The sequence below is a fragment of the Sinohyriopsis cumingii genome, chromosome 6, assembly GCF_028554795.1.
Source record: "Sinohyriopsis cumingii isolate HCF-2022 chromosome 6, ASM2855479v2, whole genome shotgun sequence".
In the NCBI taxonomy this organism is placed as follows: Eukaryota; Metazoa; Mollusca; class Bivalvia; order Unionida; family Unionidae; genus Sinohyriopsis; species Sinohyriopsis cumingii.
In genome coordinates, this window is record NC_142966.1 from 25,160,599 (window position 1) to 25,232,687 (window position 72,089).

Here is a 72,089-nt window from a genome sequence, read left to right on the forward strand (position 1 = left end):
TTACTGTATAAATAGTCATATAAAATATTGTAACTACAACTGTTTTTCTGTTTTATTTGTCTTGTCTTCTGTTCATTTACCGTTGAAAAAGACTCATTAAGAGTTGAAGGCGCTGATGCAAGTGAGATAATAGGTGTGCACTGTACGTATTCAGTTTATTGCAGGCATATTTATCTTATTAATGCCTTTTCAACGTTGGCAATAGTAGAATCAAAAAATGTTTCTAACATGATATCACTTCTCCGATGCAACCCTTATGAGTTGTCATTAATGCTCCATTATAGTTTCATGGCCATCAAAATTGTCATCATGACCAGCGTTTGAAAAAAGCCTGTGTGGTTTGTAATAATGGCAGTTTTGATATTTCTACACCTGTATGAAACTTGCATCGATGCCAAAATGCTATATACAATTATGTTTCGTTGATTTGAGTTCGTGTCTTTTAAAAATCAATTAGATACATTTTCGCCTTTTGATCACATCATCGTCAACACTATGCCGTTGGTTAAAAATGACATTAGTTTAGAAACTACTATCCTATATGTATTTTGGCATTTAGCACCCAACATTCTAAATCTATTATAGCAATCAGTGTGGTTCGAATTGAAGTCTAATATAGTAACAAGTCTGATGCAGTTGTGAATACGTTTAAACTAGGCTTAGAATTATTAATTTGTGCTACTTATGATATCTGCTATCGACTGGCGTTGTTTGAAACTGTATAGAAGATGCGTGATAAGATCAAGTTGTTTTGTTGCTCAATTTCAGCTACGGCATGTCTGGTTTAGATTCGGGAGTTGTATCAGTGTATCAAGCTTAAACTGAAAATGTTTCACGGACATACTACATCAGTGTTTCATTTATCTCTGGACATTCGCTAAGACTCATTTTTCCTGTAAACGAAAAATAATAATAATAATAATAATAATAATAATAATAATAATAATAATAATAATAATAATAATAATAATAATGAGACTGCTACTACTATTACTATGATTACAAATAATAATAGTATTACTAATACTACTACTACTAATGATAAAACGATAAAGAGTTTGAATTATCTAAAGAGGATTTTCTTATTTTCGTAATAATAATAATAATTATAATAATAGTTATACTATGGTAGACATGAATGACAATAAATATTTTGATGTTTGCTTTAAAGCGATTAAAAACTCGGACTTGAAAATTCTGAACACACATAATAAGTTATGAAAGCTTAATGATTTCACTACTACTTTTACGAGATTTTTTAAAACGAGCCTTTTGACAAGAATTGTTCCGTATTGTCCTCTAATTTGTATGCATCTATGTAAACATGTATATGTACATGTGATCGCCACTGGCCAAATTCTATCTGATAACAAACATCATAATCATACATGTTTATAGTTATAATCTAATCATGAAAGAGGAATTTTTTCTGAATACAAGAACATATTATACCTTTATTATAAGTTTATATCGGTATGATGTGCGGTCGAACAAGCATGTGTCAATAACACGCATAGTAGGATCATGATAGAGTCAGCATTGTTCACGCGCACTTTCTATCTTCATACAAAATACACAATTGGTTTACTTTATATTGTCTGGTGCTTGCAAAATTGTCACTGAAATAATTAATAATAAATCACCTTTAATGGAAGATTTGATTGGGTACACTGTATACCTTTGGACTTGTGATATAAGTTTTAGGTTTATTCGGGATAAAATTCACAACGCCGTAAGTAACGTATACATTTTCACTTTGTGTTCTAGAGAGTTAAATTATTTTTGAAGTTAAAAAACATTGTTGGTTTTGTTTTTCCCTTTACTTAGTTAAGACCGTAGAGTCTTAATCGTGTCTAATGTTGCTTTTTGTTTAATGAACTCAATTGCATAAAATAACAAATGTGCTGCTTTAAACTTCAGATATGCACTTTTGTATTAAATTATGTACAATAGTTTGTTTATATTAGCAATACACACATATCAGCCAGTCATACCAGGCCTAAATCTTGCAAGTATGAGAAAAATCCAGGACTAATTTTTGAACAGCATGTAACCCGTTGCATTTAATTTCTTCACCTTTTTATTTAGCAACGCTTTTATCCATAACAATATACAGAATAGTAGGAATCTTACCAGGTATGGAAGAAAGATATTATTCCAACCTTACCAGGTATGGAATGAAGATATTCTAATTTACGTTCGAGATGCAGCTTGCAACTAACTTTTACAAAATTTAGTACCTCGTACGGTTCACAATCGATCGTCTCATGACCGTAAATAAATCGCTATTTACCAAGTGGGCTGCATACCGATTCAAATGCTTTAAATTGGAAGGAGTAGGATGCCTATTGCATCCGATTAACACGATCCGAAGCCACAATCGCAGAGACTTGTATTGCAAGTGGTACACCAGGTCTTATATATACAAGAATAAAACATGAGTACCGAGTTTTTAAAAATGTATGCTACTTTGTGTTTGACAGGTAGTACAGTATGTATTAAACTAAATCTAGCGATCCAATCAAATTGATAATTGATAATTAATTTAGATTTTCAGAAAATTTGTATTACAGTTTTTGCCCTTTAAAAATTCACTTTCACCGTGAGACCATATATCCATGCATGTTAGAATCCGTTGTTAATGTTACCAGGTTTGAAAACCCATGTAATTTGACACATATTAAATACCTAAAATAAGCGAACCTAAAAATTTCTAGTTTGTTCTTTACATAACAAATGACCGTATATATCATATGTCAGGATTTCCCTTTTATTCAGAAGTTCAACCCTGATCAAAAATATGTGAGGCGAGAATACAACTGATCAAGTTTGACTATTAACCTTATCATGTACAAAACATTTTCCAGTAACATCTGCGATCTCAATCCTATATCGATTGTACTTGTATGACTTTCATTCCGATAACTTGGCTATTAACGAAACAAGGATTGACCCAGTAGTTGCGAATGATGAAACCTTTCTTTTGTTTAACTTCGTATCTTCTCAGTTAATCGCACAGTGAAGAAAATGATATAAATAATTGAGTTGCTCGAATACATTGAGTTTAATGTGTGCAAAGAAATTTCCGGCGTAACAATGGGGATATCATTTATTATTTTGATGTGGAGCTCAACCAAAAAAACCGTCTTAGGTGTGTGCGAATATGTGTTGCTCTCTCTCTCTCATGAAGTTAACTGTTGTGTTAACTAAGTTGAGGAGACCATACGACTATATTTTGCTTTATGAGTGAAGCTGTTTCTTGTATACTTCTTGTTTTAATTATTTAATTTATAACAACTTAATTATGCACGGCTGAAAACAAGAGTTTATTTTTTTTGAAGTAGTTCCTAGCGAGTGGACACCATAAATGAACAAACTAGCTGAGCCAGCGAGATCGAGATAAAATAGTGAGCTTAGCAAATCAGGTAGATTCATATGTCTTATGGGTGAGAAATTCCATTTTCATAATAAAAACACCTTTCAAACCATGTACAGTACACATCTATTCTGTACGCTGTGCATGCAGGTAACACAAAATACTACTGGCCTTAAGTCCACGTGCCTCTACCCTTCACATTAAAATCCACCAACTGTGATACAATATAGTGAAATCGTGAACCATGCATATATGTAGGTGTATGCTCTTAAAAACGACTTACCTACTGCAAATAAAATGTATGTTTTGACATGACATAAACTTCCTAAGTTATTCCTCTACTTATGTTGATATCAACTCACATTCAGCAGTGATTGAAAATTAGTGTAAATGTACCATTTTCGACGACATTATAAGCCAGCAGTCAAAGCTTATCAAGCCATATCCAAATATTCAAAGTAATCAATATGACAGTTGACCATTGCATATGTAGCTGTTTGCTAAACAGGTTCCTGTATATATATATATATATATATATATATATATATATATATATATATATATATATATATATATATATATATATATATATATATATATATATATATATATATATATATATATATACTCCAACTTAGAGAGCACTTTCATATCATAGGTGACTTTGAGCTGAATACCAAACAAAAACAATACAAACATGCTTTTATAGGGGACTGTTTTTTCTTTCTTTTTTCTTCTCAGAACTGATGATACACAAGACTTATCACTGACATTTATGACATCTCTAATATTAAATAATGACACCATGCACAGTCACTCGAAAATATTTAGAAGTACGAAACTGTACAAAGAACGATCGTGCTTACTTTAACAAAAAGGTACACCATTGTGTCATAAGATCTGTCAAATAACAATGATAAAAATGTACTCGGTAAAAATCTGAGTTCATTTTGTCTTTTAACACATTTATTTAGTCAGCTACGAGGAAACTATTTTTCGTACTTTTTTCATTTCATTCAGGTTGCAATAAGAATTGCTATTAAGGATTATTAGTTTCTGTTAGACATTACTTATTTTAATCTACTTACTTACATCGATGATATTAAATTAAGAGATCTTGAATTAAAAACATTTGCACAAAACCTTGTGAATTGGAGATGAAATCAAATGAACGTTTTTATTTAAAAGTAATAAGTATGTATCATCTAAGGATTAGATTTGAACATTTATTGAAAACCACTTATAATATTAATAAGACTTTTGGCAAAACTATAGTCCTATTTTAAAGCGTTCTGTATAACATGGACAAATAAACTTTGAAGTAATGATTACAGCTATGAATCAGGAGATAAGCCTTAATTATGGATATTTTCGCACTAGTACAATATTAAATTTACCCGTCATGTTTTTAGCATATTATAACCCGTCCGAAAAACGTTAACAAGACACGTTGGGTCAACAGAGCATTCAAAAGCCACGTTGTGCCCATGTTGAATACACTTGGAGTCCTTTGTGCTAACATTGGCTCAATGCAAGGCCGATGTGGCAAATAATGTTTGACATTCATGTACAATTTCACATGACGTTTTTATTGGAATCTGTGTAATGTTCAAAATGAAAGACACTCTTTTGAATGATGTTGTCAAAAGGAAGAACAGTTACAAACCAATAATGATCTTGTTTAAATGTAATTACAAACACTATTACATAAACGGTACAACCCTTACCAGCTATTCCATGCTTGCACGTTTATGACTTTTGTTTCGTGAATGGCTATCCAATGTACGTAAAATTAACAAATTCATTATAAAAAGGAAATTTCCGTATATGGTAGAATATTTAATTTACTAAAAATACCGTACAAACATTGCTTTGAATCATTCAAGCATCGATCAAGTATTAGTGGTCACGTATGAAATGATCACAGAGATCTTGCACTCGGTATACTGTAAGTAGGGTTTTATTTAGTTTAAAATATTGATATAATCGATGCACACTGTACTTGTCTCACATATCCGGTACCATTAACATGCCCATATTTCATCCTCTCAAATTCGTCAAGACTTCGTTCGTGAGTCAAACTTATATTCAGACATACAAAATTCAAAGAAGAGTCCATGGTAAAACAATTAGAATATGGACATTTTGGGCCCATTTTGTACATCTGAAATTGTTTTCTTACGGCATGTGATATACTTCCATATGCATGTGTTTGACCGGCAATTTCTCGAAATCTGCTTGAGGAAGTTTTGCTAACTTTGATTGCTGCTGGAACAGATCCTTAATTTGATTGCTGCTGGAACATGTCCTTAATACGAACAGTGAAATAAGTGTTAAAATAAAAATTATCGTGTCGCAACGTTTGAATATAATCCATCGAAAGACGGTGACGGATGAATAATGTCAACATCCATAAACACCGTACTATTTCTCAGATTGCTCTATATGAACTAAGTCTATATTTCTTTTGAGAGTCAAGTATGTCCATGAATACAAATTATCAAAGAACTAGCAATGCAAAATAGTTTGTGGTTGAACTGTAGGGTCTACAAATGGCCCGAATAGGCAATATCCTTGAGCTCCTTGTTACACCTACTAATATTGAGGTTCCGAATTCTCGACGAGATTTAAACATGTCTTGCTAGAGAAGATCTCTAGCAAGACGCAATGCAGAAGGCGTTCAAAATAAAATTCTATACTTAAGCGTTCATTAAGTAAAATATATCGATATAATCGATCCAAACTGTATATGTCTTACACATCGGGAATCCATATCGTGCCCATTATTTCGTTCTTTTCTCAATACTTCTTTGGTAGCTAGAACCTATCCTTAACATAAAAAGTGAAACAGAGGTCCATGTCAAAGCACTATAAAGATATGATACGATTTAATTCTTAATTCTACCCCTTGATGTCTCGAAATTGGATAGACGAAAATTTCATTAACTTTGACAAAGTCAATTTTTGGATAAACTATAGTGTCTACATTTGGTTTGAACAAATCATCTACTTTTGTTATTATTTATACCAGCCATATACCCATGTAGTTACAGAAGGCTCATATTTACATACGAGGCAGTGATCGCTTAGTTCTTGTCAGGGAGTGTCATTATTCTTACTTTGAACTACAGTTACAGGGCTGTCTATCTGTTTGTGTGGATGGATGGATAGACAGACTGATTGACTAGAAGAACTAGGATGGTATAACTAGTATCCGTATTGTGACAGTGAAGCCATTACAACCGACAGTGTGTCTGTTTCATGGTGGAAATTGTTGACTAGGGACGTATAATTCTGGACAAGGACGAGGAAGTATGACGTGAATTCTCAACCCCTGGATAAGGACCATTACATTGTGTAATGCATACAAGGACAAGTGGTTTTAAACCATATTTAATTTGCTTTGTAACACGTGGTTATTTGAACCCATACTTTATTTCTTGGCATTTGGTTGTTTTTTAACCATGCATATTTTTATATTGTCATCATCTGGTTGTGTGAGCCATATATATTTGTATTATTATCATATTGTTGTGTGAATCACTTATTTTATCATTGATATTATAAGGTTGTGTGAACCATACTTATTTTATTTTGCATATACGATTCCGTGAATTGTACTTGTGTCTCTTCATTTGTCTCGTATGATTCCATAAATTTTGTGAATGTGAGACCCATTATCATATTCCTGTTACAAATACGTGTATTTTAACATGTTTAGTATAGTAGTATATTTGTTGTAGTGGGTGGGAGTGCGGGTCAAGTTGCATATGTGTTGTAGGGAACATTTATGTATTCATCTTATGATGTTTCATTCACTTTCATACACTCACAGTGTGTTGCGTTGTCATTTAATTCCAACATCCATTCGGTTTCAATCCTGTTACTTTGTTGTCAGGAGTGGGATGTTTTGTACTGAGTGAATTACCGACATATTGTGTACAAAGGTATGCTCTGCTAGTACGCTGCAGATGGAACCTTTTTGAACAGTCAGTCTTCAGTTGGTCGGGGGTTCCTACATGTATACATTTGTTTTATTTATGGAACCTTGATAGCAATGTTAAGGTTGATAAGTTTTGATAATTTTTGATAATATTTGTTTGACATCCTTTGAGAGCTATATTCATGTTTATATAGATTGCTTTACCTTATCATCTAACAATGATGTCGTCACTTAAGTATATGGGTGTGTGTGATTTGGAGTTTTAGCGTAGTTTTAACAACTTTTCAGTCATATCGTTACGATATATGCAGTGTGGCAGTTTATAATGATGTCTAGCACTGTGGCATCATGTTGCAGACTTTTAGCATGATATTCCACGCAGTCACATTATCCTGACACCAGTCATAACACTAACCTCTTGATGCTGAGCGCCAAGCGAGGCAGGTGTAAGTACCATTTGTATATATAAATCTTTAGTATGACACGGCCGGGGACCAAACCGACGACCTCCTGCATCCGTGGCGGACGCTGTAACCACTAGGCCACCAGATCGGTCGGATATGTGGGAGAAAATCTCAGAAAAGGTATTCATGAAGAATAAGCCGAGGAAAGGGAATCAGAGAAGGAAAAATTGGACAAGGAAAGGGAATCAGAGAGGGAAAGACTGGAAACGAAAGGGAATTATGGTTGGTAAAAAAAAATAGGAAAAATGTTTATAGAATATAGATTGCCATTAGAATGAGAAGCCGCAGAAATGAAATTTGAAATGGCAAAACAACTTAGGGAATTAAAAAAGATAGCCGAAAATAGGAAATTAGAGACGGGAAACACGGGATAGTAGAGTCGAATGAGAATAGCGGGTAACGCTAGAGATTATAGAGGAAGAGGAAAGAAATAAGCAAAGATATTATGACAGACAATGATAGTTATTAACTGCTAGAAAAATAGAACATAATTATGCCTCAAGCAAAATAAAGGGCCCCAAATTACCTTTCTTCGACGATGAAAAATGAAACATGGATAGTTATCTCTATCGGTTTGAACGCTATGCTGAGCACCAGAAGTTGGATCAAGACGACTGGGCTTTACATCTCAGTGCTTTATTAAATGGCAAAGCGTTTGATATATAATTGCAAATCCCGAGAAGCGATGTTTTTGATTATGACACTCTGAAAGTATGTGTTGGCTAATCAGGGTTTTTGTAGAAAGTTTAGGTACAGTAAACCCGAGAAGGGAGACGTAAGTATGCCAAGTACTACAATCGTAAGGCGCATAATAGAAAATGTATTGTGGGCGATCGGGTGTTATTATTTCTTCCCACTAGCACAAGCACACCAATGGTTCAGTTGAAACGTCCTTACCAGGTGAAGGAGGTCAAAGGTGATATGGACTATGGAAATATGAGCATATTTCATTCTGACATGTTGAAGTTACACGTCTAGAGACGCAAATACAAAAGGGAGTATTACAATTAGTTTGTTCAGCAGTCGTTGAAGATGACGTGGTGGGAGGTCTCGAGACACAAACTTCGCTTGAATACCCATTGAGTAGCGAAAAGGAAGGGATTGACCAGGTACGTGTGACCAGCGTCAACAGATTAGCTAGCTCCTGTATAAGTACTCATATGTTTTCACCGACCGACCAGGATGTACAATCCTGGTAGAGCTAACAATCAAATTGAATACGTCGGACCCGATTATAGTTAAGGGTTAAACAAAACCCTTTAATGCAAGAAGGGCGGTGGATGACGAGGTTAGTAAAATGCTGATCAAACCCTCTAAATCGCCATACTCATCTCTCGTCGTCTTAGTCAGAGAGAATGGTGCTAACCGCTTTTGCATTTTCCGTCAATTAAATTAAATAAAGCTATAGTGTTTGATGCCGAACCAACGCCAGACATAGAGGGTCGTCTTGCGAAATTCTCGAGTCACCGATACATTTCGAAATTGTATTTATCCAAAGGATATTAGCAGGTTCGCATCGTTAATAAGTATCGCTAATTGACGGCATTTGCTACCCAGAATAGGCATTACCAATTTAAAGTAGTGCCATTAGAATCGGTAGGTGCCAGTGCCACATCTCCTCGGTTGTTGTCCATGTTACTACAAGACTTGGTAAAAGGAGATAACTTTGTGGACGATATTTTTGTGTACACGGATACTTGGAACAACATCTATCTTTTCTGACTGAATTCTTCGAATGACTCTACAAAGCCAAATTTTCGGTAAGAAGAACTAAATGTTGTATTGGTTATACGGATTTAGAGTGCTTGGATCATATAGTTTGTGGATCAAGGCAATATAAACCTCACCACGAGCAAGTAGTAGCAATTAGAAACTCGCCTAAACAAATTAACATAACTCAGGTTTGTTCGTTCTGGCTTTAGTGAGTCTTTGTAGAAGATTCGTTTCGAATGTTGCTGCCATTACTAGCTCTTTGTCTGACATGACACAAAAGGGGCAACCTAACAAAGTATTTGTGGGGTCCAAGGCAAGAAAGAGCTTTAATACACAAAAGGAGAAGCTGATCAGTGCACCTGTTTTAAAGTTACCTGATATTAGTAAGACGTTTATAATAAGAAGTGATACTTCTGATACTGGATTGGGAGCAGTATTACTACGGAACAAGAAATGGTAAACATGCGCGTACCTTATGCGAGTAGGAAATTGCTGTCCAAAGGAAGAAATATTTGGGAATCGAAAAGGAGTGTCTGACCGTAGTTTGGGGATTCGGGAAATTTCATAGACATCTTTTTGAGAGAGATATCATTTTAAAAACTGACCAACAACCCCTTTTGTATTAGAACACAGTTATGGTCGCTAACGCTTGGTTGATGCGTTGAGCGCTGACATTACAACCTTATCGTTTTCGAGTTGAGGCAATTAGAGGGGTTGAAAACGTCGGTGCAGACTCTTTGAGTAGAATGTGAGTGGCGAATGTAATATTTGTTTTTGCCTCTTACCCAATTTAGGTATTGCATGCCAAGAAGGGTAAACAATTATTTTCTTTTATTGATATTCCTTGAAAGCGCAAAAATATTCCTTCATGGGGGAGGTATTGTCACGGAATAAAGAAAAAATAATTTGGAATGCCGTAAGAAAATTTTTGTTCATAAACCACACTAACGCATACAGCGTTACCCTGGGTGGTTCACTTTTTTTTTGGTGTTTTTTTTTTGCTTTTCAAGACTGAATACATGCATTTCGTCGTGTGTCGCTCGCGGCTAGATACTCATATAACACGGTATACACGGATACTTCTCCCTTGGTCGTGTGATTTTTTTATAATGTATTTATTGGAGACTTACTGTTACATGTGAGACAGTGATCGCTAGCATCTTGTCAGAGACTGTCAATACTCTTACTTCAAACTACAGCCATAGGGCTTTGTGTATGAATAGATGGATGGATAGACAGATTGTTTGTCTAGAAGAACCATCCAATCAAACCGACATTGTTTCTGTTTTACGATGGGAATTGTTGAATATGGACGTTTAATTCTGGACAAGGACGATGGATTATGACGCCAGTCCTCAACTCCTGCATAAGAAACAAATATATTGTGTAATGTACACAATGACATGTGATTGAGAACCATATTTGATTTACTTTGTAACAAGTGATTATTTGAACCATGCTCATTTGTCTTTGTGACGCGTAGTTATTTTAACCATGCTTTAATTCATGCAATTTGGTTATGTGAACCATACTTATTTTGCTATTGTCATTATTTGCTTGTGTTATCCATATATATATATATATATATATATGTTCCATTATTATCATATTGTTGTGTGAGCAAATGTTTTCATTGATATATGATTGTGTGAACCATGCTAATTTTATTTTGAATCATAGTGTTCCGTGAATCGTACTCGTGTCTGTTCAATTGTCTCGTATACTTCCGTAAAATATATTCTTTTCATTTTGCACATTATGAATGTGAGAACCATATTCATATTCTTCAGATACATATGTGTTTTCATTTTTATACCCTTACATTGTGTTGCGTTGTCATTCAATCCAAGCATCCATTCGATTTCAATCTTGTTACAAATGTTATGTAATGAATTATGATACTGTTGCTAGAGATCGTAAAGCATCTTTCAATTGGATCACCATGAAGCGGAGGAAAGACTCCACGCCACCTGTTGCGTCGTCCGAATAAGATAATGATTTAGTTGTTGTATGTTGATTGTTTTGAAAATTCTTTATGCCGATGTGTTTACAATTGTACACGCGACCTCACCGTTCACTACTGAGCACAACAAGAGGACATTGTTGAAGTGTCAGGGAAACACAGGTGGTATAGTCAGTAGGCATAATCACCTCCTGACTACCCATTGATAAGAAGTAGACTCCAAATCAATGTGTCGCATTGGAAAGCTCTGCTAAACTGCCAGGATCATTTTCTCCTCTAACACGTTCTGCAACCCGCGGCAAACAGTTTTCCCCTATTTGGTTGCCTCTTCCGACGCGCAGCGAGCACTCGTCTGGACAATTATACAACCACGAGCCCACGTACAGTCAAGTAGTATGAAATGTTATGGTAGTAAAAATGAATAAATCGTATACATTTCATCCCAAAGATAGAATTTATTTGACAGTAAACGTTCATATTATGAGCAATTTGTATGATATTCGTCCCGGAACGTATTTCCAACTGCATACCATAAATAGTGGAAGGTGACCACTTTTGTGGTGTATCTTACGTGCATCTTGGTTGCGTATGAACACATGAAGTGAGGCTCGTACTAACCATTCATACTATTTGGCCACTGTAGTAAAATCATTGTACATTTTATTAAAGACTAGCTCGAGACGCTCATATATATATATATATTATATATATAATGTACTATTTAAAGCGTTGTTTTAATATATGATGTAATGATCGATTCTTGTTAGACGCCTATTAGGTCTGCATATTAAGTCTTTAAGTACATTGTTTGGTATTACATGTTTGGATTGTAGAACGTGTCTCCCCTATCTTATGTCACGTGTTTAGGCTCGAATAAACAGCAACAGAAGAAAAAGTGAAAACAAATAGTTTTGCAAAATTTAACAAATATTTTATTTTCCTGGAAAAATACTGTTAAAATAATTGTTTTTGAAAATAAGGTTTTCAGAATCAAATCCAGAAATAATCCAAGAATAATCCACGAGTAAAATTTTAGAATTCATAATAATGAAATGTTCTAACGAATTCAAGTTCGAGTCCCGACGAAAAATCCAAGATGGAAGGCGATGACATGTGCTGTGTCCTGTTCAACGTTGTTGTCTATAGTTCCTTGTAGAAGCATAAGAAGTAATCCGGTGTTTGAAATCGAATACAATTTTAAGAAATGTCTTTGTTCAAGAATTATCTATGAGCACACAAATATTTCCTGAGAAACGAATTAGTCTCTTAGAATCCAAATAATCTTAGGAAAAAGAAAAGAACTAGTGCCTATAAACCCTAGCTACGATTGTGTGCTGAATTTTCGTTAAAAACTATATATGTTGTGCTTTAAGCAAATTAATGTAGGTGACGCAGTAATTTTGTAAAGATAATATGTTATTATTACTAATGCTACGATATATTCTCGAGAATTAACAAAGCGCGAGATCGCGAGATCGCAAAATCTGTATCTAGAGCTATTAATATAAAGGGTTTAGGGTGGATATATGTGGTTAATACTAGTATTTGAGAATAGCGACCTACGCATGGAAGAAATCGATGCACAATTGTTGTATGTGTATATTTACACATGTTACATTTAAACTTGACTACCCATCGAGAAGAAGTAGAGTCCAAAGTAATGTGCTGCATTGGAAAGCTCTGCTCAACTGCCAGGATCATTTCCTCCCCTGACACGTTCTGCAACCCGCGGCAAACAGATTTCCTCTATTTGCTTGCCTCTTACGACACGCAGTGAGCACTCGTCTGGTCAATTATACAACCACGAGCCCTCGTACAGTCAATTAGTATTTAATTTTATGATCGTAAAAATGAATAAATCATCCCAAAGATACAGTTCGTTTATTTAACAGTAAAAGTTCATATTATGAGCAATTTGTATGATATCTGTTCCAGAACGTACTTCCAACATCATACCATACATAGTTTAGCGTGACCACGTTTGTAGTTTATCTTACGTACATCTTGTATGCGCATGGACACATGAAGTGAGGCTCGTACCAACCATTCATAATATTTGGCCACTGTACTAAAACTATATAATGCTATTCTACATTTTCTTTTGTTGTTAAAGACTGGCTGGAGACGTTCATATATATATATATATATATATATATATATATATATATATATATATATATATATATATATATATATATATATATATATATATATATATATATATATATATATATATATATATATATATATATATATATATATATATATATATATATATATGTGTGTGTGTCTATATATATATATATATATATATATATATATATATATATATATATATATATATATATATATAGACACACATAGATATATATATATATATATATATATATATATATATATATATATATATATATATATATATATATATATATATATATATATATATATATATATATATATACTATTTAGAGCGTTGTTTTAGTATATGATAAAACGATCGATTCTTGTTACACGCCAACTAGGTCTGCATGTCAAGTCACTAAGTAAATTGCATAGTATTACCGGTTTTGGATTGTAGAACGTGTCACCCCTATCTTATGTCATGTGTTTAGGTTCGAATAAACAGCAACACAAGAAAGAGTGAAAACAAAACGATTTGCAAAATTTAACAAATAATTTATTTCCCTGGAAAAATACTGTAAAAATAATTACAAAATTACGGTTTTCATAATCAAATCCAAAAATAATCCAAGAATAATCCACGAGTAAAATTTTAGAAATCCATGAAATGTTCTGACGAATTTAAGTTCGAGTCCCGACGAAGAATCCAAGATGGAAGCCGATGACGTATACTGTATCCTGTTCAACGCTATTGTCTACAGTTCTTTGTAGAAGTGCAGAAAGTGTTTGCAATCCGAATACAATTTTTAAGAAATATCTTTGTTCAAGAATTCTATATGAGCACAAAAATATTTCCAGAGAAACGAATTAGAATTTTAGATTCCAAGTTATCTGAAGAAAACGTAACATATAACTCGACAACTGTCTACAACATAAGCAACGACTTGATATCAAGCGTTTTTAAGTCCAGACTGACTAAATTCTCTCCAAGCTTCACTTATTAAGATAAACTGATACACAATTTCGGTTATGTCTGAATGGCGAAATAGAGGATCACGTGATCATGTTTACATAAAACAAATCACATAGCACCAGTATGGCCTTGATAAAAACCAATCATTTAACTCCATGAAAAAAAGTTGTTTACCTCACTAAAACTATTTACAAGCTTATGGTCAATATTCAATACAGCCTCGATTTCACTCTTATTACTCCCACAATAAAAATAAATGAAAAGAGAATTTGTTCACGTGGCTGTTACAAATTTTGAATTAAGGTCGGGAACTAGGTCAGCTTTAAGTGTTTACCAAATAAACTGTCATGGTCAAACTATTTTTAGGAAAACATTTCCAAATCACGTAAATTAGATTATATTAAAATAGCTTGTAATAGAATAAAAAATCTTTAAAGGTGACAAACAAACAATGACATTAAAAAAATCTTAAAATTAGGTATACGCAGCACCAAAATGTGTTCAAATTTTTCATAGAAAACTATAATTCAGCCACGTTTAATGTTCTTCCCTGCCTGTATTCCTGTCCCCAGAGTAATGTCCGATGATGTTGTTATTGGAAATATGTACAGTCGTCTGAGAAGGAAGAGACTTTAATGGTTGAAGGAGAGAGACTTAAAAAAAGAACATATCTTTCTGAGAATCGCTTACAACTGTGAAATTGATTTATAAATATTCATGCTACTTATCATCGTAAGAACAATCACACGATGATCACGCTAATGTTGTGCAGAAAACCCATTTAATATTCTATATCCATTCCAAAAACGTATGTGTATTAATTTTATATCCTTATGCATTTAGTTACAAATGTTGGTATTTGTACAATTTCAATAATTCAATATATATATATATATATATATATATATATATATATATATATATATATATATATATATATATATATATATATATATATATATATATATATACTATAATATTAACTTTCTGATATGAAAATGGAAAGCCTAGGTACGATTGTGTACTGAATTTTCGTGAAAAACATATATGACATGCTTTAAGCAAATTAATGTAGATGACGCACTAATATTATTAAGATACTATGTTATTACTACTAATACTACGATAGATGCTCAAGAATCAACAAAGCGTGAGATCGCAAAGCTGTATCGTTACAAAATTAAGAAATAATATGTTGGTGATGTAAAACTTGAACACAAAAGCGAGTAGAAAGGCTTAGCAATTCATTTTGTTTAAATTGACCAAAGTCAAGGATGTTACAATATTTGCAAGCAATGGAGAGTAAACCTAAAGTTATTAAAATAAGGGGCTTTGGTCTCCAACTACATACTAAGACTTCTCCATGAGACAAAGTATAACTGGTAAATTTGAATAAAGTCTATATTGTCATTTTCGTCATTTTATGATTTTATATAATCTTTTGTGTGCTATTGCGCACATTAGTTTAGCAACTATTGCCATTGTTCATAAGTTACTATTGTTTTAAGATTAAATTATGTTTGTATCAACAATATTACTCACACAATTCACTATTGTTTGTACGGATTAATCTGGTTGACTTTATTAATCGTACGAAGGCTTTCTTTAGAAACAAGAACAGAACGCTGAACGAGAAAATATTAAAGTATTTTGAGTCTTTTGTAACAGTAATGGGGACACCTTAGATGTATTTTGTTTGCTCTCTCACAGCGGCAGTGGCAACAGGTAAGATACATAAGTTTATGAACTTGTATCCGGATAATTTATAATTTCAAGGTGACTCTAGAGGATTCCTTTCGATTTATGTCAAAGTTTGAAAACCTTCACTTTATTCTCGTTGTGATAGAAATTTTCATTTCACATAATAGAATCAATATTAACTTAAATTCCTTCTCATTATTCAAACGATTCAGGCTTTGATCTTTTTACACTACTAAAATTTGGCATTGACCGTAGTTTAAATGAAGGGTGTTCTTAATTTAGCGTACATTGTTGGATTTGATTCATTTCGTATAATATGCTTTTATTTATCAAAGATGTATTTTATTCCTATATTGATTATTGGAACTCCAACAATTAATCACTTTATGGATGATGTAATAAGAGAAAATACAACACTACTTTTATAAAGCAATTCCCGCATGGACTGAGTACACTTTAGAATCCGGAATTTGAATACATAATCTCAGATCTTATGCGATATATCATAGCAATCTTCCTTTCTCGTTTCATGATGAAAAATATTTTCGTTGTTGAGATATATTGGTATATATGAATCATATGTATATAGAACATGACATATGTGGAAACATTACAATTAATATCAGTGGTTGTATTAGTATCAGTGATATAATTGTTGTTGTTATTTACTAAGCCTGTATTACTTGCAGTGCGGTCAATGGCTACAAATGATAAAGATATCATAGACACCGTAGCTGGAGAAACATTCGTCATTAAAACATGGACATACAGTGGAATCCCTTTCTACGTTACAATTTCAAAGGACAACAAAACCGTTATGACCACATATTTTAATGGAAGTCCTGACAGCATAATCTACAACAAAACATATCGAATCATGTTGAAATATGATGATATTTCAAAGAACGTCTCCTTAGTGTTATGCCATTTCAACAGAACTGACGAAGGTCTATATGAAATGGAAGTTAATTACGAAACTTTCAACGATTCATTCAAGAGACAAGACGACAAATGGAATTTCCAGTTGAACATTTATGGTAAGCAGAAAATTGTCTGTTAAGTCACTTGTGGTATACGTCAACACAGATTAGAAGACACAATCTCGTTGTTTTAAAGATGGACATTTTCTCAACCAAATATTATAAATATGGAGTGGAGAACATTTTAGAGCACGTAATCAATAACAACGTTTAAGAGTCGAACATATATTATAGAACATGGAAGGATATCATTTAGAAGTCATTGCATGGTTTTAGTACTGGCGTTAAAATTAATTTTAAAATGTATTCAACGAGATCTAATCTGTTTTCAGCCTATTTCCCCATTGTTATAAATATATTGACACGTCCGTGTGTGTACGACGCGTGCAGATCTGTGGTTAATACTAGTATTTGAGTATAGCGACCTACGCAGGGACAAAATCGATGCACAATTGTTTTATGTGTTTAAGTACACATGTTACACGGAGACATGGAATAACAGAGTATGTATTATCAATACCCGCTTTATATAAAGTATTGGTCTTATTCGTGTCAAAAAGAACGACTTCGCACCCCGATTATTTTGTTCAGCATATATTTATCCTGATTGTCAAATATGAGCACCTTTGCTTTAATTATTACTCAAAATACCATCTTTTCAGACTAAATACAGCACAACATAATTAATCATGTGTCGTAAAACAATTATATCAGAACAATCATGTGTAGGAAATTGATTGCTTTCTGAAAAAAAAGTTTAAAATGATTATCCAAGAAGTAACGGTACGGTCAAATATCCTAATTATTTTCAGGCAAAAAATTTGTCGGAAATTCCCAACGGTGTATATAGTATATTTGCACTTTTGACAGTTAGTTGATACAGTTTAAAAGATCATGGTAAAGGGACAATACACATGCTACGGTATATCAGACTGAATTTTTATTTTTACAGTGCTAAAGGAAAGAAAGAAAGGTTAATTATGTGCTTGATAGCAATAATTATAGGTTACTTCATTTGTATGGGAAAATATGAACGAGTTTTGGGATGGAATATTGCACTCCCAAGGTCGTGCAGTATATCCTTCTGACAATACGAGTTCATATTTTCCCATACAAATGCAGTAACCTTTTTATTATATGCTCATTTTTTATTCTGCCTAAGGTTTAATTATATAAACAAAATACACTACAAGAAACAATGTAAATGAATGAATGTCGTATTCCAAACTAAATACACAAGCGTAGATTTGTCATTACACAATAACATCATTATTAATGCGCACATAACTCCTCCCAGATAAATTTGACTTAGTCGCGTGCTCGACATCACCTTCGAAAGAAAATGGCTTGTCTAGTTAAAATTGAAATTTGCAGTCATATTGTGATTGAATGCGCATTTCAACAACATTTTCATTTGATCTGGAATAATATATATTTTGGTATTTTGTTTCGATTCGACGAAAGTTTGTGATTTTGGACTGGATTCATCTGTGCAAATTATACGTGAAATAAATCGAATTGAAGCGGCGCGGGAGAAGTGTGTTTACGTCTGCAAATGTATTTCTGTTTGTCGTTGAATGTTTGAAATCATAATGTGGAAAAATATGAAGTCTTTCAATTGCAATTATCAAAAAGACCCTACGGAATTTAATGCTTATTTCATTTTGAGTGCAGTAAGGAGGATGCAATTGCACTTATTATCGAAATTACAGCACTCTTTCGAAATGTGTTATCCAGATTGAAAACCTATGACATGGCTCGTGTAATTCGGATATCCAGAATTAAGAAAATGCATTTTGAGGAAATTCAGGATGTAAAACTAAGTATATTTTATTTTTCCATTCTTATCACCAGCTAAAGAAGAGAGTATATGCCTTGTCACTTGTATAATATTTGTAAGAACCTTATCCTCCGTCTTTTATATAATATAGCTAGCCTAAATCCGTACCATTGTATCAACGCGGAATGTGCCAAAACAGCTTGTTTTTTTTTGCAGTCCACGAAACATGTTTTAGTTCATCCAGAAACAAATTTAAACAACCACAACGTAAAGAGCCTCTTACGCGAGTGTACATGATTTGTTTACAAATCTAAAGTGCTGGCGTCTGCGTCCATTGTTTGTTTACAATAGAAAGTAGTTCCTTTATGCACGTGAATGCTATATGTGTATTGTCGCGCGTGTTCAGTATAGGGGAATACTGAACGATTCTGATGATGTAAAGTTAACAGGGAAAAAAATAAGCATATGATAATTATATATTTTTCTGCGTATAAATCATAGATACAAACTGTTTCTAAGTATGTTGCATCACGATAATTCTGTTTGCATATGTATGTGTATGTGTGTGTGTGTGTGTGTTAAAGATAGATGGTGGCAATGAAAGACTCATGTCCAGATTTTATTTTGTCCAGATCCAGATGAAATGAAGCCAGGCAATGTTGGAGAGAAAACTACCCTCATGGAATTGAAAACGTCATCCATAATTTCAAATCATTTATGCTACTATGATCAGGTTGTTGCAAAGTTATTTCCCTTTGCATGTCACGCAGAAAACACAACACACCTCTCTGGCCGACTAAAGTGTACCGAAAACAGGAACAACAGTATATACAGCATTGAAATACAGAACGTTACACAGAGGGATACCGGGCTATACAAGGTGATGTACAGGGACGTCGAGATTAAGCGATGCTTTTTAAACATCACAGGTATTTGTTCGATCATCTTAGCAAACCTACCCACAACGCATCATCATGTAAATGAAAATCATGACCTCTACTATAGAGTATATTGTTTAATATATGATCAAAAAAGCTGTCAGACTATCTTCGTCAAACCCAGACAGGTGAGATTAGTTTTGTAGTCACGTAAAGTGACGGCAATTTTCATCATACACGTTCAATTTTGATTAAAAGGAAATCATTCAGTATGCAGGTGTTGGAGAGATTGTTCTCGTGGTCGTTTTATTGGATAACTTAAAACATGTTGAGTGCCACTTTACATATCAGCTTTACATAAAAATATAGGTTGTTTATTTACCTTGCATACAGGTTTGTTTTTATTTTATTTAGATACGCCAAAATATGCTATGATCGGAGATAACGCGTCAATCAGCTGGTACTACAACCAACAAGGGATGAACCGTACACTACGGATTATTCACCCATATTATTGATGACGTTGCAACCATCCAATAATTCAACAAGTAAGAGTTATTTTCAGAATCGTGTTTTATATAGCGGGGATATATCGAGAAGTTACATGTCAATATCTCAAATGAATTTAAGTAAGTCAGACACAGGCATCTGCACAATCGAAACACTACATGGTAATACCTACCTGATGGACGAAAATTGATAGTAAAAGGTAAACCTGTTGTCTGATAAAGTAGAAATAATTCTACCCCTTTTTTATACAAAGGATGTCGATCAAAGCTAAAGAAAAAAACCAATATTGACAAATGGTTATGTTGCACACCTATTCTACATGCTACAAACCATACATAATTAATTTTGATAGTTTGTATCCGTTCTATGTTACACGAAAATACGTTAGTTCCATTGAATTTTCTCTCTTCGTCACTTTTTTCACATTATAGATATTTCATTGTTTTTGCCCAACCGTGAAGAAGAACCAAACAATATAATTTAGTGGTAGAACACCTACCAAGTAGCATTGCAATATAGAAAGATAACAAAACCAAAATATATGTCCCATTTTATGCATTTTTGAAGTATGAACAAAATTGCGAAAAATATTAAGTATTTTAATTTCTATTAGAAGAAACTGATCGCTTCTGTGCTAGAAAATCGAGCTTTATGTTTTGCATATATATGTGATGACATTGGAACAACGTATCAATTTGGTATGAAAACTGAAATATGCATATCAACGAAGAGGTCTGTAGAATATATGAAAATCTTGAACATTCGTTTTGTTTTTCATCTGTTTGTTTTAAAATGTTTGTCCACGGAATAGTTACAGAATTAAAGTATCGATATATTTTGATTTGAGGGATCGTCAAGGCTTCTACAGTACAAAGAGTTATCTATGATAATGCTCTGCCATTGTCTCCAGTGGATTACAAGGTTATTCACCGTTTGAATAAATCTCATCTAGTTTTAATAAACACAGAATTGAACAATTTATTAAATGCTTAATACACAATCGTGTGTCTCACAATTTGATGACTTTTTATATTTAACGTAGATTTGTGAACATTTCCATCAAATGCTATGTATTAATGCTCATTTACATAGCAAGAAACGCCTACTGAATGTGGTACAATATCATCGCATGCAACCAGTCCAACAATTAGCATTTTAAACTTCCTCCCAGCCATTTTAATATTCCTTACACATAGTCATTTCAATTCGATTTCACTGTATACATGTACGTCAACGTTTCAGTTGGAATTGTATGCCAGTGAATTAAAGGATTATGAGAAGTGTACCTTTGTTATTATGTATTGTCTGAGCCTTAAGAACTTGAACATACATATGGATTATATGAGTTAAGATGCGGTGAGAAGATACATAGATGTTTAACATTTTATACCTGAAACACTAATTCTTATTTAAATTACTATATCTGAGATAAATTCATTCCAACAGAGCATTAAACAGAAATCATGTCGATGGCAAAAGTTAGTTTTTTCCTAATAAGTTTCGACCCTGAGATGCGTTTCTTCTCAATATAGTTGGAAGAGAACGAAATTCATAGCGACAAATAGATAACATGGAGAACATTTCGGAATAGGTATTGTGTGCTTGTTTGTTTCTTTCCGCTAAATTTGTGTCAGAACCTATATTTGTGTGGACATATAGGGACAATTGTCTTGAAGTAAATGATTATCTGGAGGTGTTGCAAATTATTTAAGAAACATATGTGTTGATATGATTTCCCATCTGTCTCATCCTGTGACAACGCCCTGTTTCAGGATAATTTTGTTACTCTTCTCGTACATATTAATAAGATGTTACTGTCAACCTTTATGACATACATCTGCATTAATATTGATGCTTCAGATGAAAACGCAAACAATATAAAATATATAGTGTACCGTCCGTGCTTCATGCATCAATATTTCTTTGAATTGCGTCTATTTCACACTGTTACAGATCAATTCGAAGTGTTTCTCCTTTGTTTACCCTTTTTATTTTACTCGTAATTTTCGCATGTTACTGCAAACATATATGTATGAATATAATTCTAATTTCGTAAGAATTCTAACTGACTTGTATCCTCATTCCCAGAAAGTCTTTGTTCCCTACATGAATTCTTTGATTATTTGTTACATCGTTTTCATGCGTAATAATACATCTTTATGCTGTATTTCCTAACATCTTTAAAGGCACACATGTATTATCTAGATATAAATTTATTTTAGAGTTTATAACTGCTTAGTTAATATTGTATCTAATGAAGTCACTGATGTAGTCAAGCGATATAAATAACCTTATGATTGATAACATTTTAAATTAAATGTAAGCAATTCATTTAACTGTTTCACTACTTTATCCATTTAGGCTCCAAAACTCGTCAGCTGGTATCATAACGTTTGAAATACACACAAGATTATTATCATAACGACGTGTATTTATAGTATCTACAAGGGAGTGCAGACCTTCTTTAAACATTGCTAGAATGCTAGGATCCTTCAGTAACTGCCATGTACGATCCATTGTTTTCTGTCATGGTAAATAACTATGAAATGGTGAGAATGCAGAGTCAAGGAAATTGGCAACCAATATTTGCCCTTTAATTATCAAACGTGGGAATTCATAGGTTCACCTTTAACTAAGAATACATATATGATATTCTATATTTATTATAATTATGACATATTACATTGTTTTCTTAATTTCGAACTACATATATTATGCCTACAACCATACAGAGCTGTGATACACAATATGCAGTCTCAACCGAGAAGTCAAGCAATAATTTGATTAGTTTATTGGAGCCAGGAAAGAACGTTTTCACACAAAGATTACACAAGTTCATTATCAAAATGAATTGTTGTTTCATTTCAGGTCTTTGTCATTCCCTAAATTTCACTTAAAGTCTTAACTGAGGAAATACTATATGACTGTTTTGTTACCTATCATCTACAGGTATTAACATACCAAGCACGACGACTATCGTTACACTATATGCAAGTTCAACGGAGAGTTCAACCAAAAGGTTATCTCAGCCATTGGAACCAGATGGTACGTTTACCGTAGTGTTTAATGAACAATATATACAAATAGTTTTCTTTACCAATTTAAAATATCGTCACATTTCAGACATTTCCTGTACATATAATTAAATTTATAAGGTTTAGTTAAACTTAAAACGATTACAAAAATTAAAGTTAAAACACGGCAGCATATTATTTTAAATCTGTCTCAGAATACGACGTGCAGAGAGAGTACAGTGAGACGAGAAACAAAATGGAGACAAAAAAACAATGAAGGATATATAAGGATAAAAAAATGATGAAACACAGCTCGGCTGAAAAGGAGGCGAGTTTCATTAAGGGACAATAAAACACATACATATAATCACATAGGCGCACGCAAAGTGCTGCAATAGTACAACATGCACATTCCACAATAATGAAGAGGTATATATATATATATATATATATATATATATATATATATATATATATATATATATATATATATATATATATATATATATATAGTATGAATTAAAAATAACCTGTATGATAGTATTATTTGCATTAACATATTATTTCTGTTTTCTTTTATTAAGCATTCTTCTATAGAATCCAGGGATAACACTTTCCGTTCTGTCTGGATTATATTTATAATTCTCTCTCTCTCTCTCTCTCTCTCTCTCTCTCTCTCTCTCTCTCTCTCTCTCTCTATATATATATATATATATATATATATATATATATATATATATATATATATATATATATATATATATATGCGCAGGCCTCAACACTTTTAGCCATTTTTGATCACTTGTCTGAAATATTCTTACATTATGTTATTTTAATCATCAGCGTGGCGTGTGTGTTTTAAAAGTTCGTTATTTTCTAACAGGTAATTCAATTTAGACCGCAGTCGTTTAGAGCCTATCATTATGGTATGCAGTACTTCTACAGACTTGAAGGTTAATTTGTTTAAATAGCACACCAATATTTGATCTAGTATAGCTTTATATACCATGTCAGACAAATCTATCAACAATGATATAAGCGCTAAGATAATATATATATATATATATATATATATATATATATATATATATATATATATATATATATATATATATATATATATATATATATATATATATATATATATATATTTATATATATTATAGCTCCTACTTCTATCTACTTCATACCTGTCGTCATCGGATCGGGTGCTTTGATTATAGTGATGATTGGATGTCTGATATGGATTCAACGCAAAAATCACCGTCAACGACTACTTTTTATCACTCTACCTATATCCGTTTGCCATTTGTTGTACATTGGCAACACCTGGATGATCTCAATGTTGGCCAGTATCAAGCTTGTTTTATGTTTCTTAAGTTTTATTGTTCGTGGCATTTAAACATTCGATAGACATCTGATATCAAAACATGCCCTAAATATTTTTGAAATAGTACGAATTTAGCAGTTTCAATGGTGATCCTTTTAAAGTGTTATTTGAATGGTTGCAATATGAACCCTCTTGTCGTATCAAGTAATTCTCTTTGTGTATCGTGCAAAGTATTACCATAGCAATTTCATTCCTTGTATATTTCCTTCATTTTTTACATTTTGGATGAAATCTGTTTCCTCGATAATATATCTAAATGCATTCATCTATTACATTTATTTTAGGCAGTAATAATGAAACACCTAATGATAAATAAGTATATATTATGTAGTATGTCCTAAAATAGTTTCATTTTAACTCAATAACAGGGAGTTAGAGTGAGATCTAAACAAATTCGACCGAATGAAACCTGTTTCTGTGTTATTCGATGCAATATTGAAGAGTCTGAACCAAAGCAAGCATTCCATGTCGAGTTTTTCATTGTCCTACTTGGTGTGCACTGGAATGTGAGATATAGAAACATAGTAGCGAAATTATTTTAACATTTTTGTTATTCCTATAATTTCAAATGTGAAAAATACATACTTATGACTTCACGTGGGAAAAGATACGATGTTCAAAAATGCCCATCGACGCTTGATTATGTATAGCCACGTATGCTATTTCTGCAGCAACCTAAACGAGGACTTTGTGATGTAGAATAACTTACATGGAACTGCATTACATTTTGACATAGAAATAAATATTTTGCCAACGAAAACTGACCCAACGCCGTACGCGTCTTTATGAGGTTATTGTCGTTTACTTCCTTGTCAAAAATAAAAAAAACGCGGTGATTTAGTAATAAATTTACATTGATTTATGGTCATATTATGATTAGATAGTCTACAAAATGTCAAAAATGTGATTTACTGCGACAGATTAGAGAATTTCTATCCTGCCGCTCTATTAAGTCACTAATATTCGTATGATCAGACAATGAATGTAAAGTGAATTCATGAAACTGCGGGTGTTGTTTGGTCAGAAGAGTACATCTAATCTTCTAAGTGTTGATTCTGGAGAACGTTGGAATTGTATTAAAAATAAACTTTATTTTCCTTCCTGAATAAATGTATTTTCCTTCGTATATAATAACGCAAGCAATATTCTTCACAGATGATCAAAATTCCCGTTTAAAGCAGATACTAGTATGACTTATTTTCGTATGAACAACAAGATAAGGTAGCCGAAGATGATTTGTTCAGTTGTAAAGTGATGCCTATGTCGATCTGCTTACAGTAAACATAAAGCAACATTCAATATTTTCCCACTGTTATGTTTTCATGACTTTAAATTTCTGTTTTTTCTTTTATAGTTCATCGTCGTATCCATGAGAATCCAGAAACCACTTCTTTCGCAACGCCGTCCACACTAAGGAAACCGCTTCAGATACACGCATCAGAGGACGGAAGGACAGGTCGTTCACTTCCTCAATTCAACACACCTTCCAATGCGATACGTGATCTTCCTTATGCATTCTTCCCATCGACCTCACCCTCTTTCGATACTGCATTTTACAGCACGTATTCGCTGCAACAACTGGAAGGTGACACACCTAGACTAAATCATATCGCAAACTGCAATGAATCACATGGAAGGTCTAATGAGAAGATATTGGTCAGATGCTTTGGAGACATTGACACGGACGAGAATATGTTGAACTCGAGATCATTGGCTTGGCCCTTGATGTCAGCGGAATGTCGTACGGAACAAAATGACAGTTGTATCGCGGATGGATGCGGACAAAGATCAGTTTCTCAAAATATTGAAGCCTTGTATGCGAAAGTCAAGAAGAAGCATAATCCGTCATCAAAGAATACTAGTATGTGCATTTCTTTTAGTCGATGATAATAGTTCATTTTAAAGAGTACATCATAAATTACTTTAGCCTTTGCCAATACGTTTGTCTTCTACACGACTAAACTTGACATAATTCACTCCAATGTAATTACTTCTTGCAAATGTTGATATTCTGATAAAGTAATAATACCATCATTATATGTCGTTCTAGCGTTTTGGTATTTTGCTACGACCAACTTCAAACATTTGTTTGTGTTTTCTTTTCTCCTGCGATGTTATAACACCAAATTTATGAATAATCTATCCACAATTTTAATCGCTTCGTATGAACCTAGTTATTGTTGTCGTCGACATAATGACATCAGCAGTTAAATCTATCTGGCCTAAATGTATTAACTCATTCACATATGAAAACGTTCACTCTTTCACATTGTTACTTCCTTCCTTACTTTGTCAATACAGGCGCCAGTGTGTGCGAGAATGAATACGAGTTGGACGATATTTCACGCTGCGTTGACCTTGTCAAGACATTCAAAGTCGATGTAATAGCTTCTGGATCGACTATAACTCGGATCCATTCAAGCCACGGTATGTACGAGTATTACCACAATTGCCTATAATAGCAGAAAACGGGTTTTACAGTCTATTGCAATGAAAGAGAAATTTAAACAATTAGGATGAATTATAATAAAGGTGTGAGTGTGAACATGATGTAATTTGATTCCACACTCAAATTCTTGTCTTCCGAGCAAGTGATATATTTACCGCGAAAGTAACTACATATGCAACCAAAAATATAAAAAGATGTGTCGGACCTAAAAGTACTTCTCCGTTCGTTCTTGTTCATTTTTTATATTTTGGGCAATGACTTAGTCAAATACATGTTTTAATTTTTTTTTACTAGGAACACTAAGCAAGAGGAATGAGTTTGTCCATAGAACTAAAGAAGACAATGAATATGAAACATATGAAACTGTTATTAACTGGAGATCTGTAGAATCTGATCAGGTATGGGGATTTTTTACTATTTACAAGCTTAAAGGAGCGAGCGTAAGAAACCGCAAATATGTGTGCGGCATTTGGTAAATATCGGAATGGTTCATTCTTTTATATCAAGGTTATAACTGTAATATTTTTGTAACATGTTGAGTATTAACTTTAAAATAAACAAGAATTTCAAGAGCTACAAATGCATTGAATTGAATTAAAGTGTTCTCAAGCTTTGTTGTAGACAATTCTGGCGAAATTATGTTTAATTTCCGTGGTAGTTAATATTCGATTGAGCTTACGTTTACACCGACCGAAAACGAAAAGCAATATTACTAATATAGCAGTATACATCATGGCAAACAAATTGCATCATTTACTGTAAGCATAATGTAGTCCTTCATACTGTGAATAATGTGTCTAAGATTTCTTTGTAATTCTACTTTATAATTTGTTATCATTTCATTGCCAAGAAAAAGTGAGCGTATCGTGTACGGGTAAGCATGAAAAGTGAGGCCGATGTCGCAATATCAAACTACAAGAATTTGACTACTTAGTGTTTACGCTTGGTAATTTGGGATTCAGTTTTCATTTTGTTCTTTACTGTATTATTTGGAAAACTATTCTTTTTAATTTATTTTGCATTAATCATGTTTATTTTTTCAAGTTATTTACCTTGTCGTTCACTTGAATTTCATAATTAAATCGTTTTTCCAGAACTGAATTAAAAATCCGATAATTTCGTATAACACAAGTAACTTGTGGTTATTTAAAATATTCGCTGACAATACGTGGCTAACAACTAGCTTGCAAGGAACACCTGGTCATTGGTTTGGCAGTTAATAATATGTGCATGTAATACTTACGTTTATCAAACTCAGATTTCAGAACAGCGACTCTACTATTTTACAGATCTGATTTTCGCCTGATCAGTAACATCAAATATATGCATTGAGAAGTAGCATGCTCATATGTCTCCAGTGTTATTTCCTTCCGTTCATTTCTTATGATTTGTAAGACGTTTATCCCTTGTTATTTATTTGTATCAGAAATATGGTTCACAAATAGGAAAATATGAGCTCAAGCAATTCCTCTCGATCGGAGTGGAAAATCATGTTGCAGCAAAAAACTAATTAAATGTAATTTACTGCCGCGTCCTAACGTCGTTTACGTTGCAAGTAACAAATGTTATTTAATATATTATTTCCAGGTGAATGATGATGGAGATACCATGGCAATGAAGGATGAGAAATCGACGGAACAACAGGTGTGATCTGTCATCGGAGACAACGATTACGCTGACATTAATTTATAATTACTGAAACCCATTTTCCCTAATCAAACATTACATGAGATCATCGCCCGTTGCGGTGTGGTTGTCCTATTTTGTGTTTGCGAAGAAGGTCTATCACGCAAAGCTCTGCCTATAGAGAGCTACAAGGGGCACTTCCTGAAGCAAAACATACCATAGAAAATGATAGTGTTAAAATATTGAAGCAAAACAAAACCATGAACTAGATATTGGCATCAATAGGATATTGCCTATTTGTTTCTTGAATTTTGTTTAAACTGTGGTGCTCTTGATCTCGTATGCAAAATGTTTAAGATTAACGTTGAAGAATCGGCTGACATTTCTACAGCTACAATTATACACGAAAAGCCAGAAATAAGCATACATTTGGCCTATCTTCACTGCCTAATCTCACAGTTTCCCCACCTCTCATCAAACTTAGATTCGAACAAATGTTTATGCTATGAGTTATATTAGTTTAGCTCCTTCTCCAATTACCTATAACAACCCCATTACCTTCTTTAAAGAAATGAATAAAAAATATCAGGAATTGTTTAGACAGGGTTTTGATGCTACATGAATACAATATTGGCGTTTGGCACATGAGGTAAATGATAATTAGATTGGAGATGGAGTTTCAAGTGTATAGAAGTACTTTATTACTTTATGTATATTTTGTATCGTTCATAAGACAATTTTAATTATCAAATAATACTATGAGTATTGGACTCACACGTAAAATAAAGCTTTATTAAATACATCTTTGAATTTCTCAATGACTGGAGGTATCATATTTTAATTATAAAGTTTGGATCTGCCTTGTTGTACCTGGTAATATCATTACCGCTGTGTTGGGTTTATGCAGGTAAAATAAAATCCTACCTACTCCTCCTACCTTTTAGTTAAGAATTTCATATTCTGCACGTAATGTGAATGTAGTGTAGTGAGAAAATCGCAGAAAATTCAGTCCAAATACAATGTAATGCAGTCATTAAGAGTTTTCGGCAGGTAGAGTTTTACAACCAATAGAAATTGATGTGACTCAATGTCATTTCTTTGTGAATTGGTAAAGGAACCAAACTAAACATTTTTATCTGAATGTAAAAAGATACAACAGCTTAGGATGGAGATGGAAAAATAATTGTATTTTAATGATGATATTTACGGGAACTTTCACTAAACTATAGTTATATTTGAAAACCTACTGTACATTTTCTTGCTAATTAAAAAATGAAATAGCTACAAATAAATATTCGGATATGTTTTCGACCTAACATCAATATAATTAGAGTGAAAATGTCATATACATACAACCAAGTGTATAGGTACCAAATCTGTCAATTGTATACTACAAGCAACTTTGACTAGAATAAAGCAACACAGCTGTGTCCACATGCAAATATATGCTTTTTCTGTCAGTACTAATAGATAATCGAACATATGACTACTTGACATATCGTTTATATATATATATATATATATATATATATATATATATATATATATATATATATATATATATATATATATATATATATATATATATATATATATATATATATATATATAAAGAGAGAATGATGGGATATATTATCAAACACTTTTGGGAGTTAGTAAACATTTCAGTAAAGCATTAGCTGACCGTGGTAAAAGGAATAACTCGCCTAGGTCGCAAAGACGCCATAATGCACTCATATATAAGATCATACCAAAAATGAACGAATACGCTTGAAAGTAATGATGATATGAATCAGGACATAAACCCTAATTTGGACATTTTCATAATCGTACAGTAGTATATTTACCCAGTCAAATTTTAGACATTCAATCTTCATGTTCTATAATTTCTGCGTAGCATGTCAGTGAGTATTAGTGAGGTTTTATTATTTTAAGTATATACTAAATAACTTATCCGCGTTGGGCCAACATTACGCCAACGTTATCTTCATTGATGGGCAAAGACTTTACTGTTGCGACTGTCAAGGGTCCTGAGACAAATTATAAATTTACACAATAGGGACATACATTAAGAAACCCGCACTCTACTCGATGAATAAGAAAACGTTTATTAGAAGAAGATTTTTCTGAGAAAGGCACAGTCTTTGATAATAAAAGATCCTGAGAAGCCCCAGTGACCCCATAAAGTTTGAATTAGGATTCCATTGGTACAATCACTTGTAAATGATATCGAACCGTTCGGCATGAAAGGCTCATAATTCTCCATAATAAAATCGTACTCGGGTTCGTTTGACCCAATAAATATAGTGCTTCCAATACATGACCCTGAACCCAGACCGTTTTAAAATAAGAGCATGAGGAATAGGTCTGTCTCGATTCTGTTGCTTTTTTCAATTTCGAACAATCATAAATAGTGTGCTATTTCTCATTGCAATTTGATTACATAGTAAGTGACAACGATTTCTGATCTATGTCAACAAAGATTGATTTCTTAAGGTTGTGCCAGATTTAAATTTGTAAATGCTCGTATTAGATTGAAAGTTGTTTCGGTTTAACCAGATGTCTGCTGTGTGGAAGTCTTATTGATCATATAAACCTGATCAGCTAAGGAATCCTCGTCAGTAGTACGAGCTTCATTTTTCTAACGTTTTCACCTTGTCCTCATCAAGGCTAACCTTAACGTCACTATGGACCCAATTATTAAACTCTTCAAATAATATGATTTGTCTGTGATTTTTCTGATATTGACAATCTTTATGGGCTAAGCACCAATTATCAGATAATTACTCTTTATATTTTGCAAATTCTACATGTTTGTAATCACCACCTTCCTGTACTGGAAAGGAAGTGTTGCTGTCACGACATTTGCCAAAAAATGTACTTTGTAATAATAGAGTTCATTTCTCCCATGGTCATTTCCAATGTTCAGTAAGTTTCTCACAATTTTGAAACATTTATCTTCTTCCTTTTCTTAAAAAGGGGTAGTACTAACCTAATATTCGTTTTTAAATGTAAATTGTATTTGTACGTATATTGATGTGATTTGCCTTGAAAGAAAGAAAAGCTAAGACCTGTTTACGTAGTTGTTTCAAGCCTGATAACAAATCAACGACGAAATTTCTGGAAATCGTATGATATAATTATCAGCGGGAGCAAAGGGTTTTGGCGTCTTGCAGGATATTCAACTATTTTAGCGTGTGGAAAAGAGTACGTTTTGATCTATAGCTATACTAAACATAGTCATCCTGCATATATCTCTAGCAGCTTTATTGGCAGATACTCAGTATTTCCAAGCTGTGTAAGTCGTTCCTTTAAATGACAAGTAATGTGTTAAGATGTTAGCTTATGGCAACTTTAGGCTATTGTACCGTTTCTGTGAATATTATGAAATTGAAGTTGATGTTGTACGCATCTTTATCCGTCTCGTGTATTGCCATATGTGACAATAAGCAGATGTCATACCCAAGCTCTGAGCAGAGAGATAACACAATTATTTATGGATGAAGATGAAATGAAATTACTTGCAACGAAACAGTATTCTACCGTGACTCATTCAACCGTAACTGACAGCAATTTCAGATGTCATTTGACCAGTACATCTGGTAGACATGTAACACTTTCCTTCTTCTTGACTATGTTTCCCGCGTAATGTTTTCTAGAAATTCATTCTACGATAATTCAAGTTTCACCTCAATAAGAGATAATGGCGTTGTTTACGTGTAAAGTAAAGAAAGTATTCGAATACATGAGGTTGATAAAGCATACATTATGGAAATATACTGAAAATGGAATTTGTTGCAAAACTATATATCGAAGAGGAGTAAATGTTGCAAGCAGTGTCCTGATTGAAAATACAGAGAGAACATATTTATTGCGGCTTTAAATCCAGTTTTCCTATGCAAAAGACTTTTCTGGTGTATTCATATTATTAAAGCACCAACAAGTATGTGCGATAAGAAAACACTGATGGTATCTCTCGCATAAATTTGTACAAACGTACGTTCTAACCGTTTAAATTAAATTTCAAGCCTTATAATTCCCGAATAAACACTTTCTGGACCGCACATATTTTCTTTTAATGTTACAGGCCTTTAGTATACATTGATGCGGTTTTGCAATTGATATGTAGAATCAGTCATATTTTTAATGTTATAAATAGTCACCTTTACATCGGACATAACAGATACATGCCAGAGTTTAAGAAATCTTCACTACGACCAAGAAAAGACATTTCTATGCATACCTATCCGTATATCGTGAAAATAAGTGTTCCTAATTAAAATTATGAATAGTTTTCCAACAAATTACATACAACGGCAAAATTATCTTACGAAAAGAGCCTATTTTGTTTACTTGCATGAAAGTGATAGACAAGATGTTTTTGACATGCAAATATGAAAACGACAATTGATGCAATTAGTTTTGAAAGAGATCGTTTTTACAGATATGTGCTGAAAAATATAAAATGAAAGAAAGAGTGAGATGACAGTCACTATTCACCAAGTGAAATACTCAAAGACAGAAGGCCTGAAAAATATAGTTTGTCATGGGAAAAGAGTTTTTTAAGAAACAAAGTTAGGACTGTATGCGAGACAGTGAATACATTTCAAATTTAAAACAGAAACATGGCTGAAATGATGGACAGAATCATAAAGTTAATGATGTGAATATACTTCACTGATAATGTTGACGTTTACGTGAAACCAGATGAGATTACAAAATCGGCATTCAAAGATCAATAGTCGCGCCTACATATGAAGCAAGAAATTAAGGCAACGGGGTAAATGTATGAATTAATCTTTGATATTATCTTAGTTTAACTACGTCTGCGGTATCTACATTCAAAGCATACTTACCGGTAAATTTATTTAAAATATTTTTGCAAATTCTACCTTCCTAACGTTTTGAAGGAAATGTTTAAAATTTGGAATCTGATTTCATGGTATCCCAGGATTTAGAAACTGCAGGACATGAAGCAAGAATATACACTGTGTATATTTTTAGCATTCTTCTTCAAAGAAAATGACTCATACGAAGTTGAAAAGCTCTTAAGAAGAAATGTTAGTAAGAAATGAACTCTAGTGAATCGAGAAAACCTTTTAGTCATTTAAACTAATAATGGTGGCAAGAAACAATTAATAAATAGCAGTATTAAGGAGCATGCCATATTTCTATTTATTTTTAAAAATGTCTTTCATTTCTTTAATAATGAATGTGGATACTGTACACTATAAGATTAACAAACAAAAGCATACATGGTAGGTTAATTAACACATTGAGGAACATAATGCATCCAAGCACATCAGCGATAAGCTGCTTTTGGGTACACTCACATAACATTATCTGATTATTATGGCGACTGCAATTGCAAAGAGTAATATCTTAACATACTGGAAATTCGAAAAGATAGATACTATTAAACCTATTAGGCAATTTCATCTACATATAATAATGATGAAAATGTATTGACATAATGCAATATCCTGCAAACTAAAACATATAAATGTTGGTGTAATCATGGGAACATTTGAACTTAGTTTAAAGTATTTCATTGAAGATGGAACAATCATGTGTACCAAATGAGTCTACGATGCTGAAAACTTGACATATTCGATGAGTTTTCACATCACCCAATTTAATAAATATATAAATCAGATAAAGACAAACATTAGGCTTAAAGTTAATATAATCAGTTAAACCGGTGTGAATTTCTACATAAAAATTATGAAACAGAGATAAAATCTGCTAGAGCTGTAACAACGTGCAGATGTACATATTTAAAAAGTTAGATTTTGTCAGAAAATTTATTTGGCAGATAGCAGCAGAAATATACTACAGACAGAAATAGTAACTACAATCAATATTTGAGAAAACATCATCAGTGGTGAAACATTTTACAAAATACTACAGATGCAGCAGAGAGAAAATTACTATGCGAACTGGAGAAACGAAACACAATGTGCCAGACGTGCAAAACGATATTGCAATTATATTACTGCAATAGAGATAAGACGATTTAGACAAAATTCATACAGAGTTACACGTGAATGCATGCATACAGACAAAAGATCTACTTGCAGAAAAATGTTTAATTGTACAGAATGTTCCAAATACAAACATGATTTTTGCAGGAGGTAAATATTTCGTTTAAAACTTTATAACTCTATGATAGATAAATCTGCTAAAATATAAAGTTAAGAAATATAGTACCTTTTAACGATTTAGAAAAATGTAAAAATTCTTTAACTCACCTAATTATCGTTCACATCGTAAAGTGATTTCGTGCATTTAAAATGTATTGCAACAGCTATTCAATATTTTACATAAAAGCCAAAAACATTTCTGATATCTAAAATAAACATTTGTCATTGATAATACAGTCCTTTTCGGAAGCAATGGATACTGTTAAACGTTAACTTTTGTTTTAGAGGAGCATGGATACGACCTATCTGAAAACATGACGCTGAGTACAGATTCAAAACTGATATTGTAACCTGACGTTGGTAGTGACGGCATAGTTTGGGTTCGATTCACATGGCTATGCAATGCGATAGTTTCTTGGGATACAGTAACGATTTGTTAAAATCCAGCGACTTGTTTAAAATTGAGCTAAACCTACCACAAAACACATCCAAGAATGGTTTTCAAATTTGTCCAATATGAATTGTAATGTTATGAAACATACATAGAGATCACGGAATAACGCATGAATTAAAGAATTGTCAACCCTTTCACGTAAAGATGATTTTTAAAACGTTCACACGGCACATGAAAATCTCGTTTAGAAATGTCAGAAAAAGATAGGCACACATTCGTGACTCATCAAATACCAATATGATAGTAATAATAAGTAATCAGACATATCGCAAATGGAATATAAACAGAAAGAACTGGTTAAGAGTTAGCTAAAATATCTGAAAAATACTTTGCAACTAAGTCAAAATCACATTTAAAGTCTTTGTCAATAGCATAGGTGCTACCATTTTTAAGACGTTTATTTCATAGTTTATAGGGTACACTGTACTATCAATGAAACTGATGAACTACAACACTTAAAACAAACTAAGATAGTGCACTTGAGTTTCGTTATTTAAACAGAGGTTGCCTCTACCTGCCCTAAATGCTAACTTGAAAACTTTCAAAATTCGGTTTGATACATATTACACATTACGAATATAAGAATGTTTAAATTCTTTTAACTTGAATGTGTACCGGTTGATTGCTGTTAGAAATACGTGCCCTTTAGAATCATTGATACAACATTAATTATTGCAAAAGCTTCTGTTTATCATGCAGATATATTTTAACTGGAAAATTGGAAAATAGGTTATGCAATACTGTTCAAACGTCCCCCAATCATATCGATTGCAATGAATTCATCTCTATGTGACCTTCTGAATGCGATATTGTGGGAGTTTATTTTAGTGCGGTGTGTTTCAACCGCCTTCCATATGTTTGGCTATTGACCCAAATAAATATATTTTCTCTATTGATTTGGATCTGATAGATCAAAATGTAGCATCAGGAATGAAATATCTGGCATCAATATCTTCACACAGACTTCACATTGTGAAGAATAACCATTTATTCACTTAGCAGAGAAGCAATTATTTTCAGATTTACTTTTGTGCTAGATAAATTATAAACTTGTGTTGTGTAAGTTAGTCTGACGACTACTCTGTTGCAGTATATTTTGTTCATTTATTCATTGTAGTGCTCCTGTTTTCATCTCTTCTTTTTCTTATGTTTTCTTCTTGTGTTCTAAATGTTTCAGTATACACGAGAAGAGAACACTGTTTTAATTGGGGTTAAAATCAAAGAAGCCATGTCAGCAAGGGTGCAAATTTAAAAAATGGTAGCTTGATAAAATGTGATTGGCAGGGCTCATTATTAGGGAAGCAATTTCTAAGGACTCTGCATTTACAGCAATCAACTACCTGTTCAAATGATACCATTACAATCGTGTTGTAGAATATAGAAGTAGAGACAGTATACCGTGGACATATACAGTTAAATGTATCAGGAATCAATACAACAGATCGAACAAACTCAATTATTTGAATTAAATATTGAGCCAGAAAGAAATCACATAACAAATCAACATAAGCGAATTACCTTCAGCAATCTTCAAGCAAAACATTAGCTCGGATTCAATGCTCTTATAACGAGTGTCAATGTGCATACTTTATAGTAACCATTGAACAGAAAAGCCAATTGTATTTTAGACACTTTCAGATTAATCAACACTTTCGAGGAATTACTACCTGTGGAAAGACCGTATTGCCCAGCCTGTACTAGAGACTGCATACATCGGGATTTCCATTAGGTTGTCTATCCAACCTAATTCACTGTTCAACATTTGTAAACAATGAAAGTGGTTAACCAACAACGAACAATATTATAGTCTGAAAGTTCTTCATAACAAAGACAAAAGAATCGTGAAAATTATCTGCTGAAGTATTTCATCCTTTTGGTAAATCGTAACCTCTTTCGCAACCTCTTGTGATGTAAATAAAATAGTGTCAACTATTGTCCTTGGGTGTAATTTAATTTCATAATCGCTCGATTGAGACCAGTTAATGCAAACTACTGTTAGTGAGAACGAATAAATAGGCTAGAGATTACAGGTGTACTCATTTACTAACAAAGAATATCAGTTTGCCCAATATTATGTTTTTATCACTGCTAACTAGTTAACTATATGTAATTAATTCGTTTATTTAGTTTCCACTCTAATATCTTTTAAAGAATGCATGAAAATATTGAGAATATATTAAACATAGATGATCAAGAAAATTATGTTTCTAGTTGGTGTAAATTTTATATCTTGTAAATTGTTAAATTTAAATGAATAAAGACGTAATATGGATCGCATGTACTCTTACGCGAATATAGTTAATGGAAGGCTATGTTAATATTCCTTTTAATGAGATTAGACAATCTTAAATCAAAACCCAATGTTGTAACAAATGGCAAGGAAATAGTCGCAAGATGTAAGTTTACCTTTTGTTTTATACTTTGAAGCAGTGGATGGCAATATTATCGTGCATATCAGAACGTATATTTTCTATAGCTACATTTTAATCGTCAGCAAGTTTACATTTAAAATTGTTTCTACCAGGATTTACAAGTGACACATATATTTCGCATTATACACATTTTGTTATATATCTGCAACTATTGTAGTAATAAATATTAAGTTTTACAATGTTGGGTAATGAAAGTAATGGAAATATCGAAGAGAGTTGCAGAATTTGCTTTCCTTTGATACAAATACCACAGGAGCTTTATCTAGAGGAGCTATTACCAACAATATATGTACAGATGTTAATGAAAGATTTAAAAGAGGACATTGTCTCACTGATGTTGACAGACAGGTGACGTTTTATTTTCCATTGTCTAGTATATGTGGTTCATAGCATGCGACACAAGCAGTTTTGATTTAGCTTAAGGGAACGAAACAACGAAACATTATAGAATAAGCATACAATTACCGCTGTAAGACGTAATACAAACAAATTACACGGCTCAGATACATTGACATTATCAAAAGCGTAAATTAAATAAGCTGCTGAAGGAAAGAAACATTGCATTGATTTTTTTACAAACCTGGAAAAAATTAGGCTACGGATTGGTTATTTTCTATATTACAGCTACTTAAAGAGGCAATATGTTCTCTTCTACGATTTTATTTTTGAACTAATTTTTCGGAAAGGATTACCAATGCAAGGCACAAGAGGAAATCGTATATTGTAATTTTTGAATTCCTAAAAAGTAATACAATATGTAAGGAACATTCAAATTGACACGTTTACTAAAAAACCCTCAAAAGTGTTTATATTAGCTATTACACAAAATTCCATGGCTTTTACTAATGCGCATACGTTAAATATTTCCATCCGTTTAGACAGTCATATCCAACCGATATAAAAATACAAATATATAAATGGTATTCAAATTGCTTACTAATCTCGACATAATATCACTTTTGGTTACTATGCTCTATACTATATCACACAAATATAAATAAATGAATGTGATGTCAAGAAATGTGTGCTGTATGTTCTATTTGAGGCAGAAGTATATATATATATATATATATATATATATATATATATATATATATATATATATATATATATATATATATATATATATATATATATATATATATATATAATGTATATAGCAGTTGCAAACCTTCTGATATTGGTTGTGGCGTCTTTCGTCAAACACGTAGAAATAAAAGTATTATAAGTAGGTTTAATATGCGGAACAATACAACAGAAACACTTATGTCATAAAGATCGGGTGATTAAAAGGAGTATTGTTATTACCAAAAGAAGATTTAACATCACCCGGTTATCGATATTTTTGATCGGCAACCAGATAACAAAGTAGAAGTTAAATGTGGAAACTGTGATTATTATTCTAAGATTAATTAATCTAAATCACAAGTGCTAAGCATAGGCAAAATTAACATTGGTTTTGAAACAATACCAGATCAATCAACCAAATTAAACGAAAAGCCACACCAATCATAAAACTAAAGTTATATTTAAGAAAATAAATGAATGAGGCGTTGAAGTGGAAAGTGAATATGTAGATGAAAATGTCCTTACTATGAACGACGGCATTACACCAAATAAAAATACTCAAAGTGATAGCATAACATTTTTACCTATTATAATTGTTTACTTCTTTTAGGAATATTAAAATGCAAGAGGCGTTTATTGTCTCGAACAGTTCGTTAATGTGATCATGCAATGTTTAACAGTGCATGGTGCATTACAACAAACACATTTCGCCTATTAGCATGTAGTGATAGGTTATTAAGTATGCCCAATTCTAACTAACACGTCCGTACGGTTGGTTCTGTAGGAAGAGTTGTGTCTCCTATGGTTGGATTGATTTCATGGAGTTTGTTATTCACTGTACCATTCCATGATGCCTGCCACTTAAGACCTAAAGACTTTTCGATACTAGAATTAAAACCAGCGTATGGTCGTGTAATATCAGATGGTAGGGGGTTTCGGTGAATTTCAGAAGTGAGAACTGCTTTTTCATTCGCTTTATTACCATCATATCTGGATAGCCATCATTATGCTATATTATGGGTGATAATCGGTTCGATATGTTTAATGATATATTGGTCAGTAATGGGTTTTATAATTTGCTGTTTTGTAGGGACTAATGCACGGAGAGTGAATTTAAGAAAATGATGCAGTTTAAAATAAACTTGCTTTCGATATATTTCAGAGCCAGTATAATTGCGCTGATTTCCGATGAAACAATTGGATGTGCCATTTGGTTAGCGAAGTCTTGTTGTGTAATTTCCAGTAAAGAAGGCTGAGGCAACCTTTTCCGCATCCGCTGATCATTGGTGTAACTTATTGTTAGTTGTTAAATTCGGCAAGACGTTCCTAAGAAGATTTATGGAAGATGTAATGATTTGTCTTAGATTGTTTCGATCGTGTAGCGTAAAAAGTACTTTTGGTTGTTTCAACAGTCTGGGAGGTGTTTCGAAGATTGCCGCCTTCTGGAATTTAGAAAGTTCAATCTTTGTGTTGTCTATTCAGGATGATATGATAATGCTACAGGAGGGAATGGAATTTGATTTATTTGGAATAATGTTGTGTATATAGGTTGAAATACAACATAAAATGCAGGGATCATATGGTTTTTTTACCGGAACGTGAAGGCATACTGCATGGAGAGCATTTCTCTGCAAAGCATTAAAGGCGGCTCGTTCGCTTCAGCGAGAAGGCTTTCACACGTGGATATCCTAAATGCTCTCAGAGAGAAGCATATTCCTTGATTGTGAATTGGGTCATGCATGTACTGACATGAATTTCTGGCTGAACTATAAATATAGATGAGGGCAGACAGCCTTATAGACAAGACCGTGCAGGTCATTAAGTATTCTTTACTTCCATTTTGTAGCATAGGCTTTTACTAAATTAAAGACAACCGCTACTAAATGTTCATTCTGATAAAAGCATCGCGAATAAATGTTGCTAGGCCAACCAAGTGACCATTTAAGTACGGCCTTATCGAAAGCCACTTTGAAAAGGAGGTATTGAATTATTAGTCTCCATGCACCATACAAGCTGAGAATTCGTTCCATTGTTTTACACACACAGATAGTCTGAGCAATGGGGGGATAGTTGACAGGACTCTACCTGGTTCGGGAATTTATATTACTGTTGCTTCGTTCCAAATGTTTGATATATTACAAGTAGTCCATAAATCTTAGAATATTTCTAAAAGAATTGTAATTCTAGTTCTGGAAGATGTTTCAAACTCTGGCAATGTATTTATTCAGGCCCATAGGCTGTATAAAAGACTTTGTTCAAAACTTCCATAAGCTCCTATAATTACAACGGTTATTAAAAATTTATCAGTGATTGGATGTGAATTTCAACCGTGTAACTTCTTTTTGACTTTTCAATCTACGAAGGGCTTCTGAATTATTAGACCATGAGGAAGTTTTAGACAAACTATCAGAAAGTATATGTAATATTTGGAATTGAGAATATAATTATTCAATATCAGATGTCGGAAAGATTTGATTGTGCTTTTCTCTTTTTTGTATTTTGCAGACCGTGTATCATACTTTCTGTATAGAGTACCGATATTGTGAAGTAGAAAGATTACTTCTATGATTCTCGTTTACTTTGCTTAATTGTTCCAGGAACTTTACAATGGAAAATACTCTATTACTTAAATTTTCCTATTGCTTCTACGCATCGACTAACCGCTTCTTTACTTTCTTTATTGAACCTTGGATTTGGTTCCATTACAACTCGGTGAGGACTTAGGAATGGATTTTTCTGCAATCTCAATCACAATATAAATAAAATGTTCCGGATCCGGAAATCAAAATCGGTGACCAACGTGTACAATTACTAAAAAATGTGTCTCGATTATCCGGAAATAATGTAAAAAAATAAGAAAATTCGGAAAATCATATATGAAGATAGTCAGTCAGATAACGGATTCACCTTCGAAAATTTGGAGTTGTGTCAATGTATCAATCTCTGGTTGGTCAAATTCTAGTGGAATATTAAAGTTAATAATTGATCACGTGATCGTGTTTATAGAAATGCTAAGTAGTGTGACCATATTGTAACCAGCGATGTATAAACAATGTCTGATTTAGGTAGTCGCCATCGGGCATGTTCATAAATAGATAAACACACTGGGATCAAATACGGTTAATGAATTAAGCGTGACATTAAGCCTCTTTTTTATTTACCATTTGTATGTAACAATCACAGTTTATTGATGGATGTACAAATACAGTTGATTGATTTAAGTTGTGGACAGTATAGGGCCACATTTCAGAATAAAATGTGGACGTCAACAAATAGCTCATTAGCAGCTTTAACAGATGCTCATCACGACATAGAACACAAAAGTGAAGCCCTTGAAAATCTGTGGACACTATCAATAGTCATTGCAGATCGATCCGCCAAAGACTCGAGGCAAATAACTGGTTACATATTTCTTCAGGAAATCAACATAATACATGTATTAACAGTGCATACATGTACATCTACATAGTGTGATGTGTTCGATGTGTTAATTGTTTAAACGTATATTTATTGTACGTGTATGTTATATGTTATATATATATATATATATATATATATATATATATATATATATATATATATATATATATATATATATATATATATATATATATATATATATATATACATATATATATTGGTTGGTAATGGATTGTTGTTTGGTAGTACATTATTATAATAAATAGTAATCACTCGATGAGAATGACGATTATAACAATGTCTTGCATATTCGTGTTGACAGAAATTACATTATGGGGTCCCTGTTTTTCACAGCTACAATAACTCTTGCAAAGGCTCTGTCTACATATTCACAGTATGTGTTAAAAAGGAGTAATGTTTAAGTGGGATGTCGTCTCTATCTTTTAGAAAGATTTCCTGCATATATAATATTGATAGATCGTGTTCACTTAAAAACAAATTAATACCATTGCAGTTGGTTTTAAATCCTTGAAAATTCTATTGTATGATGGTGTTTTTTATTATGAATTAAAAGTAGAGATGATTTTGTATGTAAATTAGACCTTATATGGGCGAAATCGGTATGTTTATGTATACGAGAGGAAGTACGGGATTAGATACTTTTGCTTGTATGCCTAGAGTCACCTTTCACCACATGAAGCAGTTTCTTCTGCATCCATGACCTTGATGTCGCCAAACCTGTTGTGCAGATTAATGGAGTCATCAGACCCCTTTTGCTGCCGATTTGCTTGTGATTTCTTTCTAGCGTTTGGTGATTGCGGTGGTGATTGCGTGTTGTTTAACGTTCTTTGAGTTGATATATTTTTTTTAGCTTTACAATGTGGAGTGCTTGAGTTTGATTGTGAGTCAGGTGGGTTTATTTGTGTTTGTGCGTCCATAGTTGTTTTTAAATCGGTCTTCAGTACAGCCGAAAAGGCCGGACCAGGTGGTGATGTCCTAGCTTTAACACTACCTTTGTCCTTTGTAAAGGGGATGTTGGATTTGTACATCACCCTTTGTATTTTCTTCTACTTTTACCAGGTTTCTCAATCCATGAGATTGGCGTAGTACTCCTTTCGTGTAAGCGATGAGAAGGGTCCCCGCATCAGTATCCTTTCCTCCCCTTACACCGGCCGCAAGCCGCTTCAAACAGTTTGCCTCTATTTAGTTACCGCTTACGACACGCGGCAATGATTAGTCGGGCCAATTCATCAACCACTAAGCCGCATAGAGTCAAGTAGTAATTCATAGTATGACCGTAAAAAGGAATAATTCGTATAATTTGTATCACATTATAAAATTGTTGAACACTACAATGACATTGACTGATGCATTAACCTCTTTTACCTGTACTATAATTCAGTACTTGCTTCGCGATTTTTAAACTTCCAGTATACTTATTTACAAGTCGTACCGCTGAACTTAAAATCTTTGAACACATATGTCTTGATGTTTGTCATTATTTCCGAAACGTGAATTTTTCTAGTGTATGAATCACATTTTATTACCAAATCCAAGACATAAATTTGTCCAGAAAGCGCAAGTAAGCAAACTTGTACAAAATATCATTGTAAACACATGCGCAATATTATTATTAGCCTATACTAATGTCTCCAAGCCAAGCCATCTCCATCGAGAAGTCAAACAAACACATGATAATATATAATAAGATGCAAGGGAAATCAAACATGTATGTCATAAAATTGAATTGTCTGTCTGAATGATTCCTATTTTCTATATTGTCTGTAAATGATATAGCGATGTAGAAAGCAAAGCCACAATGTACTAAAGTATTGTTCCGTACTAAATGCATTTAACTGTGTTTGAGAAAGGTTCCTATCTGTATCACAGTTTTACTTGTTTGACAAGGTAATAATGTTATTAAATAGATGGTGAGTGTACAAGGATATAGTTCGTTCGTTTTGAGGGTAAACGTTCATATTATTAGCATGTTGTATTACATCGTGTACAAAACGTAATTCTTACTCCATGACATGAATTTTTAAGCGTGTTCACATTAGGAGTGTATCTTGTGTGTATTAGTGTACGAGTATGCAAACAGGAAGTGAGGCTCGTGCCAAACATTAAAAATATTCGGCCACTGTTGTATTAGGACTATAACATGCTAGTGTACATTTTCGTTGGCGGTTAAAAACTGGTTGAGAAGTTAAACTATGTATCATGTACTATTTAGAGCGTTTTTCTAGTAATGAATGCACTGATCGATTCATGTGACACACCCAATTTGTCTGCATAGTAATTTCCTAAGAAATTGTTTAGTATTTCCATTCTTGTATTGTCGAACGTGTCTACTCCAAAACTTCATATATTTCGTAGAAAACTATAATGCAGCTACGTTTAGATTTCGTTCCCTGTCAACCTATTGTTGCGCAATAGGGCAATTTATATTTTGCAGCTGGAAAATAGGAATGTAAGAATTGTGGTAGAAAAAAATATCGTATCTTCCTTATCACCATTCAAACAACATATGTATATTAATTTTATATCGTTACGCATTTAGTTTTGTTCTTGTATTTAGCATAATTGAGTGACGGAATGATCATAAGGATATACCTATTTATACATTTCTTTTATAGTAATAACATTATCAGGAAACAAAATCGGAAAGAAATATTACCTCAAAGCCTGGCTCATATTAACATGAATAAACAAATTAATGGCGGTGATGCACTAATATTAATAAGATAATATGTGATTAATAGTAAGACTAAGGTAAATTCTCGAGAAACAACAAAGCGTAAAATCACAAATTCTGTATCGTAACAAAAAGTTTTTTTTTAATCTTGTTGACGTAAAACTGGAACAAAAGGTAAGAGGAAACGCTTATCAAAATATGTTGAAATTGGCGAAAGACAAGGATCGTACACTATTTGCAAGCAATGGAAAGTAAACCTCGAGCTATGAATATAAGGCGTGTTGACCTATAAATATAAATATTGACCCCTTCATGAGTCAAGGTATAAGGGGTAAATTTTAATAAAACAATATCTTGTTATTTTCTCCCTTTGTATGATTTTTCTAATCTGTTGTGTGGTATTGCGCAAACTATTTCATTAACTATTGACCCTAAATTTGATCAGATATCACACTGCATCATTTTCCATGGTTTATAAGTCACTATTGGTCTATGATCACATTGATATGTCAATCAAAAAAATTACCGCTACAGTGCACTATTATTTATACAGAATAAACTGGTTAACTATATTAATCATACGGAGGGCATCCTTAATGAACAAAGAAGAGAGCTGAAGGAGAAGATATTAAAGAATTTCGAGTCTTCTGTAAAGTATTGGGGAAATTGAAGATACGTTTTGCTTGCTTTCTCACAGCGGCTGAAACAACATGTGCAATACATAAATGTAAGAATTTGTATCCGGGCAATGTATAAGTTCCTTTTGACTCGAGATAATTCCTGTCAATGTATTTTCTCACTATGATATACGTATTAATTTTATATAAAATAATCAGTCTTATGATTTCATTGTTTAATATAGGTTTACGACATATTACCTTGGTTTCTTACTTTATATCTACAGATATCATGTCTACACCCATACGGATCTTTGCTAAACCATATGCAATCCCCACTAAAAAGCCAACCAATAATTGATCTATTTCATTGGAACCAGGCAAGGAAGCCTCGTAATCAAGTTTTATATTTGTCTTATTGCAGTCATTGTTCATAACCTAAAATACACTTAAATGCTTATCTGATAAAATAACATATGACTTTATTTTGTTACCTATCATCTTTTGATAATGGTACCCTAATTACAAGTTCCACTGAGATTTCAACCAAAGGCTTATATGGTCAACTAAGTCCGTTCTGGCCAGGTTTTAAGTTAGTCTCTAAATTTGCAGTACTGTACCATGACAAAGTAACATAAATATTAATTCTTATGTTACCTGCCATATACAGGCATTACCAATACAAGTACACAGAGAAGTCTTCCAATATATGTAAGTTCCCTTGAGAATTCAGCTGAACGTTCGTATGGTAAATGGAACTGGGAGGTAAGTTGCAACCTAAATTTACTGTTGTAAAAAATGACAAGGTAATACATATATTTCTCTTTACAAATATATACTTTCTTCTCCTTTCAAACATTTTCTGCTCGTAAAGCTACACATGCAAATGTTAGAGACACTTAAAACGATTATAAAGCACAAAATAAAACTACATTGTTGGCAGCAGTATAGTTTAAAGCTCGTGGTGCAAAGAACTTAAAGTGAGACGAATAATAAACCTTACAAAGAAGAAAATAAACCAGGGTACGTAAAAATCAAATAAGCTGAAAACGGATTGAGAGAAAATGACAAGCCTTCCCGCTCAGAACAATAACGTACACAAAATCATACGCACAGTTCAGAAACAGTAACACTTACATGATCTACAGCTTGTCATAGAGAATCAGCTCTATCCAGAATAATCGTTCCAATGAAGCAAGAGCAGTTGAACCATTAATGGACCACATTAACTAGCTCCAGTTTTTATTGAATAAACATACCTCAAATTGCAGAGTGAAAAAGTGACATCATTCTAATTTTCATCTTCTTTTATCTTCTCGGCCCTAACTCTATCGCAGGATAACAATTAAAGTTAAATACGATGAGATCACTTTCTTCTCTAGTTGGTATTTACCGCAGGTAATAAGAATAATGCGTAAGATCAACTCTTTTTTTTCAAACATGTCATCCCCTCTCCGATGCAGCCATTAAGTCTTGTCAATAGCACTCAGTTATAGTGTTATCATCATAAACATCGTCATCTTTACCAATGTTCTAGAGCTTATTGTCTATACAATCACGTACTCGTTGATATTTATTCATATAAGCTTCAAATGCTTCCGTCTATCTAAATCCTTTTCCAAACAGGTTTAGTCTCTTTCACAAATTAATTAGAAGCACTTGATCCTCTATAACATCTTCGTCAACTCTCGCTCTCATTAAATAAGAAACACTAAAGCGGTACCAGTACAGATACACGGCCAATGATTGTGTTACGTTTAGGCTCTTTTAAAACTCAACAAGAAAAGGGTGAAGGCAACAAGCTTTATTCAATTTAACAAATACTTTATTTCCCTAGAAAAAAAGGTAAAAATGAAAAGTACTTACGGTTATACGAATCAAATAAAAAATAATCCAAGAATAACCCAAGAGTTAAAAAATAGAAGTCATAGTAATGAAAGGTCCCAATGAAACTGAATTCGAATTTCGATGAGATCCAAAATGGAAGGCGATGACGTATGATGTGGTCAGTGTCGTATTGATGTGTCAACATCTCTTTGTTGAATCACAGAGAATATTATTCCAATTTGAATTCTGTATGAATTTCTATAACTCTCTTTGTCCAAGAATAAATATAGAGCAGACATATTTCCAGGCAAAAGTAATCTCTAAGAATCCCAATAAGTTGAATAAATATTAAAAATGCAACTCAATATGGTATGGACTTGTTCAAAACCAATGACTTTACTCTGGAAATGAATTTTACAAAATTGAAAAAGTTGTTTACTTCAAATCACCGATTTCTGAATCAAGGTCAGGAACTTAGTAAGCATTTGATACAAACTTTATATTATTATTGTTTACGTAAGTCAGGACAAACTAATTTCTGGAAAATGTCAAATCCAGTAAATAGTGTTACATTACAATATCTTGCAATGCGATACATTTTTTTAGAACTGTCAAACAAACAATTCAATTAAATCAAATAAACATAGCACCTCCCCCATAAAGAAAAAGAAAGATATATATAATGAAGCTTCCTTTTTACAATATATTAAAAATATATGCTTTATCTTTATAAAAATAAAATAAAATGAAATATTATGAATTATTCAAAGTATAAAAGAAATAATAAATTTCTTTACAAAAATGTGTATCTGTTATTAAATTTTATTTTTCCTTGATGTGCCTGATTTCAATACAATGTTCCTGTATCAACAAACTCCACCTTCGTAGTCTTTGATTTTTATTTTTCATCTTGCCGATGAAAGTAAAGGGATTGTGATCACTAAACACAAGAATCGATGAAGGAGCTGAACTAATGTAAAATTCAAAATGTAGTAATGTTAATATCAAAGAAAAATATTCCTCCTCGATTGTTGAGTAATTTATTTGGTGCTTATTTAATTTCTTAGAAAAATAGAACACTGGATAATCAACACCATTTACGTCTTCGTCAATCAATACTGCTCGAACCACAACATCACTTGCATCAACAGATAGTTTAAAGGATTTCCTGAAATTTTAAGCTCCTGATAATATTCCGTCCAATGAAAATTATTTTCTTTGCTCAATAAATGTGTCAGAAGTTCAGCAATTATGATAAAATCAGAACAAAATTGCCGGTATTATCCAGCCATACCAAAAAATCGCATCATTTTATTTTTTACTAACAGGCTCAGGATTTCAGACATAGCCTTGACCTTGGCATCTTTAGGTTTAACTTGTCCATGTCACACGATATGTCCTAGAAATGTAACACTAGCAGGGCAGATTTTAATTTTGGATAAATTAATTGCTTAACTTGCATCAGTGAGTATGTCAAAGAATTTCCGAATTGTCGCTATATGTTCTTTTCAGGTGTTATGATAGATTATGACATCATCGATGTAAGCATCACAATGATCTACACCAGAGCTAATCATATTTATTAGATGTTGAAAAGTACTTGGCAAACACTTCATCCAAAACAACATCACTTTATATTGATAAAGGATACCTTTGTTCTTTCCGTCAGGAGAATGTGCCAAAAGCGTTTCAGAAGGTCAAATTAGGTGACATACTTGGCATTTTCGACGTCATCAATGCAGTCATCGATTCTTGGAGATGGAAATTAATCTGTTTTTGTCAGACTTTTCACCTTCCTATAATCAATGCACATACGGAAAGTTGTATCTGATTTCGGAACAAGAAAGCATGGTGAACTTCAATCACTTTTGCTGGGTTCAATGAAATCATGTTCCGGCAAATACTGAATTTGTTTCCCCAAGTATTCCTGTTTGAGAGGGTTCATTCTGTGCGGGTGTTGTTTCACAGGTTTGGAATTTACAAGTTCAACGTCATTTAACATTTTGCTTGTTTTTGTAGGAACATGTGGAAATAAGTGCTTATATTCAAATAATAACTATCTAAGTTCACTTCTATCTTCCTGTTGCAACTGTTGCTGGTCTAGATCCTTCATAATTTTTGAATTACAAATATTTGTCACTCCAAGATCAGTAGAGTCCCATGGTATTCCTTCACTTATATCTTCAATGAGTGGGACATATACAACTAAAATAATTACATGTTTAACCTAGCTATCTCTCTCAATATACTTGTTTAACATGTTTCTGTGGCAAATTTGTTTTTGCTTTCGCCTCTCATAAGTATATATGATGTACTTTAAATAATTTACTTTCTTTTCAATTGTGTAGGGACCATACTACTTGGTCTGATGAGGAGTTTGTGGTATGGGAAAGAGAGACAGAACTCTATCACAAGGCGGAAGGCTCCTTTCCATTGACTGTGTATCATTCCTTAATTTCATTTTGGATTCAGTACAGTGCATATTTGCTCTTGTACCCTTACAAGCCTTTAACAGCTCGTACTTGAAATTGGAAACATAATCGAGAAGATTAATTTCAGTAATTTCATTAGAAAGAAGTTTCTCTTTCAGCATCTTCAATGGTTCATGCACAATGTGTCCAAAATCCTGTTAAAATCCTAAACATTCTTGAAATGATTCTTTAACAGCAAACAGTAGTAAATTAATGCTTTCATCCCAATCTTTACCCGTATCGAAACAATACGATGGAATCATATTTTTCAAAGCCTGATGAAATCTTTCTAAATAAAATTGGGTCTCAGGGTGATGGGCAGAATATTTGAATTGTTGGTTGCCTAATTCGTACATAACTTGCTGGAAAATTGCAGACATACAATTTGATCCTCTATCAGAATAGAAAGGTTTGGGAAGGCCAAGTTGAGTAAATACTTTATCAAAGTTTTTACTATTATTTTAGATTTAATATTCCTCAAAGGAATTGCCTCTAGAGACCTTGTTGTCGCACACGTTATGGTTAACAAGTATTGGTTATCTGACTTGGACGTGGGTAAGGAACCATCACGGTCTACCATAATTCTGCCAAATGGTTCGTCAAATGAAGGAATAGGCAGCAGATGAGGCTTAGGTATCTTCTGATTGGCTTTTCCTACCATTTTGGCAAGTAGGTCAAGACCTACATTATTTACAAACATCAATTTCGAATTTAGGCCAATATAAGTGAATCAATACCTTTTGATAAGTCTTATTAATCCCTGTATGACCATCCAAAAGGAGGTCCATGGACAAGACTAAGTATTTCCTGTCTGTGCAATTTTAGAACTACAATGTCATAGTTCACTGACAACTCGTCACCAGCAGGTATCTAGGGAGGTCTTCATTTTAATGAAATAACAGGCAGGTAGATCAGATGCTTCAGTTTCAGTAATGGCCCATTGAAACAAATAGGAGATCTCAGGATCTTTTTCCTGTTCGAGGACAAGTAATTGTCGTTTGTCACCATGATTCGAATAAAGAGAATGTGTAGTTACAAGAGGATACGGTATGACTACAGTATTCAATACCATTTGATTTATCAAAACAAGGAGTGAAAGTGACCTCATACATGTATCAGTTAAAGGAATACTTTCCTGATCAACATCATTCTCAAGAGCTTTCTTTGCCATAGCTGTGGTAACGGCAAACGCTTTTTACAAATCAGGGAATTCTTTTTCAATAGGATCAACTTTCTGATCCAAGCAAGGCTTATCATTTTCAAGTCGATTAACCAAAACATTATCTCCAGTAGGTTGTTGCCTAGTAATAAACGAATGCCCTCAACGGGCAAATAATACACTCTTACGACTGGCACGGGTCATGAAACTAAGCCTGATGACACATTTACACAATGGAGAGGAGCATTAATAAAAGCCACACTCTACTCCTTGAATAAGAAAACTCTCATTATAAGCAGACTTCCCTGAAAAAGGCGAAGCACCTGACAATAAAAGACTCTGAGAAACTCATGTGTCCGTTAAAACATTAATAGGGATTGGATTAGCCGAATCGCCAAAGAGTGATATAAAACCCTTTAACATGAATGGTTCATATATCTCTATAACAAAATCAGATTGGGGTTTATTAGACCCAACAAATGTATTGCTTTTAGTGCATGACCGTGACCATGACCTCTTAGAAATAAGAACATTTGGAATAGATCTATCTTGATTCTGATGCTTATTTCGCAATTTGTAGCAATCAGAAAAAGCGTGTCCTTTCTTCTTGCATTAGGTACACGTAGGAAGAGAAAAGGAATTTCGATCCAGCTTATAAGAAGTTTGATTTTTAAAAGTTGTGCCAGATTGAGATTTAGAAGAACTTGTATTAGGCTGAAATACTTTCTGCCAGAAGACGGCTGAGTCGAAGTCTTATTTGAGCATAAATTCATATATCCCCAGGACGAGCTCCCCAAGTTTCATTTTACGTTAAGGCTTTTACAGAACTCAACATCGAAAGAGTGCAGAAAACAGGCTTTGTACAATTTAACAAATAATGCATTTGGCTGGAAAAACAAGGAAAAAGTGAAAAGGAGAACTTACGGTTTCACGAATCAAATAAAAAAATAATCCAAGAATAGTCCAAGAATTAAAAAAATAGAAGTCCCTGTAATATAAAGTCATATGAAGCTGAGTTTGTATCCCGATGAAATCGAAGATGGAAGGCGATGACTTGTGATGTGGTCATTGTCGTACTGATGTGTCGAAAGGTCTTTGTTGAATCACAGAAAATAATATTCTAATTTAATTCTGCATACATTTTCTATAACTGTCTTTGTCCAAGAATTAATTTAGGTTACAAATACTTCCAGGGAAAATAATCTCTTAGAATCCAAATAATTTGAAGAAAATTAAAAATTCAACTCAAACTGGTAACAACAAAATACATTTTAAGTGTCAATGGTTTCAAGCCTGACTGACTAAATTCTCTATAGAAAAGAGTTATACACTAATTTAAGACGTATCACAGATTCCCGTAAGAGGGTCACATGATCATGTTTCTAGAACATCATATAAGCTTTTCACGTGCCTGGCATCACGTATTCCCTGTATGACCCAGACTAAAACCAATTATTTTACTCTGAGAAAGAATACAAAAAAAATAATAAAAAATTTGTTTACTTCAACTCACTGATTTCTGACTCAAGTTCACGAACTAGATCAGCATTACATACAAGGTTTCTATTATCAGTTCAAACTAATTTCTGGAAAATGTCAAATCCAGTAAATAAAGTTCAATTACAATATCATGTAATGGAATCAAATAATTTGTAAAACTAGCAATAAAGAAATAAATTAAATCAAATACATATATGCAAATTGAAAAAGATGAAATTTCACATAACTTGCTCTTGTCAATGATATGTATCGTTCATAAACCATCTTTATGTGTGTACATCTTCATTTGTCTAAATGAGTGTATACAATCACTGTAGTTCGATTTGAAGTCTAATTTAACGACAATTCGGAAAAAAGTTGTGCACATGTTTAACATTGTGTTTCAGTTATTAATTTATATTACTGATCAGATTTTGCATTAGATGGAATCCAGAGAGCATATTGGATATTCATTGAAACTGCATTGAAATATTTGTGATTAGCTGAAGTTGTTATGCAGCCCTGGTTCAATTATGCCATGTGCGCTGGTATATATTCAAAAGGTTTTGTACCCGTGTCTCTAGTTTAGAGTCATTCTGATTCACATGTATACTAAAGCAGATTTTATCATCCCCCCCCCCCCGAACATTCTCGACTGCTTTGCTTCCTAAATAAGGATCTTTCACATGCTAGGAAGATGTATATTCGACGTATCTGATACGCAGAATGTGTGTATCCACAAATAGCTCATGTCATTAAGTTTCAAAAACTACTAAACATTTTGCAATAATTGATGTAATACTACTACTACTACTAATATTAATAATGATAATAATAATAAAAATAACAGTGCTAACATTTCACGAGGACTAGAATTTTGTATTGATGTTTTTACCCAGTCATTTTAACATTATTGTGTACCCTTGCTAGTCTGTATGTGGCTGAATTGTTCGATAGTTTTTTGTTCACACCCTAAAATAGTTTCAAGAGAATTTCAGATCTCTCGCCAGAAAAAATTATGTGTGAATCAGTGTTTATCGCAGCTATATCTTCCACAACTTAATTATATTCATGCTTCTGAGATGCACGATTTTCGGATACCTGAAACAAATATCCACACTATCGTATCATGATATCAAGCTATTAGGTTTCATGGCTATAGCTACATACTACTAAAGAGCAGAAACTCAACAAAGGTACAAAAGCAAAGCGACACACTATAAGCTGAAACGTGTGTCTGAAAACGTTTGAGCTTGTAGCAGCAATTGGCATACACGTTTTACAGACAGTCTATGATATCGTTTGCTAAAGCTTGTTGAATATTTTGGTTTAACCATGACAGTCTCTATACAATGCGCTCGTAGTACTTGCATGTTTTCCTAATATACATGCAAAATTCACACGGTATATATGTTGCAGTTTGCTTTGACCACAAACATTTATATTCTGATTTGAAAGAGGGTCTGGTGTTTGCCGTGCTTTCAGCTGTGAAGTACAAAATTAACTTTTAACTGTTTAGCTTTGTTTTTAAATTTTGCTATTGATCTTTTTCTGTTAACATAGCAATATATCTATGTTGCCTGTATGATTTTAGCAGAGCATTATAATTCTTTATCAACTGCTTACGGAACCTACATTTTATTTTCCATTTATTTTATGGTAACCACTTTTAAAACTCTTGGCATATATGGTTCTACATATTATATTCCACATGTCACGTGGCAGCAGTTTCATTGTAACAGTTAAATAGTGTATTCCTTCTTCTATATAATATTCCCCTTAGTTTCCTATGCTTTGAAAAAACTTCTATCAATCTCTTTAATGTCAGGATGGTGTTTGCTTATTACTGTTTTGAAGAATATTAGCAACACATTCAATAGCTACCAAGATAAAAAAAGGTATTTAAGCCTGTTGTATTTATTCATAGTCGTGCTGCTGCAAATTATATATTGCATCAAAATTGTGTTATGGCGAATAGATCGGTGTGCATTAAACCGGTCCCTAGTATCTAGTGTTGTGACTAAATTTAAGGGTTAGGACAATCAAACAACAATCTTTTTTATTGGACAGATCAATCATTACGACTGAATGACACATATTAAGTGGTGTTTATTCGTTAAGCACCAACTGGGAGTAGCTAATCCAATATTTAATTACGAAGCACCAAATTGTGATGACCGTAGCGTACGGTAACTATTTGTTTTGCCATTTTAGCTGTGTTAGCTACATTTAAACACAGGAACAAGATCATAATATTCTTCGTATCTGTTTAAGTTTAGAATATATATCCTTGCTAAGTAATGTTGTCTTTCTTTCACAAAACCTCTGCATGATATTTCGCCCATATAAATAGGAATACTAAAACATTTTATCAGATAGTAAATGCAACATATTTGTTCTCCTTTGGTTATATCTGATTCTTTCATCGGTATTGCTTCATCATATTTGGTTCCTTTGTTTCAACACATTCTTTTTATATTCTGCTCACTTAACATTGTTGCTCTTCGTTTCACGGTGTTTTGTAATAGCATATGCAGCTGACATGTTATCATCGTGTATTGTTGATAGAATTGTAACGGACATTCAATATGGTAACGAATATGAGGACATTTGAACGATGATAACGACATATATAAATGGGACCATGTACGATTAATTTAGTACCTATGTCATGGCCATATTGTTTCGAATACATGCCATCGAACCCATTTTCAAAATCTTTTCATATTTTCAGCCAATTCATAATATGTACAGACCATTGACATACAAACTGCTCAAAATTATTTCAGAATATATGCCATTTGATAAATAAAGGCTATATGTATGCACATTGTTCATCAGCTAACACGTTGTTGGCTGTCAGACAATAACGAATTTTTGTTTTTGTGCAGACAAAGTTTCAACATCGGGAGAAAAAAGTCCTTTGTTAGGCACAAACACATGCACGAACCAAGATACGGATCATATTGTGTATAATTTTGATGGTTTGTAATAGTTTGTATTAACATTCACCAGAAGATGAAAGATTGCGGGCAGAAACTATTAACCTATTGTGATCCTTTCTAACACCTCCGCACTAAACGATGTATATTGAATCATCTCAATCAGTATGAGAGTTATATGTGTTTATGTACTGGAAACGTTGTCAGACACAGAAAGAGTTTAACGTTCATTTTAACTGAACAAACCAAGCGAACTTAGTTTTCAGAAAAAATTGATTCGTGGATCCAATGACAGAACTTATCATGTATTTGTATGAATCCATTTACTATCAATAGGAAATCACAGACATGACGTTTTACGCGTTTGGTTGTAGCCTTGATATACGGAATTGCATGAAAATAAGAACTTTTTCAAGACAAAAAATATATATATGGACTTTGCTTTAAGCTTACATTTCTAAACAGAACATCAGCAGCATCCACGTACATTTAAGCTATTGTTGTATAGACGTGCTAAATGTATCTTTTATTCAGGACTCGTTGCTTGGGATACAGTCTTTGAGACATAAATAAGCCGGAACACGTGTCAATGACAACTAGATACTAGCGCCCAGCAGCATATTAACATCTTATTTATATCTTATATTGAGTGGAAAAATAATTTTAATAGCTATTGACCTACAGTTAATCCAAACATATTCATCGTGTACATCCAACGAAATTATAGTTGTCCAATGCCTTAAAATTATTAAACATTCATAAACTGTAGTTATGATTATTTAAAGAGTGTTAAAGAAACTGTACTTTCAAAACACACGCACACATACACAAAAGCGTACACACACAGATATATGATATATATATGCCAGCGTTTAATATTAATTAACAATCTAATGTAGAACCTGCGTCTTATGTTGCAAACATATATTTTTAAACAATTGAGCTTTTTCCAGTAATAACAGTTCAAATGAACACAATGCATTGTGTCTTTGTACCTTCGCTCGATTTGGCATTCGCATTCTGGTTAACTTTCGTCAACACAATACACCGGATGTCACGTTCAGTCACTATGTGCACTTCACAGCTCTATTGTTTATAGAAGATAATCTTATTATAATTTACGAACCACATTATTGAAATGCAATTCAGTTACAATGGATGACAAAGTCGAATTTCGTTTCGAAACGTCTTTCAAGGCAATCTGATAAACATGCACTCAATTCAATCTGGAGGGAATATTCTGTCCATGTAACTTGTTGCATGAGATTTAATGTACTTTATATGTACATCTGTTAGAATTTCCCTTGTATGTAGATTTTCTACATGCAGTCGACTATCAAACGTAACATACTTTTTGTAAACTATATCTTCAGCAATAGTCGATGACGGTATTATTTAAATGACAGCAACGGTAGTACAAAGAATACAAAAATAAACGAGGGAATTTATACCGAAGGGTGGTTTGATGTAAACGGTTTAAAAATTAATAGCATAGAGCGAAACATATTTTGTTTTTTGCCGTTTAGAGTCTCCTATCTGTTTACGTGTATAATTCGTTACCATTCATTTTGTTCAAAGCAAGTGTATACCATACACTAAATGCAGTCTGTTTTCAGCATAATTTGTCTGTGCATAGTTAAAACCATGTATGGTACCTAGTGCCTGAAATACGGTTATAGGCCAAACACCATTACCGAAGTACCTTATATAATTGGAAAGAGACAATCCGGCAGATTAAAAGATCTATACGATCTTATTACATTATGTTTATTACTTAAACATTAACTGCCCATAGCACAATCCAGGCTTAAATTCAAAAGTATGATACTGTAATTTATTCTTTTAGATGCATTGTACCGATACGTTTTGTCTTTATCGACTTTCTTGTTTACTGCATCCATACTAACATCTAATTCAGTTCGTCAAGAGTGCCTATTTGAGTGTTAGTTCCATCAATACTGCCACATATAACCATAGCATTAATGTATTTGTTTTAGTTAAATCGTATTAATCGTAATCGTAGTCCATTTTGAATCATATAAATCATTCCTAGGATGTTTCATAGCCTTTCCTAGCTATGCAAGACCATGCAACATATCAATTCACAGTGAAAATACTTTTGTACATCTTTCCGATTGTTATATCTCAAGAAATAACTTGCTAAACAGCTGTTGAAAGGAACCATGTTGTATCATCTGGATCTTGTCATTCAGATCCATTGAACACAAATCATGTAAATTCCATGGCTCTAATTATTCATTATGAGTTAGAACCTGCCTTCGATTGCTCTTATAGTTGTTCAATGTTTACCGATCTCTACCATTATAAATCTTTTCAACTAAATGAAAACCTTTTTGAATAGTTAAATTGCTGTTTTATTTATTCGCTTATATATATATATATATATATATATATATATATATATATATATATATATATATATATATATATATATATATATATATATATATATATATATATATATACAGCATACAGCAACAAAATCGGATTCGGCCAATGTGGGTATGTGAGAAAGCTTGCCAGTAGCTTCTCGAGGGTCGGTTTATCTTTTCGGGGTTTTCCAGGGTTCTTCCTCCACCATTAATACTGGCCGCCATGTATAGCCTATCGTGTGCTGAAAAATGGCGTTAAACGCTTCAAAAACAACAACAAAAACAACAACACCATCAACCCCAACACCACCACCACCAATAATAATAATAATAATAATAATTATGAATGTTATTGAAGTGTTTTTTTCTGTTTGGCCTCACTAAGCTAAGTGATATGGGTTAGGGTCAACCACATAGGGACATTTCCAATTAATTGTGCTGGATAAATTTGAGTATAACCCCATCATTTATTTTTGATTGCGTGTCTGATTTTTCCGACCTAACTTTGTGTGAGGTTGACCAACACTTCGTGTTCGGAATTTGTTATTCAAATATGTAACATCCACAGTTATGCCGATCAACCTGATATAAACAGCAGCACCCTCTAGGAACAGTGTCTTGTCAGCAAGTATCATATCATAGCATCGATAACTAACACCAGAGTTATCAACACGTGCATTATAATAGAGGTCGACAACGGACTGCCTGGACAGCTCAAGTTGTTCGAATGAAAAGTAATAAAACAACACTCACGTGGGGGATATTGGCCATAGTGTATATAAGCTAGAATGGTTGGAAAGGCAGCAATGTGGGGCAAAGCCCAGTTTGTACTACACATTTATTTTAAATAGAAGCCATTAAGAATTTCATATATCTAAACATAAACATTGTCATGGATGTTGCAGTTTGTTTCAGAAATATTAGGCACGGTTAAACATTAGGTATTATTTTAGAGTAGCGCGATTACGTTAGATGAAAAAAACAGGCTCAGATAGAATAACAATTTTCAGAAATCAATTAAATTGTTTAATATCAATCTAAATTTACCAGCAAAACATAAAAATAACATTATTCAAATTTCCTCAGTTCAAAACGTAACGGTAGAAAATAAACTAAAGAGAACATAACTGAATTCTGTATGAATAAAATGATGGTCACCTTGACACATGAAGCTGGATTTTAAAACGGTCAAACAGCATATCAGAATCAAATTTAGAAACGTTAGAAAAAGATGGGCACATCTTTGTGACTTATTGAAGGCCAATATAGTATTGACTAAAATTCCACCGAAAATAAACAGGACAAGCATAAAATAGTCATAGCTATGGCAGATAGGAAATTTGGAGAAAGAACCGATCAAACTTTAACTAAAACATTGAAAAATACATAGGAAATAAATAAAAATCACATCTAAAATCTTTGTGAATAACGGAGATTCTAAAATTATAGTATTTATATTGGCGTTTATAATGCACACTGTGACTATATCCATTTAAGTGATTCACATGTGTGCTATTCTATATGTAATTCTAAAGAGGAGTTCATTATTGTCTAAAAGATTTTATTTTCTTCTGGCTTGTCTTGCCCCCTACCATGTAATTCATGATTTACATGAGAAAATATTTTCTCTATTTATGAGGATCCAATAAATTAAATGTAGTATCTGTACGGAGATAATGTGTAACTACTTCATCTGCTTTCACACTTCATATTGTGAGGAGTCGCACCATTCAGTTACTTGATGGATGCTCACTTTGTTGTAGCTTTGTATAAGTGTTCATACAGGTTTTTGCTTATATATTTTGCTCATTTATTCGTTGCAACGCATCTGTTTTCATCTCTCCATTTTCTCTTCATTTGCTGTTGCATCAACAGTTTCCTTTGTATGCATATATGGTGCTGGTGTTGTGTGGTTTAACGCCATTTTTCAGCACACGATAGGCTATACATGGTGGCAAGTATTAATGGTGGAGGAAGAACCCGGGAAAACTTTAGAAAGAACCACCGACCCACGACAAGCTACTGGCAGGCTTTCTCACATACCCACATTGGCCGAATCCGAATCTCGAACCCACGCAGACAGAGGTGAGATGGCAGTGATCAGTAACGGAGTACGCTTTAGACCAATCGGCCACTCGGAGCCCATATATATGTATGGGAATGATATGATGGACATTAGCGCAATCCGAAATTGATAGAAAAAAATTGATGTTTTTGCACAGATTGTGTTTGATGCCTAACAATGTACATACTAAACGTGTGTTTAACATTGCGTTATTTTACTTCATTTTGAGGGGATGCAGTCAAGGTACAGGTTATTTTCAAATTTATATTATACCTCAAAGAAGTTTGACTTGCTCGGGTATCTAACTGATTATTTACATCATTCCGAAATTGCAGATAAAAAGAATTGGAAAGAAATTGTTAGGTCAAAAATTGTTGGTCTTGAAAATAGCCTCTGGAGAGTTCGTATGTTTAATCAAGCTGATTTTGATAGATTCTCTTCGATACACGAATACTTACGACCTGCCTCAGTGTGGCAGTCGGCTAAAACCAGACAACACACTAAGGTATTTACATATGTAGCTGAACTATGGGCTGCTGTTCATCAAACACAGCTTGTGTATTAGATGTGGGAATATGTATACAGACTTGATACTTCATTGTTGTGTCAGTTGACCTTATATGTCGAATTTTAGAAACTCTTTCTGGGATTTCCTTACTGAGCATGCGCATTACGTTATTTAATGCAGAAGATGAGCTGCAACTACAATATCTTTTAGGTAAAAGATTAGCAGCAGGTGCAGTCGACAAAGAAAACTCCAAGCTATTCGTCCTTTTTGCAGCATACTTTGTCATGCAGTGTGCAGCTATCTTCTGCAAATAAGGTAGTGAAACTTGCAACTTATGCTGTTGACAAACACTTTGCTGACTGATATAGAGTAAAAATTTGCATTCTAATATAGATTTTGTTTTAAAATTCTTATTTATTGATTGTGATCAGATGATTTATTCTTATATCATGTAATCTTCCATGGAAGGAAATAAAGATGTTGTTGATGATGATGATGATATATATATATATATATATATATATATATATAACATTTTATTTTCATTACAATAATTTCATATTGACATTTTCTATATAAAGTAAATTGAGCTGATACAAAGTAACTCACAATACCTCGTAGGCTAATTAATATTAGCAATTGTCAAGCAATATATGAGTCCGTATTTAATGTTTTTATAAGTGTCAGTGTTTATGTTGTTTGCAAGTATTTGGAGGCATAATATGTGAGTAGAGGAAAAGACAGGCTACGACATCAAGATCCATGACTCCCAAGCTGAAATAGCTGATCGCCTGATGCTATTAATCTTATCGAAATAAGCCGAAATGTGAGCACATACATCGACTATAAAATTGTTGAAATTTAATATACTTTGCGATCAAATGGTTATCTTACATCTATCGAATATTGTATTTTACACAGTAATTTTATCACGGCGAATTTATTCGCGGTGAATTAATGTATTAACCGCAAAAACACTCAAGACTGTTATCATTTGGATAAAATAAGAATGTTTTCAACTACATTACTACTTGACTCATCTGAGACTACGTTGGACAGTGCAAACGTCTTTGTTATTTATAATTCACCAATTGAACATGGCCCAGGAAGGTAATACGAAATTGGTTTAGTTTCACCTACTGCTTGGGACGCCATGGCTAATATAAAAATTGAAGTGAATGACGATTTCACATTTCAATCGAGCCAGCTATGGATTTCTGTTAAGATACCACAAGATACCACAAGGCGCTTACAACGTTACAAATCTAAACAAAACAATAACGTTGTTGATTATTACAACATCAAAGTTTGAACTTGCTACAAACTATAACACGCTACGTGCCAGAATCAGCTGAAATTGTTTTTGTTGTTGATGTTAGTACGGCTAACAACATCGGATCGTTGCTAGATTTTGCTATCCGGCAGCTGCATTAATTTCGTATGAATGAGAGTCGCCAGTGGACATGACGTAAGTAAATACGATTTGAATAAACTGTTCGATTGTCAGCGGATTGTATAGAGCACGTGGCAGTCAAGGACAAACTATTTTTAGCTTTTATGCTCATGTTCCACTAGGATCTCTGATGCAAGTACCTCCACGGAAAATATTATATTAACATGTAAGTGCCGAAAATCAAACATCTTCTATCCCGACGAAAGTGACTGGTCTGTCAGGGAGACAGCTCAGTCTCAGTAACGAAATTGTAAAATATTATATGCACTTGAAGTCAGCTGGATAAATTGTATCAGACAGTGTTGTACCACAAAATGAAACAACGAAATATTTATCGGAGACAAATAATTTAAAATGTATCTGGAATTGCAAAAAAAGTAACAGCTATCGCGTTAGAAGCATCAACAGCTTTATCCACTGTAGCTGTATCTGCAGTGGTTATTGATATAGGGCAAAGACTGAGATAAAGACAACAATAAAACTGCTATATCCGCCAGGCGAAGAATTATTTGAAAATTATTAACTAAAACTAGACCACGTGCAGATATTGCGGCGTTATAATGGGTTGCTTTACTACCTCAAACTACAAAGCATTTCGCGATTTTATCTAAGAATTACAAATCAAAACTTGCCTTGACTTGACCCAGGAAATATCTGCATATAACTCAACAACATAATCTGAGTATGGATAGAATGTGGAGTATCTCGAGTATCTCGATGAAACCTCTACCGATTTTGAAACATTGAATCAAAAGGTTAAGAACAGCAAGTGTGAACGAACAACACAAGCAAACAAAACACTTCCTTGTGACGATACCCATGTTGTATTGCCCTGGGATGGGATCTTGATGAATAGGGCATTGAACAATGCCACTGAAATATTTGTTTGTGATCTGCACTGTGAAATGAACACAAAGAAAACAAAAACATTCATAAGCGTAGTGTGAATGAAAATTACAGAGAACAATACAAATGATGAAGAAAATGCAACTTACTGTCACGTTTTGAGCTAAAGACTGATACAGCAAGAGACCACGGATTTGTTATCGGTTAATTTAAAGGAAATTCGCATTCTGATTGATATTTACATCACAAAAGTTATCCTACGAGAACTGAAGCACTAATGGTATTTTGCTGTCTCATTGTATATAATGACAACCTCACAATGTGTGACGTTGCCTAAAATACTGATAAGGGTATAAGCTGCATACAAAATAAATTGAACAAATATATAATTTACCATCGGTAAGCTTAAATTAATCGATTACCACGTTTAGCATAGAACAATTAGTTGTTAATCGACAAACAGTAAATTTCATAATTATATAAGCATTTACTGAGTTCGACCTGTTCGATCTTCTAACTATAAGGGTTGTACCCATGTCAATATATGAGTAGTTTTTAACGTGTTGATTAGGATAAATTTCCACCAAAAAAGCGTTGTCTTCCACGTTTCCCGAATAACTTATCACATACGAAGAGTATGCACAGTTCCAGGAAATAGAAAAAAAAACACTATTACCAACTGTGCGAATGTAATGTCAGACTGGTGAACTATAGTTGGAATATGGTAAAACCATGAACTTGCTATAACAGACAAATATAGCTTGCTTAGATTTCAAGTATGCAAAAAGAGGTATTATAAAAATTCAAGGAGTGGTGCAATGGAACACTATAATGCGAGTTTGTTTGGCTTGGGCATAACATGTTGTCTTTTATGCTGGACAAAATTAGTACGGCTAAGGGAACATGAATATAAGTTGTTACAAAGTATTGAATATTGCGTTGTAGAAACAAATCAATGTTTGGTTAGAAAAAATATCAAATAGAAGGACATCAGCAGGGATGCTTAGGAACATTATGAAGAATGATGCTAACCAATGTTGTTACTTTTGTTTTTATTAAACAAGTAAAGAAAATCATAGTCATGTTATGCTTCATAAATGCGAAAAACTATCAAGCTTACATCTTCAAAACATATTGACCAGCGAATCTTAAAATATATATTTAACTAACCTGAGTATACCTCAAAATCGTGCTAAACAGCAGGCTCTGAAAACAAATTATAATGCAGCGCATATATATATACCTCATACGTTAAAAATAACAAGGCATTTAAAGTGTTCGTATAAAGCAAATTGATATACCAATATTATAATATTTTTGTACATCAAACTGTGGTCCGTCCATGGATCAATAATACGGATATATAAACATTATTTCAACTCCAGGCCTATATATCAATGATGAATATCTTCTCATTCATTAATGACACGTGAAAATGCGATCAAAAGTATTAATAGTGTCTGTTTTCTAAATCAAATTAAAATGGTACCCAATTTCATCGGAATCCTTTTTTGCGATTCCCCTATCCCATCGGGTGCTTAAGGGACAAAAACAAATTTGGAGTGAGAGAGAAAAACATATGGCTGTGGACGAAAACATTAAAACTGAACTTGTCCCAAGTAACCTACATTAACCTGGATCGTCGTAACGCTATGTTTACGCATTCCTTGGGATCTATCTACAGTTTTCATAATATCAATGATACAATCGCCAGTCGACACTAGGCCAATGTGCTAAATTTGTTGCTTACGAGGCTCACATACCGTAGCGTAGTTAATGCTTTGTTGTCTTTGTTTTTTAAACTTATTATAATGTTCTAAAACTAGATTAATTATTGTAAATATAAAATGTCCAAATGGTCGCCTCCGTCTCTTCTCTCTGTGGATTATCGTAGCCAGATACGGCCGAAAATTCATGAAAATACGAGCGTTGTTATACGAAGATGTGTCTAGACCTATGAATAATGATACAGTTTAGTCAAAGAGAGAGAGAGAGAGAGAGAGAATTTTAAAATCTTTAGAAATGTTCATGAATAATTCAATTTTTTCTGTCAAGCATGTGAATCGGGCCTTCAATAGAACGATGCATTTTGTCGTTACTTATATTGAAGCAAATTAGAACTTATACACATATAAGACAACATGCTACCGAACTAAATGCATTTGGACCTGTTTTTGAAACACTAATATTTGGGTCACAGTTTAACTTAGTTGCCAAGGTAATAATGTTCATAAATAGAAGTAGAGCTTAAACAGGGAGTTTTCTTCTTTTGACATTAAAAGTATATATTATGAACAATTTGTACGACATCAGTTCAAAAAGTAAATCTTACAAAAAATAAAAAAAATGTCTTCGTGCCTACATTAGTGGTCTATCATAAGTGCATCTTTTGTGTAACTTTGACCGTATTTATTCACACAAAATTCATACTGAAACCTTTCCAGGAATCTTTTTCCCATTTTCCAATATAAGTATATAATGAAGCCACGTCGGAATTTGTACCTATCTGCATTTATCTCCCATTTATAATGCTAGATGCTAATATTAATGGATATACAGTCTTCTGAGAAAGGAGAGACATAAACGGTGAAAGATAATGGACTGGAGGAAGAAACGATTTTTCCGGGAATCTCTTGTAGTGATGACTCGGACATTAATTTATAATCAATAATGCCACTGAACCTCACCATCATTGAGATATGATGATTAGCCTAATGTTGCTCACTTGGGAGGTTATAATTTGGTGCTGAAGAAGATGAAAGAAACAAATGAGAAGCGGATTGTGCTGTATCAGAAACTATCAAAGACACATCCTACATAAGCTCCAAAAAAAAAGTCTCCATAACATTTTGCAACAAATCTAAATCTCGTAAGAACTGACGTAGACGTAACAGAAGTAAACGTCTTGCATACTTATGAGTTGATATTAGTTTACGAATGTATACATCTCACGCACATTATGGAGAATATGCATTGATTCATGCTACATACATTACAGTTCACGATGAAAGTTTTACATTTTTACCTTTGCAAGAACGTAATCATCATAAATTCAGAATTTGGTATCACAGGTGATTGTTATAGTATAGGACAACATTTCAAATGACACTGCTAATACTAACACGATCGATGGGATGTAGCGAGAGAGAGAGAGAGAGAAAAAAAAGAGAGAGAGAGTTTAATTAACTAAATATATTTGTTATTGATGTTCGCTTCAATGAGTATACATCTCCACTGATTATCTTAGTGCTGATAACCATATTTATTCTTTCAAGAGGAACGAAGTCCTGAATCATATTATCATAGGAGAAAGACAAGGATTTACATATAAAATGGGAAGGAAGCGGTTTCAGCTTCAATATACAGTCGCAATGGCGGATATATATTGATCTAATTATATTAGATTGTTTGTGACAAAATGTATTTTATCTTGCTGATCAACATTCAAATAATATATGTGTATTAATTTGATATCGTTGCACATTTTCTTTATTTTGGTATATCTAACACTTCCATAACGGAATGACACGACATGAATAGATTTTTTTAAAATGTATATTTAGGATATCAATAACTTTCAAAGGGACAAATGGAAAAGCATTACCTTCTGTCCCTAGCTGAAATATGTTACTCAAGTTTGGACAAAAACATCCAGTCTACTAATCTTTCAATACATTATTTATATAAACAGGAAAGATAAAAAAGAAAAAAATATGAGTAACCGGAATGACACTCAGATAACAAATACATATAGAACTTAAACTACAATGTTGATGGATCACTATGACCTTTCCAAAAGCATTCCAAAATATTAAGAAAGGGGTATGTCAAAGGTTGGCACAACCAGACAGGCTGGATGAACCTTTTTTAATATGGGGAAAACATATATCAAATACATATATTAAACAAACTATGTTATGGGATAAACTAGAAATAGAAGATGAACTGATAATATTAAGATAATACTCATTGATACTGTTAGTAAGATAATATCTCATAAACCAACCAAATGCGAGATAAAAATTGTTATGTAGCAGCAATTACTCTAGTATTATATTGCTATAGAAGTGAGCCTGGAACAAAAAGTGTAGTGAAAAAGCTTGGCACGAACTTTTGTTGAATTTGAAGATCGAAATGGGTGGTACAAAATTAAAGAAAGAAATGGATGTTACAATAATTGCAAGCAACGTAAAGTAAACCTAGAAATATGAATAAGAGGGGCGTTTACCTACCAAAAACAAATTAAGACCCCAAACCGAACCGAATGATAAAAAGTAAATTTGACCAAAGGTTATCTTGTATTTTTCTTTCCTATTAATTGTGTTTTATATTAGGTTGTATGACAGTAAGGGCATGATCGCATCACTACTAAACTTAAATTTGATCAGATATCAAACTGAAGCATTGTTTATGATTTCTAAGTCTCCATTGTTCAATGATCACATTCATGATTCAGTACACTGCATTACGCATACAGTTGACTACTGTTTACACATATTAAACCGGTGGACGATATTAATCATACGGAGCTTTCTTATCATACAAGAGGAGAACGCCGAAGGATACTATATTGAATTCATTCGAGTCATTAGAAAAGGAAATATGGAAATTGTGGATATTTTTCGGTTGCTGATGTCGCAAGGGATAAGATACGTAATTAATAAGAGAAATCCTGCTGACGTATGTTAACGTGTTAAACAGTTTTCGCATTCTTATCGATGTGATTTTATTGTACTTGCGAAGCAAAAAGAACATAGGGGTATACATTTTGCACAAATGAATACATTTTTACTTAAAATTGTTCTTATGAATCAAATATTGAGGCTTCGAATGTGTGACAGTACTGCAATTTGGCGTTAATATAATTTTCGAAGAAAGTACTTAATTATGTGGACTTGACTGGATTTAATAAAATTTAAATATACACTTTTATTAAACATGTATTTTATTGATATATTGATTATATAAACTCAAATCGTAGTCATTTCGTGGATGAATTAGTAAGTCATAATGTAACATAATTCTTATAATTCATTTCCTGGACGGATATAGCTGAAGACGATATTCGAAGTTTGAAATACCTACTCTTAGATCAAATGTGATAATGACACACCAGTGTTCCTTATTAAGTTTCATCTGGAGTCATCATTTAGTTGAACAATATTGGCATAGGTGATCTATATGTATATAAATCATGAGATAAGCCGAAATATTTGGCAGTAATAAGTGATGCATAAAATATACCACGAATTATAAAAAATTGATGATAACAATATAATCACATTCAATTCATCTTTTTCTTCTTTTACTTCTTCTTCTTCTTCTTCTTCTTCCACTTCTTCTTCTTCTTCTTCTTCGTCTTCTTCTTCTTAAAACAAGACCTAATTACGCTACATTAATTACAATACTTGTAACTGAGAAAGAAGTGAACATTACAAAAGTTATATATATACAACCTTGTATTATTATTATTATTATTATTATTATTATTATTATTATTATTATTATTATTATTTATTATTATTATTATATTATTTTTATTATTATTATTATTATTATCATTATCATTATTATTAGTATTATTATCGTTTATTCGTATTCTTCTTATTATTATTATTTTGATAGCATGTTTTAGTTACAGTTAGCACATTGCCTGTTAATATAAAAACCTGGGAAAGGAAAGGTGCAAACTTGGCAGTAACTTGTTTTGTATGCCATATTTCACTACGAATAATATTGGATACAAATGTTCAAATATTTAATTATAATTATAATTATTATTATTATTATTATTATTATTATTATTATTATTAGTATTAGTATTATTATTACTATTATTATTATTATTGTTGTTGTTGTTATGCTTTTGTTCCTGTAATCGTTATCTACAAGGCCCAATATCACAATAATATAAATGAGAAAGACATCTTAGTCTCCTCACCCATTATAACAAGGCCATGCAGTTGAATCCCTCTTTACGTTACAATTGCAAAGGACAACAATACCCTTATGAATGTATTGTTCACTGGAAGACATGAAAACATGGTCAACTGCAATAACAATTGATTGGTACTGAATAACAATAAACTTGCAAAGAATGTGTGTAAGTTTTCGTACATTTTAGGTATTCAGTGAACATCAATTTAATAATATAATGTGTGATATTCCACTAGGTCGTAAATGTATTGACACGTTTATGTTTTACAACAGTTGTATACCTTTAGTTATAACTCATACTTTTGTACCAGAATTGCAACCTACGCATGAACGTAATCTTTGCACAACGGTTGCATGTGCATAAGTATATATGCAACACGGGGAATTGGAATAAAAGAGTACCTATTATTCATACCACATAATATTAATCAGTTACTTATTCGAGTCAAAAAGATTGAATTGACCCTTTGATTCCACTGTGCATGATATGTTTGCCCTGATTGTCAAACTAAACACAGTTTCACCGGAATCCTTCTTAAAAGTACCATCGTTTGAAACTAAATATAGCAAATACAGATTCAGCATATGTGCATTATGGAAATCGATTGTCTTCTGCAAAGTTATTTGTATAATATTAGATAAATGAATTGTAATTATAATTGTCAAAGTAGTCTATTGTTTTATATTTTAAAAATACCTAAGCATATTTTCTGATCGTCATCAATTTTGTTGCTACATCTAATGATATTTATGTGTCTTTCCCCTTCCACGTAGCATGAATCGTGTCATTTAATGATTTGATTTCTTGCAAATGAAAGAATTGAACCAGGGATCAATTTGACTAATGCCTTTCGTTATATGAATATTCATATCTGTAGAGGTTAAAGTATCACCGATGTTGCTGTTTAAGTTTAAAGTTTGCAACATTGTTATATAATACCTCTAGCAGTTAGTCTTTCTTTCTGGAAAACCAAACTAAACTTACAGAACCTTCCGCCATCTCAGCCATTTAGTTTGGCAGATTAAAAAAAGTGTATCAGGCAGTAAAATGCAATATATTTGCCCTGTTTGTGTTCATATCTTATAATTGTGTCTGTATTTATTTAGCATAGTTGTGTCCGTTGGTTTTACACGCATTCGGCTCACACGAATTTGAATGTTCGCCGCATTGTCTGCACACTTAACATTGTTGCTCTTCATTTGAAAATGTTTGTGAAAGGATCTGACGCTAACTTCTCGGTTTTGCACTCATTACATGCTATCTTCGTGTATAGTCACAGAGTTGTAATGGATGCGGCATTGGGCAACGATTGTGGTCACATTTGAATGTTGTTAGCGACAATTATACATCAGAACATCAGCCGAAAATTGTATTACCTTTTCCACGGACAAATTAATTCGAGTACATCCCAGGCAATATATTGTCATGTTCTCTTAATTTTTTCATATAGTTCCTATTCTGCATAATTTTGTTAGTATTCAGCAGAGGAGGCAAGATTGCAAACAGAAACTATGAACTTATCTTGATCTTTTTTAACACATGTACAGTAGCGGATGTATATCAAAACATATTAATCAGTATGTGAGTTGTTTCTGTACTATGCAACTGGGAAAGTCATTGGCACACAGTCAACATGTCTAAAATGATGCTCACTTTAAATGCACAAACTAGACTTGTATTTAGAAATAAAGATATTTACAGTAAAATGTGACTGGGTGGGACATCATGCCATATATCTGCGGCATGATGCCCAAGTGCTAGATATCACTATAAACTATTACACTGCAGACATCGTAGTGATATGACTGAAACATTGTTCAAGCTAAGCTAAAAATCCTAATCACAAACACAAACACATATACAATAAAACGATGGTTATTACAAATTAATTATTCTTGGTTTAATCACAGAGCTTACAATTTATTTGTATGTATTGATTTACTTTGAAGACCATAACATTGACAGGACGGTTTGGTTGTCGCTTTGACATACTGAACTATATAGAACGACCTCTTTTTCAAGGAAGAATGTAGTTATTTGGTTTGCATGAAGTTCACACTGCACATCAGCACGACTTCGATACTTCGATAACATCAAACATTTAAGCTATTGTTGTCGAAACGTGCTGAATTTATATGTTGTTCATGCACAGTTGATTGGAACTCATTCATAGAGGAATACACAAAGCAGCACGCGTGCCATTAAAACATACGATACAGTCACAGCATATCAACAACGTATGTTGTGTGGATACGAATACTTGTAGCGGCTATTGAACTACAGGTATTCCAATCATATTTATTGAGTACTGTTAAAGAATTTGTAGGTGTCCAAGATTTTTAAAATTCATTATCCGTTATGTTTTCCAAATAAAGAGTGTTAAATAAGCTATAAATTATAATCATTTTTATGCAATATATATCCACTTCTCATATTAATTAACGCTTACATGTAAGGCATACGTATTATACACTTTTGCTTGTGATTTAGTTACATATATTTCCTTCTCCTTTAAATTGAAGATAACGCCTACACAACCATCATCAACACAATACACCTGATGTCACGTTTTGGCGCTTGATAGCATAAATGTTTATAGACGAAGATCTTATCATAATTTACGAAACAGTTTTGTTCATATGCTGTTCAGTCAAAATAGATGACTATGTCAAAGGTCATTACGACACCTCATCATGTATATCTGGTCAAGTTAAACTAAATTCTGTCTATATGGATTTTTCTGTCAAGCCACATGTTTCATCAAATGTAATATATATATAAATATAAAATGTATATATATGATAGATAAGCAAAGTGTACTTTGCACGCGGTTTCTCCATAAGCAATCACTATCATATTGAACATACCCTTTAAGTAAACAACTCTTAAGAAAAAGCTGATATGAGGATTACTGAAATGACATTGACGATGGTACTAAGAATACAAAATGAAAAGGGGTTTTGGTGTTAGTAGCTAACAACCTGACAGTATAGAGCGAACCGTTTCTTTCTTTGCTGTTCGACATCTCATGTCTCTTTAATGGGAAAATTCATTCATATTTTATTCGAGTACAAAGTATCTATTGCATGGAACCTATTTTCATCATAGTTAGACGCAGCATAATTAAAAGCACGTTTGGTAGCTAGTGCCTGCAGAACATCAAAGAAATTAGTTTATTGGAAAAGAGCAATCAGGTACAAAATGGCTTGTATGCTTATATTACTTTATGTTTATTAGCTAAGCATTAACTGTCCATAGCCAATCCAACTTAAAGTTCAAATGCATCATACAGTGCTTT

The 72,089-nt window shown here is 33.0% G+C and overlaps 1 protein-coding gene across 1 annotated transcript; it reads left to right on the forward strand.

The window, feature by feature from the left end:
- Nucleotides 1–8,656: 8,656 nt before the first annotated feature.
- Nucleotides 8,657–30,205, forward strand: LOC149796513 (uncharacterized). The gene is made up of 5 exons (XM_089960621.1): nucleotides 8,657–8,699; nucleotides 26,161–26,667; nucleotides 27,108–27,233; nucleotides 27,550–27,653; nucleotides 28,843–30,205. Exons 1-5 carry the CDS (start codon nucleotides 8,657–8,659, stop codon nucleotides 28,903–28,905), a joined length of 843 nt encoding a protein of 280 aa, XP_089816747.1. The 3' UTR covers nucleotides 28,906–30,205.
- Nucleotides 30,206–72,089: the final 41,884 nt, after the last annotated feature.

Coding starts and splice junctions, on each gene's coding strand:
- LOC149796513 (XM_089960621.1), top strand. CDS start 8,657: ATGGTTCAGTTGAAACGTCCTTACCAGGTGAAGGAGGTCAAAG. Junction 8,700..26,160: donor CCAGGTGAAGGAGGTCAAAG/GTGATATGGACT, acceptor TTTCTTTTATAG/TTCATCGTCGTATCCATGAG. Junction 27,234..27,549: donor TCGGATCCATTCAAGCCACG/GTATGTACGAGT, acceptor TTTTTTTACTAG/GAACACTAAGCAAGAGGAAT.